This window comes from Triticum urartu, chromosome 6, assembly GCF_003073215.2.
Source record: "Triticum urartu cultivar G1812 chromosome 6, Tu2.1, whole genome shotgun sequence".
In the NCBI taxonomy this organism is placed as follows: domain Eukaryota; kingdom Viridiplantae; phylum Streptophyta; class Magnoliopsida; order Poales; family Poaceae; genus Triticum; species Triticum urartu.
In genome coordinates, this window is record NC_053027.1 from 70387470 (window position 1) to 70459558 (window position 72089).

The 72089-nt window shown below is 46.6% G+C and overlaps 1 non-coding gene and 1 pseudogene across 1 annotated transcript; both read right to left on the bottom strand.

The window, feature by feature from the left end:
- Positions 1 to 35137: 35137 nt before the first annotated feature.
- Positions 35138 to 35221, bottom strand: LOC125517696. Its single transcript, XR_007287742.1, has one exon. It is a non-coding gene; the product is annotated as a small nucleolar RNA SNORD36 (small nucleolar RNA).
- Positions 35222 to 35319: 98 nt separating this feature from the next.
- Positions 35320 to 35404, bottom strand: LOC125517697 (annotated as a pseudogene).
- Between the last annotated feature and the right edge of the window lie 36685 nt (positions 35405 to 72089).

Below are 72089 nucleotides of genomic sequence, written 5' to 3' on the forward strand. Positions count from 1 at the left end.
TGTCACTTTCATATACTAGTGGGAATTTTTCATTATAGAACTTGGCTTGTATATTCCAATGATGGGCTTCCTCAAAATGCCCTAGGTCTTCGTGAGCAAGCGAGTTGGATGCACACCCACTTAGTTTCTTTTGTTGAGCTTTCATATACTTATAGCTCTAGTGCATCCGTTGCATGGCAATCCCTACTCACTCACATTGATATCTATTAATGGGCATCTCCATAGCCCATTGATACGCCTAGTTGATGTGAGACTATCTTCCCCTCTTTTTGTCTTCTCCACAACCAGCATTCTATTCCACATATAGTGCTATATCCATGGCTCACGCTCATGTATTGCGTGAAGATCGAAAAAGTTTTAAGAATGTCAAAAGTATGAAACAATTGCTTGGATTTTCATCGGGGTTGTGCATGATTTAAATACTTTGTGTGGTGAAGATAGAGCATAGCCAGACTATATGATTTTGTAGGGATAACTTTCTTTGGCCATGTTATTTTGAGAAGACATGATTGCTTTGTTAGTATGCTTGAAGTATTATTATTTTTATGTCAATATGAACTTTTGTCTTGAATCTTTCGGATATGAATATTCATACCACAATTAAGAAGAGTTACATTGAAATTATGCCAAGTAGCACTCCGCATCAAAAATTATCTTTTTTATCATTTACCTACTCGAGGACGAGCAAGAATTAAGCTTGGGGATGCCTGATACGTCTCCAACATATCTATAATTTTTGATTGCTCCATGCTATATTATCTACTGTTTTGGACTATATTGGGCTTTATTTTCCACTTTTATATTACTTTTGGGACTAACCTATTAACCGGAGGCCCAGCCCAGAATTGTTGTTTTTTTGCCTATTTCAATGTTTCGAAGAAACGGAATATCAAACGGAGTCCAAACGGAATGAAACCTTCGGGAACGTGATTTTCTCACCGAACATGATCCAGGAGACTTGGACCCCACGTCAAGAAAGAAGGGAGGTGGCCATGCGGGTGGGGGCGTGCCCACCCCCCTAGGGCGCGCCCACTGCCTCGTGGGCCCCCCGTTGCTCCACCGACGTACTCCTTCCTATATATACCTACGTACCTCCAAACGATCAGATATGGAGCCAAAAACCTAATTCCACCGCCGCAACCTTCTGCACCCACGAGATGCCATCTTGGGGCCTGTTCCGGAGCTCCGTCGGAGAGGGCATCCACCACGGAGGGCTTCTACATCATCATAGCCCCTCCGATGAAGTGTGAGTAGTTTACCTCAGACCTTCGGGTCCATAGTTAGTAACTAGATGGCTTCTTCTCTCTTTTTGGATCTCAATACAATGTTCTCCCCCTCTCTCGTGGAGATCTATTTGATGTAATCTTCTTTTTGCGGTGTGTTTGTTGAGACCGATGAATTGTGGGTTTATGATCAAGTCTATCTATGAACAATATTTAAATCTTGTCTGAATTCTTTTATGTATGATTGGTTATCTTTGCAAGTCTCTTTGAATTATCAGTTTGGTTTGGCCTACTAGATTGGTTTTTCTTGCAATGGGAGAAGTGCTTAGCTTTGGGTTCAATCTTGCGGTGTCATTTCCCAGTGACAGCAGGGGCAACAAGGCACGTATTGTAATGTTGCCATCAAGAGGATAACAAGATGGGTTTTTTATCATATTGCACGAAACTATCCCTCTACATCATGTCATCTTTCTTAAGGCGTTACTCTATGTTTAACTTAATACTCTAGATGCATGCTGGATAGCGGTCGATGAGTGGATTAATAGTAGTAGATGCAGGCAGGAGTTGGTCTACTTGTCTCGGACGTGATGCCTATATACATGATCATACCTAGATATTCTCATAACTATGCGCAATTCTGTCAATTGCTTAACAGTAATTTGTTCACCCACCGTAGAATACTTATGCTCCTGAGAGAAGCCACTAGTGAAAACTATGGCCCCCGGGTCTATCTTCATCATATTAATCTTCCATCACTTTATTATTGCTTTGCTTTTTTACTTTGCCCTTTATTTTACTTTGCATCTCTATACCAAAAATACCAAAAATATTATCTATCATCTCTATCAGATCTCACTCTCGTAAGTGACCGTGAAGGGATTGACAACCCCTATTCGCATTGGTTGTGAGGAATTATTTGCTTTGTGTAGGTATGAGGGACTCGCGCGTAGCCTCCTACTGGATTGATACCTTGATTCTCAAAAACTGAGGGAAATACTTATGCTACTTTTTTGCATCATCCTTTCCTCTTCGGGGAAATCCAACGCAGTGCTCAAGACACGACCACGACAGAAAATAGAAAGAGAATGGAAGTCATTCCCTATGCCTCAGCCATAGGTTCTATAAAGTATGCTATGTTGTGTACCAAACCTATTGTGTACCTTGCAATGAGTTTGGCAAGGGGGTACGATATTGATCCAGGAGTGGATCACTTGACAACGGTCAAAATTATCCTTAGAAGACTAAGGAGATATTTCTCGGTTATGGAGGTGATAAAGAGTTCGTCGTAAAGAGTTACGCCGATGCAAGACTTTACACCGATCCGGATGACTCTAAGTCTCAATCTGGATACATATTGAATGTGGGAGCAATTAGCCAGAGTAGCTCCATGCAGAGCATTGTAGACATAGAAAATTTGCAAAATACATACGGATCTGAATGTGACAGATCCATTGACTAAGCTTCTCTCAAGCAAAACATGATCACACCTTAGTACTCTTTGGGTGTTAATCACATAGCGATGTGAACTAGATTATTGACTCTAATAAAACCCTTTGGGTATTAGTCGCATGGCGATGTGAACTAATCACATGGTGATGTGAACTATTGCTGTTAAATCACATGGTGATGTGAACTAGATTATTGACTCTAGTGCAAGTGGGAGACTGAAGGAAATATGCCCTAGATGCAATAATAAAGTTGTTATTTATATTTCCTTATATCATGATAAATATTTATTATTCATGCTAGAATTGTATTAACCGGAAACTTAGTACTGTTGGGGAATGTCGGTGTCAAAACCGGCGGATCTCGGGTAGGGGGTCCCGAACTGTGCGTCAAGGTCGGATGGTAACAGGAGACAAGGGACACGAAGTTTACCCAGGTTCGGGCCCTCTCGATGGAGGTAAAACCCTACTCCTGCTTGATTAATATTGATGATATGGGTAGTACAAGAGTAGATCTACCACGAGATCAAGGAGGCTAAACCCTAGAAGCTAGCCTATGGTATGATTGTGTATGATGATGGATCGCCTACGGACTACAACCCTCCAGTTTATATAGACATCGGATAGGGTTAGGGTTACATAGAGTCGGTTACATAAGTAGGAGATCTTGAATATCCGCATCGCCTAGCTTGCCTTCCACGCCAAGGAAAGTCCCATCCGGACATGGGACGAAGTCTTCAATCTTGTATCTTCATAGTCCTGGAGTCCGACGAAGGTATAGTCCGGCTACCCGAACACCCCCTAATCCAGGACTCCCTTAGTAGCCCCCGAACCAGGCTTCAATGACAACGAGTCCGGCGCGCAAATTGTCTTCGGCATTGCAAGGCGGGTTCTTTCCCGAATTCTGTGTTCCTGTACGAATAATGTCCGATTTTTGTAGCGCTCCTCGGCTTATGCGCCCAATAATGGCTGTCTTCCACGTGTTGAATGAATGCGAAAAGCCCGGGGTGTTCTTACATCCACACCCCTAGCCATACAAACGAGCCGCCTATTTAACGGGATGAGGATTCAGATCCAAACCACATCTTCTCCTCTCCGCGAGTTATCATCAGAGCTTTCCCAGCTAAGGTCCATTCCAACATGGCCAGCCGTCGCAGCTCCTCCCCTCGCTCCTCCGGTCCTAAGCCCGGGGACTGGGAGAGTTGCACCATTCCGCATAGCGAGTTAGTGTTGCTCCAGGCCAAGGGATTTCTCCCTCAGGCATACACGGTCTCGGTCCGAGCCGGCCTCGCCACCTACAGCGGCGGAAAACAAGCGGAGAACACTCCCAATCCTTCTAAAGGAGAACGGGTGTGCCTTGTTCCCTATCTGATGAGGGGATTGGGATTTCCAATTCATCCATTCCTCCATGGGCTTCTGGAGTTCTACGGCCTCCAGCTGCATCATCTCACGCCCGGCTCCGTTTTACATATTGCGGGCTTCGTTGCCCTTTGTGAGCTATTTTTAGGCGTCGAGGCTCATTTCACGCTGTGGAAGAAGATATTCTGCCTGGTGCCCCGTTCTCAAGAGGGGTCTATATACCAAGTGGGCGGAGCCGAAGTATGGTGCATCGCCGGAACCGGATACCTATCCGGAACCCCGAAGAAGGCGTCCGAGGACTGGCCTTCGGAATGGTTTTACATAGACGATGTCCCACTGCCGGACCCTATCCGGGCCGGTCTCCCTGAGTTCAACAGTGCTCCCTTGAAGAAACGCTTGAGCTGGCGTCCATGGAGCTCTCAGAGAGAAAGCGACAGAGACGTCCTTTACCTGATGGGCCGGATAAGACTGTTGGCTCATTCCGGACTAACCATGATCAGAGTCATGGCCGCATGCATTATGCGAGGGGTGCAGCCGCTTCAGTACAGAGGCCGCCCCATGTGGGATTTCAATGGGGAGGATGACGCCACGTGTTACGGCCGCAAGGGGCCGGCCTCAGCCGCCGCCCTAATAAAGATTTTGTCCTCTTTGTACAAGATAGAAAAAGAGGAGTTCCTCCGCGTTAACCCGCGGGCCGGATTCACTATGTACGAACCCCCAAGTTGGGTAAGCGAACAATTGCGCTTGCCCATTTATTTCATACCTCCTTGGTCAAATACTTAGTCTAACGACTTCAATGCAGGAACTGCGGTAGGAAGTGAAAGATATAAGCCGCCGCCCTCCACAACCCGAGGACCCAGAACGGTCCCTTGATCCGGACTCTGAAGAGGATCCGGACATATCGGTGGAGCTTATCGACAGGGTGTTTCATCAGCTAAGCAAGGACAACACCTTGGTCACTATTGTGGCTGATTACCCCGTGTTAATCCCGGCCTCCCAGGTGACAGAAACCGGAGTCTTTATTCCCTTGAGGGGGATTCCATTTTCCCGTATTCCGGCGTTTCTAACAACAACCGTGTTTCACATGGGAGATTTCCGAGGCGGGAAGCCGAAGCTGCGGCGGCTAGCCAGCGAGGAGCCGCAGGGCCCCGTGGGGAAAAAAGAAATGCAGTCCGGACTGAGATGCCGGCGCAAAGGTATTATGCACCCTCCGTCTTCGCGGCATTATTCCGCCAGGGCACATTAACATTTGTGCCTTCTTCAGGACGAAGAGACCTCGCCGGACTATATTCGGAGAGGATGCCAATCGCGCTTCCACCAGCCAGGTTCCAGTGACCGGCCAGGAAACGGAGGCGAGCACAAGGCGTGCATCGGGCGCTCCTCCGACAGAGGATGCAGACAGGCTGTCTGCCACAAATTCTGAAGTGGAGAGTGCCATGAACCACAGGCGTCGCCGGACAATTTTATGCGACGCTTGTTTCTCCCAAGAGGCTTTAGATGCCTTTAATTCGGGAGATGCGTACCTCCGTGCCGCTCAAGATGGTTTAGCCAGAGCCACGGAGCAGTATGTGAAAGACATACAGGTAAGAAAATTTTGGTTAAATATATATATATATACCAGTAGCCCCCGAGACTTGAAACAGTTAAAGGAACTGATTTAAGGATCATATAACATGCAGGTTCTTACCGAGAAGAACACCGTGCTGTCCCAGGAGTTGGAAAAGTGCAAGGCCCAACTAGAGGCCGCACTAGCCGCAGCAGGGGAACCTAAAGGGACCCCCTCAGGTAAGATACACTTTGAAAGATTAGTATTGTGCGGTTTGGGTGCAAATCTGACAATTAATGTTGCAGATGGCGCCGGACTTGATCCGGAGAAGCAACAACTCTTACGCCGGTTAGAGGCCGGTGAGAGTACGTTAACAAAGGTGAGGCGAGAGAAGAATGATCTCCTGGATGCCAACACCAAGCTGGACGTTGATCTTAAGGACGTTCGTGGCTAGCTGTCGGACTCCACGAAGGAGAATCAGCGGCTTCGACGCGGCATATTTAGTAAGTGCTTGAACGAACTTTGAAAAATGAGTTCGGCGAGGAAGTCAAATAACAGAGTATTGTCTGTAGGTATGCTCACAGGTCGTCCTGCAGAGGAGATGCCCGGTTCTACGGGTGACCTTCTTCCCGAACTCCTGCAACTGCACGAGCGAATTCGGCAGGCGATGCAAGGCGTTGCCCAAGCCTTATGGCCTGCCCACTCCATGCCCGAGGGCCTTGGAGAGCTTGCGGAGAAGCTGAAGGGAGCTCGGCGACGCTTCCGTTTGTGGAAGATATCAGCCTGCTGACAAGGCGCTAGGGAGGCCTGGGCTATGGTGAAGACCCGTTTTACGAAGTCTGACCCAAACCATATGGCCGAGGTCGGACCGGTGGGGCCTGACGGGAAGGAGATCCCTGTAAGCTAAGTGTACGGCCAAGTAGAATTGGCCGCGAAGTATTCCCAGCAGTACTATAAATTAGACAGCCTGTTAGATGGTATAGAGGAGGAATACAATCAATCAAAATGACTGTGTACTTTTGAATTGACATATGTAATGCCTTCTAGCTGGATTGTAGATCGTTTGTCGTTGCCGACCTTTTCGCTTCAACCTCGGGACCTGACGGTCCGGAGTGTGTCTGAATACCATAATGGTTATACAAGAACCGTGGTATGCGTGGAGACCAGGCGTAGGGGTCATTAGTGCTTTATCAGACAAGTGCCCAACTAGTTATGTTATATTACATGGTTAGTAAGAAACATCTTCCAGAGAGAATAGTTCCGTTAAGGGTTCCTTTCGCTGGGGAGGCATGCCCTAAAGTGCATGTCCGGACTGCGTAAAAACCGCAGAAAAAGCATCTAGGGGCGCATGAAAATTAATAAAAATATCATCTTTTATTCCACCGACCAATAATTCCCTTAAGAACGCTAGCTTTCAGCTTCACCTAGTCTGAGGTACACATCCGGCTGACCCGGCAGTAACAATCGCAGAGGTGCTCCCTTTACCACCTAGCCAAACAATCGGGAACGTAGGGGTAAGCACAGGAGCCAGGCAACCCAGCTTGGCCAAAACTTAAGTCATATCGATGCATATAATGGTGAAAAAAAGGTACATGCGGAAGTTTGACACATGTGTGGGGCATGAAGCCCGTATAAATAAGCTTCTGTTAAAGAAGCCCCCAGGTTAAATGAGCGCGAGTGCGCGTCATGTAGTGAGCCTTTTAAGGGCTATACAGGAAAAAGAGGGGAAGGAGAGAAATATAAGACAGAAAAATGTAAAAAATGGACAGGGGAAGGAGACGAACACGAAGTCCGACGCTAGGCATAGAATCTTCGGAGACGTGTGGCGTTCCACGGGTTCGGCTCGAGTCGGTTATCCGACGCATCTCGCAGGCGATACGCTCCACCAGTCAGGACTTGGTCGATTATAAATGGACCTTCCCATTTGGGCTTGAGTTTGTCCTTTTTCTTATCCGGCAGGCATAGAACTAGTTCGCCAACATTGTAATTTTTGGCCCGTACTTCTCTGCTTTGGTATCTTCGGGCCTGTTGTTGATAAAATGCGGAACGGGCTTTCGCCACGTCACGCTCCTCCTCCAAGGCATCCAGGCTGTCCTGCCGATCGAGCTCGGCTTCTCTTTCTTCATACATGTGCACTCTAGGTGAGTCATGAATTATGTCGCAGGGCAGAACTGCCTCTGCGCCGTACACCATAAAGAATGGTGTGTATCTGGTGGTGCGATTTGGCGTGGTCCGCAGCCCCCAGAGTACAGAGTCGAGCTCCTCTACCCAGTGCGTGTTAGGTTCCTTGAGGGACCGCATTAGTCTGGGTTTGATGCCGCTCATGATAAGACCGTTTGCACGTTCGACCTGGCCATTGGTTTGTGGGTGATAGACTGAAGCATAATCGAGCTTGATGCCCATGTTTTTGCACCAGAGTTTCACCTTGTCGGCTGTAAAGTTTGTACCGTTATTGGTTATGATGCTGTGGGGGACGCCATAACGGTGTACAACCCTGGATATGAAGTCTATCACAGGTCCGGATTCAGCCGTCTTTACATGCTTGGCTTCTATCCATTTGGTGAACTTATCCACCATGACCAGTAAGTATTTTTTCTTATGGGTTCCGCCTTTAAGGGGCCCGACCATGTCAAGCCCCCAGACCGCAAAGGGCCAGGTGATGGGTATAGTTTGGAGTGCGGTAGGTGGCATATGGCTTTGGTTAGCAAAAAGTTGGCAACCAACGCATCGTTGGACTAGGTCCTGAGCGTCTGCCCTGGCCGTCGGCCAATAGAAGCCTGTGCGGAAAGCCTTGCTAACAAGGGACCGAGCAGCAGCGTGATGACCACCGAGTCCGGCGTGAATTTCGGCTAGAAGATTCCGCCCTTTCTCTTCGGAGATGCACCTTTGAAGGACTCCGGTTGTGCTTTTCTTATAAAGCTCCCCCTCGTGGACTTTCTAGGCTTTAGATCGCCGCACTATGCAGCGGGCCTCGTTTTGGTCCTCTGGGAGTTCCTGCCTAGTAAGGTAGGCTAGGAATGGTTCTGTCCACGGGGCGATGACCGCCATTATTACGTGGGCTGAAGGTGTGATTTCGTTGGCAGGACCTCCAATTATGTCAGGTTGTTTGGCGTCGAGTGGTGCGTTTGCGTCCCGGCTTTGAATTGCGGGTTCCCCCTCCCATGTTACGGATGGCTTGAACAATCTTTCCAAAAAGATGTTGGGGGGCACTGCATTGCGTTTTGCTCCGATGTATGCCAGGACGCCCGCTGCTTGATTATTTTCGCGGGCTATATGGTGAAACTCCAGCCCTTCGAACCGAGCTGACATTTTTAGGACGGCATTGCGGTAAGCTGCCATTTTTGGATCCTTGGCGTGGAAGTCGCCATTTATTTGGGAGATCGCGAGGTTCGAATCCCCACGTACCTCTAGGCGTTGAATGCCCATGGATACTGCCATCCGGAGACCATGTAGGAGGGCCTCATATTCGGCTGCATTGTTGGAGTCCGTGTACATAATTTGGAGTACATATTGGACTGTGTCTCCTGTGGGGGACGTCAAAACGACGCCAGCCCCCAATCCGGCCAACATTTTGGAGCCGTCGAAATGCATGATCCAATTTGAGTATGTGCCATACTCTTTAGGGAGTTCGGCCTCCGTCCATTCTGCGACGAAGTCGGCCAATAGTTGCGATTTTATAGCTCGCCGTGGCTTATAGGTTATGTCGAACGGGAGGAGCTCAATGGCCCATTTTGCAATCCGGCCCGTTGCATCGCGGTTATTGATAATGTCATTGAGTGGTACTTCCGAGGCTACTGTAATCGAACACTCTTGAAAGTAGTGTCGTAGCTTCCGGGATGCCATGAATACTGCGTATGCAATTTTCTGTTAGTGTGGGTACCGTGATTTGCATGGAGTGAGGACAGTGGACACGTAGTAGACCGGCCTTTGAAGGGGGAATTTGTGTCCGTCCGTTTCCCGCTCGACGACGAGCACTGCGCTGACAACTTGATGGGTTGCCGCGATGTACAATAGCATTGGTTCGCCGGTGTTTGGCACGGCCAGGACTAGGTTTGTTGCCAATATGGATTTTATTTCATCGAGTCCGGCCGTGGCGGCATCCGTCCACTCGAAGTGTTCGGTGCGCCATAGGAGGCGGTAAAGGGGCAGTGCCTTTTCTCCCAGGCGGGAGATGAAGCGGCTTAGAGCCGCCATGCATCCGGTTAATTTCTGTATTTGTTTGAGGTCTTTTGGGACATCCAATTGTGACAAAGCTCGGATCTTGGCTGGATTTGCTTCGATTCCTCTACCGGATACAATGAAGCCCAAGAGCTTTCCGGCTGGAACGCCGAAAACACATTTTTCCGGATTGAGCTTGATGTCGTACTTTTGGAGGTTATCGAATGTAAGCCTCAAGTCGTCTACTAGAGATTCGACATGTCTTGATTTGACGACGACATCATCCATGTACGCCTCCACTTTTTTGCCGATCTGGTTTGCCAGACATGTTTGGATCATGTGCTGATATGTTGCGCCGGCGTTTTTTAGCCCGAAGGGCATTGTGTTGAAGCAGAATGGGCCGTATGGTGTGATGAATGCCGTTGCAGCTTGGTCTGATTCTGCCATCTTGATTTGATGGTAACTGGAGTATGCGTCGAGGAAACACAACGAATCGTGTCCTGCAGTGGCATCGATAATTTGATCTATGCGAGGGAGGGGGAAGGGATCCTTTGGGCAGGCCTTATTAAGGTCTTTGAAATCGACGCACAGGCGCCAGGATTTGTCCTTCTTTGGTACCATCACCAGGTTTGCTAGCCAGTCCGGATATTTTATATCTCTAATGAATCCGGCCTCCAATAACTTGGTTAGCTCCTCTCTCATAGCCTGTCTCTTCGGTTCGGAAAAGCGCCGAAGGGCTTGTTTGACAGGTTTGAATCCTTTCTGGATATTTAAGCTGTGTTCGGCCAACCTGCGTGGGATTCCTGGCATGCCTGAAGGGTGCCAAGAAAAAATGTCCCAGTTCTCTCGTAGGAACTCTCGCAGTGCGGCGTCTACATCAGGGTTCAGTCGTGCCCTGATGGATGGACCTGGAATTTAACTATTTCGTCCGCTGGTTTGAAGGATGTGGATTTGGATCTCTTATCGAGTATCACATCATCCCTATTAACCGTGGAGCGCAGTGCAGCCAGTTCCTCGGCCGCTAAGGCTTCGGATAGTGCCTCAAGGGCCAATGCGGCTGTCTTGTTTTCGGCGCAGAGTGTTGTGTCCAGATCACTAGCGAGAGTGATAATTCCGTTTGGCCCAGGCATCTTGAGCTTCATGTACCTGTAATGGGGTATGGCTTGGAAGACTGTGAATGCCTCCCGTCCTAATATAGCGTGGTATCCGCTATTGAGCGAGGCCACCTAGAACATGACTTCTTCGGACCTATAATTATCCGGCGTGCCGAACACCACATCTAGTGTGATTTTTCCTGTGCAGCGCGCTTCCTGACTAGGGATTATTCCTCTAAAGGTTGTGCTGCTTCGCTCGATGCGGTTCCAGTCTATTTCCATCTTTTGGAGGGTTTCCTCATAAATGAGGTTCAATCCGCTGCCTCCATCTATGAGTACCTTTGTGAGGCGAGAGCCGTCCACTATGGGACTGAGGACCAATGCGGCTGGTGCTCGGGCTGTTCGGAATTTAGGTTCGTCACTCGCGTTGAAGGTGATAGTAGTGTCGCTCCATGGGTTTATTGTTGCTACTTGATAGACTTTGGTGAGGCTGCGAAGTGTTCGTTTTCGCATATTATTTGATGCGAAGGTCTCGAAGACTGTGAGAACGGTACTGGTGTCCTCGGGCTGGCTTTCTTCGGCCTCTGAAATTAGGAGGCCCTCGCCAAATTTGGGCACCTACCGGAGTATCCAACATGCTCGAAGGCTATGAGTTGGTGTGGCGTCCTCTGTACTGTGAATTCTACAGGGTCCATCAAGCCACCTTTCCAGTACGGTTCCATGCCCTGTAGAGGGTTTTGGCTTTTTGATATTTAATCCGGGTGTCTTACTGTGGTGCACCCTCTTAGATCGGACGGGATTGCTATTCAAGGCCGGATTATCCCAAAATTTTATTTTGGTTTTCCAAGCGCTTTCCATCGCACAGTACTTCTGTACTATGGACGCCAGGTCAGCGAAGCGTGTAATATCACGACGACTTATGGCGTTAAGTATTCCCTCGTTCGTGCAGTTACTGCAAAAGATTGAAATTGCATCTCCCTCGCGGCAGTCCTTTGTCCTGTTCATAACCAGGAGGAATCTGGCCCAGTAGTGATGTACTGTTTCCTCGGGCTTTTGCCTGATTTGGGAAAGATCGCTTATGTTCGGGCGGGCGGGTGTCTTTGAATCTGAGACCTCACCCCATTTAAGATTTGGAGGCCGAAGAGCTTCCGAACTCTGAAGTCCGGAGTCTTGGATGTTGTCCAATGAATCTAGCCCATTGCCTGATTCTAAGCTCAGGTCTTGGATTGTATCCTCCCCTCCGCAGGTATCCGGCCTGGAGGGTTCGGGAATTCGGACGTAGCTAGTCCTTAGAATAGATGAAGGGTCGCCACACTGCGCCTCTACCACGGCAACGTGGTCGGTGACTTGGGGAGAGTTAATTTCTCTTAGATCGGGTTTAAGCCCAACCTGGTCATAATTTGTAGCGACCCCAGTGCGGCGATGTGATCCAAGAGCTCGTTTACGGAGGAGAGCTCCATCGGATCCAGCTGCTTGGCGAGTTCTTAGCTAACATGAAGGTTGCTTTCGATGACCCGAGAGGTCACCGTCGGCGCAACGGCCGAACAGGAGGTTGTGAGAAAACCACCTAGCCGGAGGGTTTGGCCGACAGCCAAGGCTCCCTTAGTAATGGCGCGATCTTTAAAGACAGGAAGAGGCATCCTTCCTGATCGCGACGGCACAGAGGAACTCTCAATGAAAGCACCAATGTCGGTGTCAAAACCGGCGGATCTCGGGTAGGGGGTCCCGAACTGTGCGTCAAGTTCGGATGGTAACGGGAGACAAGGGACACGAAGTTTACCCAGGTTCGGGCCCTCTCGATGGAGGTAAAACCCTACTCCTGCTTGATTAATATTGATGATATGGGTAGTACAAAAGTAGATCTACCACGAGATCAAGGAGGCTAAACCCTAGAAGCTAGCCTATGGTATGATTGTGTATGATGATGGATCGCCTACGGACTACAACCCTCCAGTTTATATAGACATCGGATAGGGTTAGGGTTACACAGACTCGGTTACATAAGTAGGAGATCTTGAATATCCGCATCGCCTAGCTTGCCTTCCACGCCAAGGAAAGTCCCATCCGGACACGGGACGAAGTCTTCAATCTTGTATCTTCATAGTCCTGGAGTCCGGCGAAGTTATAGTCCGGCTACCCAAACACCCCCTAATCCAGGACTCCCTCAGGGAACGTAGTAATTTCAAAATTTTCCTACGTACACGCAAGATCATGGTGATGCATAGCAACGACAGGGGAGAGTGTTGTCCACGTACCCTTGTAGACCGAAAGCGGAAGCGTTAGCACAACACAGTTGATGTAGTCGTACGTCTTCACGATCCGACCGATCAAGTACCGAACGCACGGCACCTCCGAGTTCAGCACACGTTCAGCCCGATGACGTCCCTGGAACTCCGATCCAGCCGAGTGTTGAGGGAGAGTTTTGTCAGCACGACGGCATGGTGACGATGATGATGTTCTACCGACGCAAGGCTTCGCCTAAGCACCGCTACAGTATTATCGAGGTGGACTATGGTGGAGGGAGGCACCGCACACGGCTAAAAGATCAACAGATCAATTGTTGTGTCTTTGGGGTGCCCCCCTGCCCCCGTATATAAAGGAGAAAGGGGGGAGAGGCGGCCGGCCAGAAGGGGGCGCGCCAGGAGGAGTCCTACTCCCACCAGGAGTAGGACTCCCTCCCTTCCTTGTTGGATTAGGAGAAGGGGGAAAGAGAAGGAGGAGGAGAAGGAAAGGGGGGCGCCGCCCCATCCTTGTCCAATTCGGACTAGAGGGGGAGAGGGCGCGCGGCCTGCCCTGGCCGCCCCTCCTCTTCTCCACTAAGGCCCATGTAGGCCCATTAATCCCCCGGGGGGTTCCGGTAACCCCCCGGTACTCCGGCATATATCCGATAACCCCCGAAACCATTCCGGTGTCCGAATATAGTCATCCAATATATCAATCTTCATGTCTCAACCATTTCGAGACTCCTCATCATGTCCGTGATCATATCCAGGACTTTGAACAACCTTCGGTACATCAAAACATATAAACTCATAATATAACTGTCATCGAAACTTTAAGCGTGCGGACCCTACGGGTTCGAGAACTACGTAGACATGATCGAGACACGTCTCCGGTCAATAACCAATAGCGGAACCTGGATGCTCATATTGGCTCCCACATATTCTACGAAGATCTTTATCGGTCAAACCGCATAACAACATACGTTGTTCCCTTTGTCATCAGTATGTTACTTGCCCAAGATTCGATCGTCGGTATCTCAATACCTAGTTCAATCTCGTTACCGGCAAGTCTCGTTACTTGTTCCGTAATACATCATCCCGCAACTAACTCATTAGTTACAATACTTGCAAGGCTTATAGTGATGTGCATTACTGAGTGGGCCCAGAGATACCTCTCCGACAATCGGAGTGACAAATCCTAATCTCGAAATACGCCAACCCAACAAGTACCTTCGGAGACACCTGTAGAGCACCTTTATAATCACCCAGTTACGTTGTGACGTTTGGTAGCACACAAAGTGTTCCTCCGGTAAACAGGAGTTACATAATCTCATAGTCATATGAACATGTATAAGTCATTAAGAAAGCAATAGCAATATACTAAACGATCGAGTGCTAAGCTAACGGAATGGGTCAAGTCAATCGCATCATTATCCTAATTATGTGATCCCGTTAATCAAATGACAACCCATGTCAATGGTTAGGAAACATAACTGTCTTTGATCAACGAGCTAGTCAAGTAGAGGCATACTAGTGACACTATGTTTGTCTATGTATTCACACAAGTATTACATTTCCGGTTAACACAATTCTAGCATGAATAATAAACATTTATCATGATATAAGGAAATAAATAATAACTTTATTATTGCCTCTAGGGCATATTTCCTTCAGTCTCCCACTTGCACTAGAGTCAATAATCTAGATTACACAGTAATGATTCTAACACCGATGGAGCCTTGGTCCTGATCATGTTTTTCTCGTGGAAGAGGCTTAGTCAACAGGTCTGCAACATTCAGATCCGTATGTATCTTGCAAATTTCTATGTCTCCCACCTGGATTAGATCCAAAATGGAATTGAAGCGTCTCTTGATGTTCTTGGTTCTCTTGTGAAATCTAGATTCCTTCGCCAAAGCAATTGCACCAGTACTGTCACAAAAGATTTTCATTGGACCCGATGCACTAGGTATGACACCTAGATCGGATATGAACTCCTTCATCCAGACTCCTTCATTTGCTGCTTCTGAAGCAGCTATGTACTCTGCTTCACACGTAGATCCCGCCACGACGCTTTGTTTAGAACTGCACCAACTGACAGCTCCACCGTTCAATGTAAACACGTATCCGGTATGCGATTTAGAATCGTCCGGGTCAGTGTCAAAGCTTGCATCAACGTAACCATTTACGATGAGCTCTTTGTCACCTCCATAAACGAGAAACATATCCTTAGTCCTTGATGACCCACAAGTATAGGGGATCTATCATAGTCCTTTCGATAAGTAAGTGTGTCGAACCCAACGAGGATTAGAAGGAAATGATAAGCGGTTTTCAGCAAGGTATTCTCTGCAAGTACTGAAATAAGTGGTAACAGATAGTTTTGTGATAGGATAATTGGTAACGAGAAACAAGTAACAAAAGTAAATAAAGTGCAGCAAGGTGGCCCAATCCTTTCTGTAGCAAAGGAGAAGCCTGGACAAACTCTTATATAGAGAAAAGCGCTCCCGAGGACACATGGGAATTATCGTCAAGCTAGTTTTCATCACGTTCATATGATTCGCGTTCGGTACTTTCATAATTTGATATGTGGGTGGACCAGTGCTTGGGTGCTGTTCTTACTTGAACAAGCATCCCACTTATGATTAACCTCTATTGCAAGCATCCGCAACTACAACAAAAGTATTAAGGTAAACCTAACCATAGCATGAAACATATGAATCCAAATCAGCCCCTTACGAAGCAACGCATAAACTAGGGTTTAAGCTTCTGTCACTCTAGCAACCCATCATCTACTTATTACTTCCCAATGCCTTCCTCTAGGCCCAAATAATGGTGAAGTGTTATGTAGTCGATGTTCACATAACACCACTAGAGGATAGACAACATACATCTCATCAAAATATCGAACGAATACCAAATTCACATGACTACTAATAGCGAGACTTCTCCCATGTCCTCAGGAACAAACGTAACTACTCACAAAGCATATTCATGTTCATAACCAGAGGGGTATTAATATGCATAAAGAATCTGAACATATGATCTTCCACAAAATAAACCAACTAGCATCAACTACAAGGAGTAATTAACACTACTAGCAACCTACTAGTACCAATCCCGGACTTGGAGACAAGACTTGGATACAAGAGATGAACTAGGGTTTTGAGAGGAGATGGTGCTAGTGAAGATGTAGATGGAGATTGCCCTCTCCCAATGAGAGGAGCGTTGGTGATGACGATGGCGATGATTTCCCCCTCCCGGAGGGAAGTGTCCCCGGCAAAACAGCTCTACCGGAGCCCTAGATTGGTTCCACCAAGGTTCCACCTCCTGGCGGCGGAGTCTCGTCCCGAAAGGTCGCTTATGATTTTTTCCCTCGATGAAAGACTTCATATAGTAGATGATGGCCACCGGAGAACCAACAGGGGGCCACGAGGCAGGTGGCGCGCCCTTGGGGGTAGGGCGCTCCCCCCACCCTCATGGACAGGCGGTGGCCCCCTGACGTATTTCTTTCGTTTAGTATTTTTTTATATATTCTGAAAATAACTTCCGTGGAGTTTCAGGACTTTTGGAGTTGTGCAGAATAGGTCTGTAATATTTGCTCCTTTTCCAGCCCAGAATTCCAGCTGCCAGCATTCTCCCTCCTTATGTAAACCATGTAAAATAAGAGAGAATATGCATAAGTATTGTGACATAATGTGTAATAGCAGCCCATAATGCAATAAATATCAATATAAAAGCATGATGCAAAATGGACGTATCAACTCCCCCAAGCTTAGACCTTGCTTGTCCTCAAGTGGAAGCCGATAACGATAAATATGTCCTCATGTTTAGAGGTAGAGGTGTCGATAAAATAAAATACGGACATGAGGGCATCATGATTATTTTCATAACAGCAACATATATGGATATTGTCATATGATTTCTTATGCTCAAGTAATAATCTAATCACAATGCAAAGGTTCGAATCAGAAACCTTATTGAGAACTAACAAACTATAATCTCAGTCATTGAAGCAATTGCAATTTATCGTAACATCAGAAAGAGTCTATGTCAGAGCTCTTTAGCAAGTCCACATACTCAACTATCATTTAGTCTTTCATAATTGCTAACACTCACGCAATACTTGTGGTTACGGAGTTTTAATCAGACACAAAGAAAGATGGGGGCTTATAGTTTCGCCTCCCAACCTTTTACCTCAAGGGTAATGTAAACAATAATAACTAATGCTCCCCTACATCCAATTAGATATATCCATCAGGATCTTTCCAACACACTATGCTTTTCAAAGGATAAAATGTAAAAAGGAAAGGTGAATATCACCATGACTCTTGCATAAGGTAGAAGATAATAGTGACACATAGGCCCTTCGCAGAGGGAAGCAGAGGTTGCCATGCACTTTTGGGGTTGGATGCACAAAATCTTAATGTGAAAGAACGTCACTTTATATTGCCACTTGTGGTATGAACCTTTATTATGCAGTCCATCGCTTTTATTTCTTCTACATCACAAGATCGTATAAAGCTTATTTCCTCCACACCAATCAATCATACATATTTAGAGAGCAATTTTTATTGCTTGCACCGATGACAACTTACTTGAAGGATCTTACTCAATCCATAGGTAGATATGGTGGAATCTCATGGCAAAACTGGTTTAAGGGTATTTGGAAACATAAGTAGTATCTCTACTTAGTGCGAAGAATTTGGCTAGCATGAGGGGGAAAGGCAAGCTCAACATGTTGGATGATCCATGACAATATACTTTATCTCAGATATAAGAAAACATAAACCATTACGTTGTCTTCCTTGTCCAACATCAACTCTTTAGCATATCATATTTTAATGAGTGCTCCCAATCACAAAAGATGTCCAGGATAGTATATTTATATGTGAGACCTCTCTTGCTTTATTACTTCCTATTAATTGCAACGATGACCAAGCTATGTTTGCCAACTCCCAACAATTTTTAATCATCATACTCTTTCTATGTGAAGTCATTACTCTCAATAAGATCAATATGAACCCTTTATTTCTTTTTGTTCTTTTCTTTTATTCACTCAAGATCATAGCAAGATAATCAAGCCCTTGACTCAACACTAATCTTTATTATATATAGCTCACGGACTCGATTACATAGAGGGATCATAAAGCAAAACTCAAAACTAGATCATACCAAAAACTTTATTCTACCAGGTCAAGATACTACTAATAGGATCGAACTAAGAAAAACGGTAAAGATAGGAGTGTGGTTGTGATACGATACCGGGGCACCTCCCCCAAGCTTGGCAGTTGCCAAGGGGAGTGCCCATACCCATGTGATTATATATCCTTTGTCGGTGAAGAGGAAGATGATGGTTTAGTTGATGACATAGTCTTCTTCCTTAATTTGTGCTTGAGGACAGAATTTTGATCCCTCAAGTCATCAATCCCTTGCTCCAGGCTTAATATCTTTTTGCATAATTCCTGCTTGTTTTCCTGCAAGAGACGAAAAGGGATAAACTCGATCTTAATTTTCTTTGCTCTATCAGGGAGGCTTGACTTTTTGAACTCCGCATGCATGTCCCCAGGTTGAGGTAGTGGGACTTCATCTTCATCCGAGCTCATCTCCTCCTTTCTCTTGGGTTCATAGTCCTCTTCTTCTTCCGTAGTCCAACCATAGTGCTCCACATCTCCATAGACCTTAGGATTTGCAAGGTAATAATCCACATAACTTTGTCCTTCCGAATCCTGGTATGACATGTTGCTCTAATCTGCAGCAGAACAACTCGAAAAGAAAACAGAGGATAATTGCGTGATACAGGAGTCAAAACCTTCGGGAGATTATATAATGAATTTTTATTGACCAAAATACGTATCGTGCAAAAAAACAGAGTCCGGAGAGCACATGAGGTGGCCACGAGGTCGGGGGGTGCGCCCAGTAGGGTAGGGCGCGCCCTCCACCCTCGTGGAGGCCTCGTGTCCTTCCTGGACTGCTTCTTATTTTTCTATTTTTCTAACTATTCCAAAACAGAGAAATATTGCCTTTAGAACTGTTTTGGAGTCGGTTTACTTATCGTATCACATACCTATTCCATTTCAGAGTCTGAAATGTTCCGGAAAGTGTCTCTATGTATTCCTCCGGGGTTACGGTTTTAATAACATTGGTTTCAACATTTATGGGATTACCTGAGATATAATGTTTGATTCTTTGACCGTTCCCCACCTTCGGATTTGTGCCTTCGAAGTTGTTGATTTTTATGGCACCGGAATGGTAGACCTCCTCGATAACGTAAGGGCCTTCCCATTTAGAGAGAAGTTTTCCTGCAAAAAATCTTAAACGAGAGTTGTATAGCAATACATAATCACCTACGTTAAACTCACGCTTTTGTATCCTTTTATCATGCCATCTTTTAACTTTTTCTTTAAACAACTTGGCATTTTCATAAGCTTGGGTTCTCCATTCATCAAGTGAGCTAATATCAAATAACCTCTTCTCACCGGCAAGTTTGAAATCATAGTTGAGATCTTTAATATCCCAATAAGCCTTATGTTCTAGTTCGAGAGGTAAGTGACATGCTTTTCCATAAACCATTTTATACGGAAACATACCCATAGGATTTTTATATGCAGTTCTATAGGCCCATAATGCATCATCGAGTTTCTTAGACCAATTCTTTCTAGACCTATTGACAGTCTTTTGCAAAACTAATTTGATCTCTCTATTACTCAATTCTACTTGACCACTAGACTGAGGGTGATAAGGAGATGCAATTCTATGATTAACATCATACTTAGCAAGCATTTTACGGAAAGCACCATGAATAAAATGTGAACCACCATCAGTCATTAAATATCTAGGGACTCCAAACCTCGTAAAAATAACTTCCTTAAGCATCTTAATAGAAGTGTTATGATCAGCACTACTAGTTGGAATAGCTTCTACCCACTTAGTAACGTAATCAACAGCATATAGTCAAAAAACGTAATCAGCAGCAACTAAAATATGTGTATAACCATTAGAGGCAGGAAAAGGTCCCATATAATCAAAGCCCCAAACATCAAATGGTTCAATAACAAGTGAATAATTCATAGGCATTTCTTGACGTCTACCAATATTACCAATTCTTTCACATTCATCACAAGATAAGACAAACTTACGGGCATCCTTGAAGAGAGTAGGCCAATAAAAACCAGATTGCAATACCTTATGTGCAGTTCTATCTCCAGCGTGGTGTCCTCCATAAGCATCAGAGTGACACTTGCGTAGGATCTGTTCCTGTTCATGCTCAGGTACACAATCTCTAATAACACCATCTACTCCTTCTTTATAAAGATGTGGGTCATCCCAAAAGTAATGCCTCAAATCATAGAAAAACTTTTTCTTTTGCTGGTATGTGAAACTAGGTGGTATAAATTTAGCAACGATATAATTAGCATAATCAACATACCATGGAGCAGTTCGAGAAGTATTTATGACATTTAATTGCTCATCAGGAAAGCTATCGTCAATAGGTAGTGGGTCATCAAGAATATTTTCTAACCTAGACAAGTTGTCTGCAACGGGGTTCTCAGCTCCCTTTCTATCAACAACATGCAAATCAAATTCTTGTAGCAAGAGAACCCATCTAATAAGTCTAGGTTTAGCATCTTTCTTTTCCATAAGATATTTAATAGTAGCATGATCAGTGTGAATAGTTACTTTAGAATCAACAATATAAGGTCTGAACTTATCACAAGCAAATACAACTGCTAAAAATTCTTTCTCAGTAGTAGCATAATTTCTTTGAGCATTGTCTAGATTTTTACTAGCATATTGAATAACGTTTAATTTCTTATCAACTCTTTTCCCTAGAACAACACCTACAGCATAATCACTAGCATCACACACAATTTCAAAGGGTAAATTCCAATCAAGTGGCTGAACAATAGGTGCAGAGATCAATGCTTTCTTAAGTATTTCAAATGCTTCTACACACTCATCATCAAAGATAAATGGTATATCTTTTTGTAATAAATTAGTCAGAGGCTGAGAAATTTTTGAGAAGTCCTTAATGAACCTCCTATAAAAACCGGCATGACCAAGGAAACTTCTTATACCTTTGATATCCTTGGGACATGGCATCTTTTCAATAGCATCAACCTTGGCTTTATCAACTTCGATACCTCTTTAAGAAACTTTATGCCCCAAGACAATACCTTCATTAACCATAAAGTGGCACTTTTCCCAGTTCAAGACAAGATTAGTTTCTTCACATCTCTGCAAAACTCGATCTAGGTTGCTCAAGCAATCGTCAAAAGAGGATCCATAGACGGAAAGGTTGTCCATGAAAACCTCACAAATCTTTTCACAAAAGTCAGAGAATATAGCCATCATGCATCTTTGAAAGGTAGCAGGTGCATTACATAAACCAAAAGGCATGCATCTATAAGCAAAAGTACCAAAAGGGCATGTAAAAGTGGTCTTTGATTAGTCATTGGCTGACACAGGTATCTGAGAGAAACCAGAATAACCATCTAGAACGCAAAAATGTGTATGTTTGGATAATCTTTCTAGCATTTGATCGATAAAAGGTAAGGGGCAATGATCCTTTTTAGTGGCTTTATTTAATTTGCGGAAATCGATTACCATCCTATAACCTGTAATAATTCTTTGAGGAATCAATTCATCTTTATCATTAGGAACGACAGTAATACCTCCCCTTTTAGGGACACAATGGACAGGACTTACCCACTGACTATCAGCAATGGGATAAATTATACCTGCCTCAAGGAGCTTTAGTATTTCCTTTCTTACCACTTCTTTCATTTTAGGATTCAGACGTCGTTGATAATCACGAACTGGTTTGGCATCTTCCTCCAAATTTATTTTATGTTGACATAAAGTGGGACTAATGCCCTTAAGATCATCAAGAGTATACCCAATAGCAGCAAGATGCTTCTTCAGAGTTTTCAATAATCCCTCTTCTTCATGCTTTGAAAGGTTAGCACTAATAATAACAGGATATATCTTTTTCTCATCAAGATAAGCATATTTAAGAGTATCAGGTAACGGTTTGAGCTCAAACACGGGATCACCCTTGGGTGGAGGAGGATCCCCTAGGATTTCAACAGGCAAATTGTGTTTCAGGATAGGTTCCTGTTTAAAGAATACTTCATCTATTTCCCTTCTTTCATTCATAAACATATCATTTTCATGGTCTAGCAAATATTGTTCTAAAGGATCACTAGGAGGTACGGCAATAGAAGCAAGACCAATAATTTCATCCTTACTAGGCAATTCTTCTTCACGGTGTCGTCTACTAAATTTAGAGAAATTAAACTCATGAGACATATCACCCAAGCCAATAGTAACAACATTCTTTTTGCAGTCTATCCTAGCATTAACTGTGTTCAAGAAGGGTCTACCAAATATAATGGGACAAAAGCTATCTTGTGGGGAATAGAGAACAAGAAAATCAGCAGGATATTTAGTTTTCCCACACAAGACTTCAACATCTCTAACAAATCCAATGGGTGATATGGTATCTCTATTGGCAAGCTTAACGGTAACATCAATATCTTCTATCTCAGCAGGTGCAATATCATGCATAATTTCTTTGTATAAGTCATGAGGTATAGCACTAGCACTAGCACCCATATCACATAAGCCATGATAACATTGATCTCCTATTTTAACAGGAATAACAGGCATGCCTACCACAGGTCTATGTTTATCTTTAGCACAAGGTTTGGCAATTCTAGCAGTTTCACCGCAGAAATAAATAACATGCCCATCAATATTATCATCCAAGAGATCTTTAACAATAGCAATATTAGGTTCAACTTTAACTTGCTCAGGGGGTGTATAAGTTCTAATATTGCTTTTACGAACCACAGTTGAAGCTTTAGCATGATCCTTTATCCTAACAGGGAAAGGTGGTTTCTCAATATAAGTAGGAACAACAGGATCATTATAAGTGATAGTCTTTTCTTCAACTTTAATAGGTGCAGCTACTTTTACTTCTATGGGAGGATGATATTTAAACAACTTCTCCTTGGGGAGATCAACATAAGTAGCAAAAGATTCACAGAAAGAAGCTACTATCTCAGAGTCAAGTCCATATCTAGTGCTAAATTTATGGAAAACATCGGTATCCATAAAAGATTTAACACAATAAAACTTAGGTGTCATACCTGACTACTTACCTTCGTCGAGATCCCAATCTTCAGAGTTGTGCTTAATTCTATCCAATAAATTCCATTTGAATTCAATAGTCTTCATCGTAAAAGAGCCAGCACAAGAAGTATCGAGCATGGTGTGATTGTTATCAGAAAGCCGAGCATAAAAACTTTGAAGAATTATTTCTCTTGAGAGCTCATGATTGGGGCATGAATATAAGATTCATTTAAGCCTCCCCCAAGCTTGAGCGATGCTTTCTCCTTCACGAGGCCAAAAATTATATATATATATATAATTGTGATCATGATGAACAAGATGCATAGGATAAAACTTCTGATGAAATTCCAATTTCAATCGTTTGTAGTTCCATGACCCCGTATCATCACATAGCCTATACCATGTCGATGCATCTCCCTCCAAAGATAAAGGGAAGACCTTCTTCTTAATAACATCATCGGGTATACCTGCAAGCTTAAATAATCCACAAACTTCATCAACATAAATTAGGTGCTCATCAGGATGCTTTGTTCCATCATCTGCAAAAGGATTAGCTAGCAGTTTTTCTAACATACCCGAAGGAACTTCAAAGGGAACATTTTCATTTTCAGTAGGTTCAGCAGGTTGAGGAGCAACTCTTTGCTCTACTAGTCGGGGCGAAGATACCCCGAACAAGCCCCTCAGAGGATTACTTTCCATAGTAACAAGTGACAGAAAATTTCAACACACTATATAAATTTTTCCTTACCAAATTCCACCTACCAAAGGCGCTTCACTCCCCGGCAACGGCGCCAGAAAAGAGTCTTGATGACCCACAAGTATAGGGGATCTATCATAGTCCTTTTGATAAGTAAGAGTGTTGAACCCTACGAGGAGCATAAGGAAATGATAAGCGGTTTTCAGCAAGGTATTCTCTGCAAGTACTGAAATAAGTGGTAACAGATAGTTTTGTGATAGGATAATTGGTAACGAGAAACAAGTAACAAAAGTAAATAAAGTGCAGCAAGGTGGCCCAATCCTTTTTGTAGCAAAGGAGAAGCCTGGACAAACTCTTATATAGAGAAAAGCGCTCCCGAGGACACATGGGAATTATCGTCAAGCTAGTTTTCATCACGTTCATATGATTCGCGTTCGGTACTTTCATAATTTGATATGTGGGTGGACCAGTGCTTGGGTGCTATTCTTACTTGAACAAGAATCCCACTTATGATTAACCTCTATTGCAAGCATCCGCAACTACAACAAAAGTATTAAGGTAAACCTAACCATAGCATGAAACATATGAATCCAAATCAGCCCCTTACGAAGCAACGCATAAACTAGGGTTTAAGCTTCTGTCACTCTAGCAACCCATCATCTACTTATTACTTCCCAATGCCTTCCTCTAGGCCCAAATAATGGTGAAGTGTTATGTAGTCGATGTTCACATAACACCACTAGAGGATAGACAACATACATCTCATCAAAATATCGAACGAATACCAAATTCACATGACTACTAATAGCGAGACTTCTCCCATGTCCTCAGGAACAAACGTAACTACTCACAAAGCATATTCATGTTCATAACCAGAGGGGTATTAATATGCATAAAGAATCTGAACATATGATCTTCCACCAAATAAACCAACTAGCATCAACTACAAGGAGTAATTAACACTACTAGCAACCTACTAGTACCAATCCCGGACTTGGAGACAAGACTTGGATACAAGAGATGAACTAGGGTTTTGAGAGGAGATGGTGCTAGTGAAGATGTAGATGGAGATTGCCCTCTCCCAATGAGAGGAGCGTTGGTGATGACGATGGCGATGATTTCCCCCTCCCGGAGGGAAGTGTCCCCGGCAGAACAGCTCTACCGGAGCCCTAGATTGGTTCCACCAAGGTTCCGCCTCCTGGCGGCGGAGTCTCGTCCCGAAAGGTTGCTTATGATTTTTTCCCTCGACGAAAGACTTCATATAGTAGATGATGGCCACCGGAGAGCCAACAGGAGGGGAGTAGGCCGCGCCCCCATCCTCATGGACATGTGGTGGCCCCCCTGACGTATTTCTTCCGCTCAGTATTTTTTTATTCTGAAAATAACTTCCGTGGAGTTTCAGGACTTTTGGAGTTGTGTAGAATAGGTCTGTAATATTTGCTCCTTTTCCAGCCCAGAATTCCAGCTGCCAGCATTCTCCCTCCTTATGTAAACCTTGTAAAATAAGAGAGAATAGACATAGGTATTGTGACATAATGTGTAATAACAGCCCATAATGCAATAAATATCAATATAAAAGCATGATGCAAAATGGACGTATCAGTCCTTTTCAGGTATTTCAGGTTGTTCTTGACCGCTATCCAGTGATCCACTCCTGGATTACTTTGGTACCTCCCTGCTAGACTTATAGCAAGGCACACATTAGGTCTGGTACACAGCATTGTATACATGATAGAGCCTGTGACTGAAGCATAGGGAACATCTTTCATCTTCTCTCTATCTTCTGCAGTGGTCGGGCATTCAGTCTTACTCAACTTCACACCTTGTAACATAGGCAAGAAACCTTTCTTTGCTTGATCCATTTTGAACTTCTTCAAAACTTTGTCAAGGTATGTGCTTTGTGAAAGTCCAATTAAGCGTCTTGATCTATCTCTATAGATCTTGATGCCCAGTATATAAGCAGCTTCACCGAGGTCTTTCATTGAAAAACTCTTATTCAAGTATCCCTTTATGCTATCCAGAAATTCTATATCATTTCCAATCAGCAATATGTCATCCACATATAATATCAGAAATGCTATAGAGCTCCCACTCACTTTCTTGTAAATACAGGCTTCTCCAAAAGTTTGTATAAAACCAAATGCTTTGATCACCCTATCAAAGCGTTTTTTCCAACTCCTAGAGGCTTGCACCAGTCCATAAATGGATCGCTGGAGCTTGCACACTTTGTTAGCTCCCTTTGGACCGATAAAACCTTCCAGTTGCATTATATACAACTCTTCTTCCAAAAATCCATTCAAGAATGCAGTTTTTACATCCATTTGCCAAATTTCATAATCATAAAATGTGGCAATTGCTAACATGATTCGGACAGACTTAAGCATCGCTACGGGTGAGAAGGTCTCATCGTAGTCAATCCCTTGAACTTGTTGAAAACCTTTTGCAACAAGTCGAGCTTTATAGACAGTAACATTACCGTCAGTGTCAGTCTTCTTCTTGAAGATCCATTTATTATCAATGACTTGCCGATCATCGGGCATGTCAACCAAAGTCCATACTTTGTTCTCATACATGGATCCCATCTCAGATTTCATGGCCTCAAGCCATTTTGCGGAATCTGGGCTCACCATCACTTCTTCATAGTTCGTAGGTTCGTCATGGTCTAGCAACATAACTTCCAGAACAGGATTACCATACCACTCTGGTGCGGATCTTACTCTAGTTGACCTACGAGGTTCAGTAACAACTTGATCTGAAGTTTCATGATCATCATCATTAACTTCCTCACTAATTGGTGCAGGTGTCTCATAAACCGGTTTTTGTGACGAACTACTTTCCAATAAGGGAGCAGGTACAGTTACCTCATCAAGTTCTACTTTCCTCGCACTCACTTGTTTCGAGAGAAACTCCTTCTCTAGAAAGATTCCGAATTTAGCAACAAACGTCTTGCCCTCGGATCTGTGATAGAAGGTGTACCCAACAGTCTCTTTTGGGTATCCTATGAAGACAATTTTTTTTGCTTTGGGTTCGAGCTTATCAGGTTGAAGCTTTTTCACATAAGCATCGCAGCCCCAAACTTTAAGAAACGACAACTTTGGTTTCTTGGCAAACCATAGTTCATAAGGCGTCGTCTCAACGGATTTTGATGGTGTCCTATTTAACGTGAATGCAGCCGTCTCTAAAGCATAACCCCAAAACGATAGCGGTAAATCGGTAAGAGACATCATAGATCGCACCATATCAAGTGAAGTACGATTACGACATTCGGACACACCATTACGCCGTGGTGTTCTGTGACGCCCCCGATTCAATCGTACACTAATCATACATGCAAACGTGTACGGTCAAGATCAGGGACTCACGGGAAGATATCACAACACAACTCTAAAAATAAAATAAGTCATACAAGCATCATAATACAAGCCATGGGCCTCGAGGGCTCGAATACAAGTGCTCGATCATAGACGAGTCAGCGGAAGCAACAATATCTGAGTAAAGACATAAGTTAAACAAGTTTTCCTTAAGAAGTCTAGCACAAACTGGGATATAGGTCGAAAGAGGCGCATGACTCCTGCCTGGGATCCTCCTAACTACTCCTGGTCGTCGTCAGCGGGCTGCACGTAGTAGTAGGCACCTCTGATGTAGTAGGAGTCGTCGTCAACGGTGGCATCTGGCTCCTGGACTCCATCGTCTTGTCGTCGCAATCGGGTAAAGAAAAGGGGAAAAGGGGGGACAAGGCAACCGTGAGTACTCATCCAAAGTACTCGCAAGCAAGGAGCTACACTACATATGCATGGTTATATGTGTAAAGGGCCATATCGGTGGAATGAACTGCAGAATGCCAGAATAAGAGGGGGATAGCTAATCCTGTCGAAGACTACGCTTCTGGCAGCCTCCATCTTGCAGCATGTTGAAGAGAGTAGACTGAAGTCCTCCAAGTAACATCGCATAGCATAATCCTACCCGGCGATCCCCTCCTACGTGTTTTATTAAGTATTCGGTTCTAGTTGTCATAAGGTCAAGGTACAACTCCAAGTCGTCCTATTACCGAAGATCACGGCTATTCAAATAGATAAACTTCCCTGCAGGGGTGCACCACATTACCCGACATGCTCGATCCCTTTGGCCAGGCACACTTTCCTGGGTCATGTCCGGCCTCGGAAGATCAACACGTTGCAGCCCCACCTAGGCTCAACAGAGAGGTCAGCACGCCGGTCTAAATCCTATGCGCGCAGGGGTCTGGGCCCATCGCCCATTGCACACCTGCACGTTGCGTACGCGGCCGGAAGCAGACCTAGCCTAGCAGGCGTTCCAGTCCAATCCGGTACCCGCCGCTCAGTCGCTGACGTCAAAAAGAGCTTCGGCTGATACCATGACGCTGGTTGCCCATATCTTGTCCCACGTGGCGGTTAGTGCGTATAAGGTCAACCACCCAACTCAGATCAAATACCAAGATCTCGTTAAGCGTGTTAAGTATCCGCAAACGCCGACCAGGGCCAGGCCCACCTCTCTCCTAGGTGGTCTCAACCTGCCTTGTCGCTCCGCCACAAAGTAACAGTCGGGGGCCATAGGGAACCCAGGCCCACCTCAACCAGGATGGAGCCACCAGCCCCTTCAGCCCCCATCTCCGAACAGTATCATAAGTAATGCAACAGTATAAAGTATATAGTATATGCCCGTGATCACCTCCCGAGTGATCACGGCCCAGTAGTATAGCATGGCAGACGGACAAGAGTGTAGGGCCACTGATGGAACACTAGCATCCTATACTAAGCAGCAGGATAGCAGGTAAGGGTAACAACTGTAGCAACAATGACAGGCTATGCATCAGAATAGGATTAACTGAAAGCAGTAACATGCTACACTACACTAATGCAAGCAGTATAGAGAAGAATAGGTGCTATCTGGTGATCAAGGGAGGGGCTTGCCTAGTTGCTCTGGCAAGAAGGAGGGGTCGTCAACTCCGTAGTCGAATGGGGCGACAGCAGCGTCGGTCTCGTAGTCTATCGGAGAGAAGAGGGGGAAGAAACAATAAATACAATGCAAACATAAGCATGATGATGCGTGACGTGACAATGAGCGGTGCTAGGTGTGCCCTAAGCGGTAGTAGGTGATACCGGCGAAGGGGGAAAACATCCGGGAAAGTATTCCTGGTGTTTCGCGTTTTTGGACAGATGAACCGGAGGGGGAAGGTTGCAGGTTTGCTATGCTAGGGATGTGTGGCGGACGAACGGACTGCGTACCCAAATTTTTCTCGTCGTTCTGAGCAACTTTCATGTACAAAGTTTTTCCATCCGAGCTACGGTTTATTTTATATTAATTTTAAAAGATTTAAATTAATTTTAGCACTTATTTAATTAATTTAATACAACATTATCCAGAATAGTGCTTGCTGATGTCAGCATGACATCAGCAGTCAACAGAGGTGTTGACTGAGTCGCTGACATGTGGGTCCCACGTGTCATAGGTACAATAACCTAATTAACCTATTAATCAGTTTAATTAGTTAATTAGGTACCTAATGTTTAATTAGTTTAATTAAACAGGATTAATCAAGTTAATTAATTTAGTTAATTAATTAACATTTTTATTTACTTATTATTTATTTATTTATTTTAAATTTCTTTTTTTCTTTTTTTTGTTCTAGGGTGGGGCCCTCGTGTCATTGGCTCATAGGCCAACCGGGGCGGTTGCGGGGCGGTGTGACGCTGCGGGCACCCGAACCCGGCAAGGCACTGGAGCAGGTGAAGGATGGTGGCCTGGGGCCGGTGGTGAGGGGTGAAGCGAGGGGGGTGGCGCGGCCAGTGCGGGGCCGGGCCAGCGGCAGGGAAGCGGCAAGGGCAGCACGCGGGGGCGCGGAAGGCAAGCGGGTGATGCGAGCGCGGGCGCGAGGCAACGATTGCGGGACCGGCGGCGAGTGGACGAGGCGCAGGGTGGCGCGAGCGCTCGCGCACGACAAAGTCCAGCGAAGGCGAGCGGCCGTCGGCGGCGGGAGCAGGGGACGACGCGGGCATGTCGGGCAGGGGGGCAGCGCGCTGTGGTGCGGTGGAGTGCGTGCAGTGCCGTGGCAGGTTATGAGCTCCAGCGAGCTCGGGCGGCAGCGGGGGAGAGAGGAGGAGAGGTCGGGCATCACTTGTGGTGCAGAGAAGCGGCAGCGTGCTCGAGGAGGAGGACGAGGACGGGGTGTCCGAGGAGGTGGCCGCGAGGCACCGGTGTCGGGGAAGTTCATCGCCGATGCGCAGCTTGTCTGCGATAGCAAGGTCGCCGGGCGACGCTGGGCAGCAGCTACGATGGAAGGCGGTGGTCAGCGCCAGCGCGGGAGAGGTGGGGTCGGCGGCTCGGTGCCCCCGATCCCGATTAGGATCATGGAGGGGGGCAGAGGGAGGAGTGGGACGTGGGAGGAGTGGAGGGGAGTGGGAAGGAATGGGGGATCGTGCGGGGCGACGGGAAGGGGTGCCATCCAGATCCAGGGGCGCGAGGGGATCGGGGGGAGTGGGTCACTGTGACAAGGGTTTGACCCCGGGCTTATGGGTGGGCGGCTAGGCCGGTGGGCCGGTCGGTGCAGTGGACAGCTGGGCCTGGCCTAGTTAGGGCGGGGGGTTGTTTTATTTTATTTTTGTTTTGTCTTTATTTATTCTTTTAACTTCGGTTTTAAATGTTTTAATATCAAAATAGTTTTATCAAACTATAAAACCCATACCTAAATTAGTAAGGTGGCATTACTCACTGTAATAAAATGTTCACACATTATTTTAACTAGCTTACAATTACCTATACACATAAAAGCATTTATTAAGTATTTTCAAATATTCTTTTCATTATTTTAGTGCACATAAATATTTTATAAAAGTGTGGTTTCATCACCTATCTCTACTTATGGATTAATCGACACACTCCGAGCATTTTGGTTTTAATGTTTGAAAACTTCATCGTTTGGTTTGATTTCGAATTTTGAATTCGATCAGGTTTGAATTAACGCGAGATTAACAACAGTGACCGCGGTGACGTGGCATCATTAGTAGAGGTTACTATAGCATGATTACCCGGGCGTCACAATTCTCCTCCACTACAAGAAATCTCGTCCCGAGATTTAAAAGGCATAAGGGGGCACTCTGGTTAAGAAATTCTAGCGAGGGTTCTCGTTGCTAGTTGCTCTTCTCAAAGAGGTTGATCCATTACGTTGATGTCTTCATTTCTTTGCTTCAAGTCATCATGATGAAGTTTGTCGTCCTTCCTTCAGGATCTTCACCGTACTTACGAAAGGGTGAGAAGGGAAAACCCTATAAGGACAGATTCTAACAAGATCGAGCATCATACGGTTAACTCAGGGGAAGAAGCATAAGTAACACTCGAATTGAAACTTAAGAAGATGTCGAGAGCAAAGTAAGAAGGTACCATGAGAAGTTTCAAACTGATAGGCAAGCGTTCGATGCCTATCAGAAGGTGAAAGGGGTTCAGAGCAATGAGAATAAGTATTGCGTCGGATACCCGAATAGATCACTTGGCAGGTGGCCCGTGAGTTACATAAGAAGTCAAGCGCGAGGAATAACTTTGGAAAATGGGGGGTGTACAGGAGAGTCAGGTTTCGATCCTGTGGAAATGTGGGTTATGGGCCCACCATGTGTGTTTAAAAGTAGGAAGGGCGGAGACGTCTTGCGTGATCATGCAAGCAAGGCATGTCAGAGGGTAGCCTGTCTATTATGTCGGCAACAACGTCGGTACCAAGGGCGAGGGACGAAGAGAACCATTTTCCTGCTCGTTGAACGAGGCGGACCAATAGGCAAAGTTCTCGTCCATCGGTGGCTACCGGAATGTCATCAACAATAGTAACAGGGTCTTACTGATAGAGTTGTACACCGGGGTGTTTACTTGAGCAGGAGCATATTACTGCTTAGATCATATAGACCACTGGAAACGTTAAACCAACCAATGGAAAGGAAAATACGATTATCAGAATAAACAAAACAATGGAAAGGAAAATGTGTTTAAACACATATTTGAGGGGGTATATCCTTCCCAAGGACAAGCAGAGCAAGATATCCATGACAGTATATGACGTAGAAAACCCTTTAGGTAGGGATGAGAATTTTCATGACATTACCCATACAACAGTGTTTGAATAATTGATAAAGGAAATTTAGCATGGTGCTTCAAAATGTGCAGAGTACCACAGGCATGCTTTGAGATAGCATTGATATGGTCATCAAGTAAGGTTCAGAATTTGGATGCACGAAGGATCCATCAAGATCAACTTGTAGAATAAGTTTTACAATTTCCTCATGGAAGAATGGATATCCTTTCTAAAAAGGAAACTATACCAATAGGTCCTCCGGGCAGGTGTGCTAGGCATGACATCACCTTACTGGGTCATGTAAAGACCAACATTATAACTCTTGGAAAATGCGTCCCAACCATCATATCTGACCGGGATCCATATCTGATTGGTGTTAGGATATCTCAGACTCAGGATGCCTGAGAAGAAGAGGTGCAACACAATTGACGAGTTGACATTATATGATTCTCGGGAAATGAACTATGGAAGCGAGTTTCGATCAAGGGTCCATCATTAAGCCAAGGAGAGGATGAGGAGGTGGCTGATGGACTCAGCGATAATTCAACGAGGTATCCAAAAGGATGGATCTCCACAATTATGTGGATAAGGAGATAACATTTGTCAGATAAAATGATGTAATGAAGTATGCTCGAGGAAAACATACACAATTAAACATTGGTTGAAAGGTGCGCTCGAAATATGGGTTGGGTTGCACGACCAATGTCAGAAAGGTGTTTCAATAATCAATAGTCTAAGAGTGAATGGCTGACCATTAACTTCAAAGCAATATGGTTGCTAGAAGGGCAGAATCCAAACAGCACCGATCGAATCAACATGAGGACCAAGAAAGAATGGTGATGGTGAGAAGTATCACCACTACAAGAAATATGTCAACTTGTGACCACCACTATTGGTCACTGAATGGTCACAAATTTCCATTTGTGACCTTTTTGTGACCAAAAACAGAAGGTCAAAAGCTGGCCGTCGTAAACTGACTATAGCGACCTTTCTTCTGGAATGGTCGCAAACGTTTATGACCAAAATAAGTCCACTGTGGCGTTTTGGTCACTAGCAACCTCCCCAGGCCACGTAGGCATCCAGCGTGGCAAGCTGATGTGGCACAAGATTCAGCCCGGTCCAATTCAGTTTTCTACATGGGCCTAGCCCATTAATTCAGCCTTTCTATATTTTTTTCCTGTTAATTTTTCATTGACTTCATGGGCCAAGCCTAACATTGCAGCCTTTTTATTTTTGGGCCATGGCCTTTTTGTCTTAGCAGTCCCATTTTTTGTTTTTTATAAAATGGGTCCCCGTTTTGAGGTTCTGGTAACTGGGTCCTAGCTGTCAGGGTCATATTCTTCTTTTTTTCAATTTAACATAAATAAATACCCAGTATGTCTGAGTCGCCGGACAAAACAATTCTATAAGTAACACTTCAAATATTATCAGCCAGATTCAATACAAAGCTCCTGCTGTACAAAATAAGCTCTAACATACACTTTGCAAGCTCTGCAAGTGTAATAACAGTATGTCAGTCACGGCTACATGCTCCACAAGTTCAATAATGAGATACAGTATTTTACAAGCTCTATAGGTGTTATGTTCTTCAGCATGGAGCTCGTTCGACAGCTTTACTGGACGACCTGTTACATGAATCAACAAAAAAGAATCAAAAAAACTGAAGCCAATATATTATGAGCAGAGCTTTCAAAAAAGGGCAGTTATTAAGAATGCCAACACAAATTCAGCTAGTACCATGCTTTTTATTCTCCAGCTAGTTAAAATGAGATACTCATTCATACAAGAAAACAGAGACACAATATGAAAATTCATTGCACAAGTGCAGGCCATGCAAAATACTTCACTGCCACACATTGCACCTAAACTTCACAGAAGATATAATTATAAAATTCAGCTTGCTGCTACTGACATTGGAAAACTGCTGCGGGTTTGTTTTGATCACAGAAGATAGAACTGATAACATTAGTTTGCTGCAACTCTGTCGTAGATTTGTTTTAATCGCCGAAGATAGAATTGTTAAAATTCAATTTTCTCTACTGTCATTCAATAACTGCAACTGCAGCGAGACAAGTTCTCTTACCCAGAGAGCCGACGTGCATGGACTTGCGCATCAGATGACAGAGTCGTCGTACTATCATCAATACCAAATTCCCAAACTCAATATAAAAGAAGAGAAGTAACAGCCAACGAAAAAAGTATATGAAGACAAGGAGTGAGCATAAACAACAATTTTATTTACTTTTACTTGTTAGTTGAGGGGTGATGCAGAAGGAGTCACAAGTATCTGAAAAACTGACACATATGAGCTAGGAAGCAAGCATTGGATCAAAATTGGAAAGCGTACGTGACTACATACAACATCTGATTATATAAGCAAGTGTACAACGCAGCTATGTGCTAATTGCAGGCCCCGTTTGGATGCAAAGTATTTTCAAAGCATTACTAGAATACCATAGATTTTGAAAAACTGTAGTTTTGAATACTTTGAGGCATTTGGCTATACCAAAAACTACGCTTTCATAAACAGTGGTATTGTTGTTACTGTGGTTCTCTTGGAGTATTAAAAAAAGTGGTCTAGACCTCTTTTTCTCAAACTGAGGAAAAGTCGCTCGTGTCATTGCTGGTTGACTACCGTGCATCTTGGTTCACAAGCATAACTAACCACATGTCAGTATGCTTTCAATGGCATGCACCACACTAATTAAAATAAGATACTGATTCCTATTCTTTGTAATTAGCTATTGCCGATCACGTCTGCAACTTCGTAGCTCAGCTGTCAGAAGACCATACAGCGTTGCATGCAGCCGGCCGGCACACACTGATTCGTGTAGCTCCGTAGGTTTAGTATAAGTTAGATTAAGTTGTGTGACTATCGATCAAAACTACAGTAAAACAACATGAGCCAAACGCATCGGTAGTTTTTCTAAAACTAAGAAAAATGTATTTTCTTTAAAACCGTAGTATTCATTGCCCACGCATTGCAATACCGAAGCTTTGAGATACTATGGTATTTTAAATACAGCGCTGCCAAACTAGGTTCAGCCGATGACTACACAGCAGCAACTACTTCAGACATTGGCTGGAGAAATGCTTATCTTTTTTATTCTTCAACGACATAAAAAGAAATGACAACACAGCACCAACAACAGTAGACTCTCACCCAACTAATATACTAGAACTAGATCAACCAAGCATCAGTTTTAAAAAGCTCGATTTAAGATACTTCAACGGCGTAAAATCTCAGTAGCATCTCCTTGTAACATCATATGCTCAGCTGACAAACAAGTCACATGCAACTCCTCTACATTATATCACACCAACACACAGAGCTGCATTCTAGATGAGGAACAAAAAAACGTTGATGGCATGCTAGGCATCAGTTTTAAAAAGCTCAATTTTAGATCATCAAAGACCGGAAAGGCCTCAGCGGTCTAAATGTTTCACATCCTCTGCCCAGCACAACATCATCATCGTCACGGAAATTCCCTAAACAGTCAGCTATCCACAAAAACATAGTGACCCACATCACCAACGAGCTACTGTGAGCATGCAAGGACCATATACTATGCAGAGCTACTAAGCAAATGGGATTGGTAAGGAAGGGCAAAGAGAGGGAGGTGGCTACCTACTCCACAGGGGAACTTCCTGGTGGTGATGTTGAGCAGCATCCTGACGGGGCCATTGACCTTGAGCTGCTTCTCCTTGGCGCCCTTCACCAGATCCGAGGTCACTGTTCAACATATGCACGCACAAACGCATCAGAACGGAGACGCACAAGTCCAGCCAAATTACAAAAGAAAAAAGAACATCTATTGCGGTGGCGAGGCAGTAAATGAGGCAGGCAGAGCAGAGCACAGGACCTTCTGTGGCACGCCGTCATGGTCAGACTGGACGATGCCCTCCTCGTCGAGCTCAAGGTCGGACTCGACTATGTCCTCGTCGAGCTCGTTGGGCTCGGGGGTGGGGTCGCGCATGTCCTGGTCGTCCTCCTTGTCCTCCTCTTCATCGTCGATGTCGTCCTCCTTGTCCTCCTCTTCATCGTCGATGTCGTCCATGGAGGTCGCCTGCGCTTCCAAATCCAACACAGTAAAATTAACCAAAAAACATATGGTCCTAGATAGTATAAAATTAACCTAAAACAAACTAATACGCAGAATTAGTTCAGGAAAATTGATACAAGCGGACGAATCATCCTAACTAACCAGAAACAAAACATTATTTAGTCGCTAGGCGCTAAAGCGATAGATGTTAAACACTAACTGCCTTAATAAAAAAGAGCAATAGTAACAACCAGCAGGTACTAACGAACAGCTAGCACACCAACCATGCATCAACCGGAAACCAAATATGCATGCAATATGTATCATGATATGACGTACTTTGTAAGTTACTTGGACTTCCAGAACAGGAATCAAACATGAGAAATGTAACAACTGTTACAACAGAAATATTAGAACTAACTCCGTTGCCGGTGAATCCCTGATCTTCACTGCAGTGGCAAGATAAAACCACACAGAGTAATAAGCCTACACAGATTACATGATCTAGTGTACTAAGCTAAATCTACAAGGAGGGCATTTACAAGGACCAAATCATCACCGAAAATAGCACCAAACAGATCATGGTCCTTGATCTGTTTACAGAGGGGTCACCTTCTTGTCCTTGATCTCGCTGGACTGGATCCAGGTCTTGATCTGGTCCCAGTAGTGTTGCAACTTCTTGATCTCCTTCTTGAGGTCCGCCTCGAACTTCTCCTTCTGGTTCGCATTCTCGGTGTCGTAGACCTGCCCCAAAATCATGCAAAATCATGAGAATCTAGCGTGGGGGTTGGGGAGAGGAAAGAAGGGGGCGCATGCGTGTGTGCCTTGTTCCAGATGTTGTCGAAGACGACGACACCCTCCTGGACCTTCTTGAGGACGCGGTCGATCTCGCCCTGCAGCTTCCAACTGGCGCCCATGGCATCCGGCGGTTGATATCACGGTGTCAAACCTCCTCCTCCAGCTCGCTGCCAGCGCAGGCGAGCCTCACCCTCCAGCCCGTGTCGTCGGCCCTGCTACGGCGGATGCTCACTACCTCCATCCCGAATCAGACTAGCCCGAGGAGGTCGAACCGCCGCGCGAACTCCTCGAGGAACTTGGTGCGGGTCGGCGGAGGAGCCCAGCTGGGTCGCGATATGCGGCTTCGAGGAGCCCAACTGCACGCCGGCCGCGGCCTCTGCCGCTTCCATCTCTCACCTTCTTCTCTCTTCTCCTGCGAGGTCGCCGATGGGCTGTGCGGGTGCGAGATTGGTCCGGCGTGTGGTCCGGGCGAGAGAGTGGATGGGGCAACGTGGATCCAGGTAGCGGGGAACAGGAGCCACTTGAGGGCGGGGAGGCATGGGTACTCAGGCTCCTCGTCGTCGATGGAGGGGTGGAGGCCGGCCATGGTGCGGGGGCGGGGGCGGTTGCAGCGGCGTGGTGGGAGACAGAGGTGAGGCGGAGAGGGAAGGACGGTGGCGGCGAGAGTGTGCGTAGATCTAGGCAGCGCGAGGGGAAGGACGGTGGCGGCGGCGATGGGGATAAGGGAGCGGCAGCGGCGATTGGGAGAAGGGGGCTAGGGTTTCGTGTGTGGACGAGGATGAGAGGGATTCGGGAGGGGGTGACAACGACGAGGGGGGTGTGGGCTGCCGTTGGATCCAAGCGCATCAGACGGTGCTTAATCCATGATCCGCGTGAGAAGATTTTAGACCAATCAGAACGCAGTATCTCCTTTGATGATGTTAAGACCATTTACATTGGTCATAATTGATTAAAAATAAGATTTTGAATCATCTCTGCTATTTGACGACCTAAGAAATTTGTAAAAATAAATAGAAATAAAAAACCTTCGCATTCTGTCACCAAGTGTAACCTACTTTTTAGCAAAAATAAAAAACTTTGAATAATGTAAATATCATTAAAAAAAGTGTTCTAAGATATGAGTTTTTTGTAAGAGAATCATTTTTCGAGTGTCCAAAATGATATTTTTATAAAGAACCTAGCAAATATTTGTTGCAAATTTGGAGCACATCAATTTTATTACTCACAATCATAGCACATGTGGGCGGCGAGCGGCTTGAGTGTGCGCGGGCGGCAGAGGATGAGGGGGGAGAATGAGGCCGGTTTGAACCCAAATGATTAAACTTATCGCCAAGGAAGTTTTGAGTTTTTGTGAAGGACCTACCACATATTTGTTGAAAAATTGAACCAATTCAATTTTTCAAAATACTAGGCCATATTTAATGCATAATTGACCAAATGGTTGGGTGTCAAAAGTTTTGATCCACCTCTCGTGAAAAGACTAATTTCTGCCGATTCAGCTGGAAGCGGGTCAAATTTGAACCGTGACTGCCTCATAGTTTGCTATTTATTTTTCCCAAAAATCATTTTTAGGTACAAAAGTATCTATTTAATCAGAGAAACAACAAAAGTTTTCAGGGATTCAACTAGGAACAACCATGCCCACCGTTTTGACCGCGTTTTCAAATGGGCATAGAAAATTCAAAAAAAATCAAATAATTGGAGAACCTTCGCGTTGTGTCATTATTTGTGACCAAGTTAGCAGGAAAAATAATAAACTTGTAATACGGCAATTCTTTCAAAAAAAGTGTTCTCAGAAATGAGCTATCATCTCTGAAGATTCATGGCTTTCAAGCCAAATGATCAATCTTATGGCCACATTCACGGCATAGTTTGTTCAAATGATCTCATATTGTGCACAAGGGTGCATATTGGAATGGCAAACAATGTTGCCTAAGAAACTTTTCATTTTCTTTGGACGAAAAAAACATTTTCCATTTTTCGAGTGCCCAAAAGGAGGTTTTTTTGTGAAGGACCTCCCAAATAATTGTTGCAAAATTGGACCAAATCATTTTTATAAAATACTAGGCCATATTAATGCACAATTGACCAAATGGTTGGGTGTAAAAAGTTTTGATCCACCTCTCGTGAAAAAGAAAAAAATTCGCCGATTCAGTTGGAAGCGAGTCAAATTTGAACTGTAGCTGCCTTGTAGTTTGCTCTTTATTTTTTCCAAAAATCATTTGTAGGTACATAAGTATCTATTTAATCAGAGAAACACCAAAAAAATTCCAAGATTCAACCACTAGCTAGGAACGGTCATTCCCACCGTTTTGACCGCATTTTTAAACGGGCATAAAAATTTCAAAAAAAAATCAAAAAATTGGGAAACCTTCGCATTGTGTCATTATATGTGGCCAAGTTCCCAGGAAAAATAATAAACTTGTAATATGGCAATTATTTTTAAAAAGTGTTCTCAGAAACGAGCTATCACGTGTGGAGATCAATGGCTTTCAAGCCAAATGATCAATCTTATGGCCACATTCATGGCATAGTTTGTTCAAATGATCTCATATTGTGCACAAGGGTGCATATTGGAATGGAAAACAATGTTGCCTAAGAAATTTTCATTTTCTTTGGACAAAAAAATCATTTTCCATTTTTCGACTGCCTGAAAGGAGGTTTTTTTGTGAAGGACCTCCCAAATAATTGCTGCAAGATTGGACCAACTCAATTTTATAAAATACTAGGACATATTTAATACACAATTGACAAAATGGTTGGTTGTAAAAATGTTTGTTCCACCTCTCTGAAAAAGGCAAATTCCCGCCGATTCAGCTGGAATCGGGTCAAATTTGAACTGTAGCTACCTTGTAGTTTGCTCTTTATTTTTTCCAAAAATCATTTCTAGGTTCATAAGTACCTATTTAATCAGAGAAACACCAAAAAAATTCCAATATTCAACCACTAGCTAGGAACGGTCATTCCCGCCGTTTTGACCGCATTTTGAAACGGGCATAAAAAATTCAAAAAAAATCAAAAAATTCGGAAACCTTCACATTGTGTCATCATATGTGACCAAGTTTTCAGGAAAAATAACAAACTAGTAATACGGTAATTATTTAAAAAAGTGTTCTCAGAAATGAGCTATCATCTCTGAAGATTCACGGATTTCAAGCCAAATGATCAATCTTATGGCCACATTCATGGCATAGTTTGTTCAAATGATCTCATATTGTGCACAAGGGTGCATATTGGAATGGAAAACAATGTTGCCTAAGAAAGTTTTCATTTTCTTTGGACGAAAAAACCATTTTCCATTTTTCGACTGCCTGAAAGGAGGTTTTTTTGTGAAGGACCTCCCAAATAATTGTTGCAAAATTGGACCATCTCAATTTTATAAAATACTAGGACATATTTAATGCACAATTGACAAAATGGTTGGTTGTAAAAATGTTTGTTCCACCTCTTGTGAAAAAGGCAAATTCCCGCTGATTCAGTTGGAAGCGGGTCAAATTTGAACTGCAGCTGCCTCATAGTTTGCTATTAATTTTTTCAAAAAATCATTTCTAGATACATAAGTATCTATTTAATCAGAGAAACACCAAAAAAATTCCAAGATTCAACCACTAGCTAGGAACGGTCATTCCCGTCGTTTTGACTACATTTTGAAACGGGCATAAAAAATTCCAAAAAAAATCAAAAAATTGGGAAACCTTCGCATTGTGTCATCATATGTGGCCAAGTTCCTAGGAAAAATAACAAACTTATAATACGGCAATTATTTTAAAAAGTGTTCTCACAAACGAGTTATCATGTGTGGAGATCAATGGCTTTCAAGCCAAATGATCAATCTTATGGCCACATTCATGGCATAGTTTGTTCAAATGATCTCATATTGTGCACAAGGGTGCATATTGGAATGGCAAACAATGTTTTCTAAGGAAGTTTTCATTTTCGTTGGACGAAAAAACCATTTTCCATGTTTCGAGTGCCCGAAAGGAGGGTTTTTTGTGAAGGAACTACCAAATAATTGTTGCAAAATTGGACCAAATCATTTTTATAAAATACTAGGCCATATTTAATGCACAATTGACAAAATGGTTGGGTGTGAAAGTTTTTGATCCACCTCTCGTGAAAAAGACAAATTTCCACCGATTCAGCTGGAAGCGGGTCAAATTTGAACTGCAGCTGCATCATAGTTTGCTATTTATTTTTTACAAAAATCATTTCTAGTTACATAAGGACCTATTTAATCATAAATACATGGTTTGGTGGCGATACGTCGAGTTTTGGGCGGTGGCCGAGGGCCCCAACTCTAGAGCACGTAAACTCGCATGCCCGTCGCGTGGTCACGGCGTGACCGTAATGTTGCCATGTGTTCTGGGCGGCCTAGGCATGTCTATTGGGTTGGGCACTCCCCAGGTTGGTGTTAGGAAGAAAATTACAACATAAGATTCTCACGAGGAGACCGATCGATGCTCAAACATGAATTAGCAGCCAAGTGTTTGATTAGCGGTATGGAAAATGCACATGGCCAATGGGCGTGAGTTTTGGCTGAGGATGATCATCTACTAAGGAGAATGTCTTCACAAATTTGAGATCAAAAGGAGGATCCTAGGTGGTACTTGCTTTGCAAAGTACCACGCTGGACAAAAATATGAATGTTGAAGCTGGGCTCAAAATAATGAATGGAGTGAGCTGAAATTTTGTGGAGGATGGTTATTTGGGCATAGGAAAGCATTGTAGAAAATTGATACCATTTGGACATGCCAAAGTAGTACTTCCTTCACAATGCTCTTCTATGGACAGAAACTTGGGAAAACTAGTGAGAGAGATTTGATGAATGAAATGAGCTCAAAATTGGTGTAGGTAAGTTACTTAGGTATGGTCATGCGCTGGTAAATTTTCAGATCATTTGGGTAAGCCTAGCTAGTACTTACTTCACAAAGCTTCTCTCGAGGTAGAAACTTTGGAAATTTCCCGAGAAAGATTTACTAGGAAAATTGAGCTGAATATTATCATTTGGCAATGATTTGGGTATGGAAGAGTGCCCAAAAAGTTTGAGGGTAATAGGAGGGGTCTATATAACACTTGCTTTGCAACGTGCCAATTTGGCCATAAAATATAAATTGAACCTGGGCTCACATACATGATTTGACTGAGCTGCAATTTGGAGGAGGGTGATAATTTGGGTATATGAAGGAACTGTATAAATTTCATGTCATTTAGAGATATAAAAAAGGTACTTCCTTCACAATGCTTCTAGGTGGATAAAAACTTTGGAAATTTGCCGAAGAAGATTTGCTAGGCAAATGGAGCTGAATTTTGTCATGCGGTAATGATTTGGATAGGAAAGAGTGCCCAAAAATTCCGAGGGCAATCAAGAATATATAAATAGCACTTCCTTCATAAAGTGTTGTTATGAACAGAATAGGAAAATGAATATTGTTGAATTAGTTTTGAACTAGGCAAGGAAGGATTTTTACATATTTGATGAAGATATGCCCCAAAGAATTTATGAGATTTTTTTGGGATTTTTGGGAATGATAGAAATATAGGTTTCTTCACAACCTAGGGCAAAAACTACCACATGGACATGACACATAGGCAAAACTGATGAGATGGCACCTAGTCATCACAACCCACCACAATCTACAAGGCTATGACCATCTATATTGGTCATTAACAACTAGAAATAAGGCAGCGGACTAGCACTATTTGCTTTGTGACCATTTCGTGTAAGGAAATTACGACCTTTCTGACCAAAATGGTCGCAATGGTTTAGGGTTTGGAGCCCCCTGAACAGCTTTTGACCAATTGGTCTAAAATGGTCATAAATTTATGACCAATTCTTCGAGGGTCACTGACAGAAGGTCATAAGTTGACATATTTCTTGTAGTGGACTATACCAAGAATTCTTAAGAGGTGGTGAAATTCTCACAACCTTCTTGACATAAAAGGTGGTAATATTCCAAGGTAAAGAAGAACAAATGCTGGATAGCATGGAACTCAAGGTATAGCACAAAACACGATCATGTTTGTGTTGGAGGTAAGGCAATAAAGTGGCCGATGATAAGATAAATCATCGAGGGCAAGGATGGTATTTCTCATCATGAATTCAATTGATATCTTGGAAGAGCTCCGAATGCTGATGATGATCATGACAATTTGTCAAGAGATTTCATGCGATGACATCAAGTCAAAGGAATGATGAAGCGAAAGGTTATGGGAACTACGGGTATGGCACAACACGAAATCAAGCTTGCTGTTCAAGGCGTAATGATATGACAAGGAATATCGACGTAAGATTAGCTCATCATCGAAAATTGTGCTCCGGGAAGGACCAGGTAGCACAGTTTAAGCTTTAACATGACGATGATGATGTAGCCAATCGGTTGGGAATGACATCGGCGACTACAACTCGCAGGTAATAAGGATTACAAAGAGTAGTTGAACCGTAGAACGGACTCGATTCAGTTAACGGTGTTTCGAGTGACAAACAACTCAAAACCCGGAGAAAATTGGAATCATCAAGAAATAATAGTTGATGAAGAACTCACAATAAGTTATGTAGTTCGGTGATATTCTCGAGACACCAGAGTGTAATACTCGACGGTAGAGCAGAGTAGACGGTGGACACATGAAATGATCTGTAGAAGACAAATACTTCATCTTGTCTGAGAAATGGAATCAAAGGAGAACAATCATGATCGAAACCATGGTTGCAAAGGACCAAACATGGATACTAGATGAACCTACATCAAGGAAATAGTTATTATTACAAGAAGTTTCCATGATAGGATCTACATCTTGTCCATGGGCATGAACACAAAGTTCAAGGTCGACTCCCACTTCTCCAATGCATCCTTTCATTTACTTCCCGCGTTCGATGAAGTTGTAGTGTTGAAATTTTATCTGGCAAAATACCAGAAAAGTATGGCTCGTGAAAACTTTCGAGTTCACACATATTAAGGAAGGCATAGGTTCAAGCCATCGGGGCTTCTTAGAACATATACCACGAACTTCAGAAGTAAATAACACAAGCTCAAAAGTAGAGCATGGTTGTCAAAGCAAAGGATACAATTTACCAAAGGCATTATATACCCGTGGAAAGGCTCACAAGCTTATTGAATATGAAGGACGTTGTCGGATAATAATCCAACAAGGGGTCTTATGGTCTACAACAGAGTTGATGCAAGTATTGGTACTCTATAAAAGGAAGAAGGAATGAAAGGGCATCGGATTATCAAATCAACTGACTAATGGAAAGCTCAAATGCAAGGGAATTATCATGTCCAAATCAGGGGATCAGAAGTCAATGCTCTCATTAAGAATGGATCAGTCGAATAGACTTAGGGGTACAATCGACGGCAATTTGAATTGTCGAGAACCAGCTCATGTTTAAAATGACGTCTAAGCCGAAAGGATTAATTCTAGGATTCGACTGAGGAATGCGAGTATCCTCAACCTATTGAATCAACAGACTTAAAATGATAAAGACAAGGGATGCCAATAAGATTACGAGACTCATGGGATTAACCATAATGCAAGAAAGCAAGAATTTTAAGAGCAATAGGCTGCTCAGGATTTTCGGAAGATCAAATGGTAGTTCAAAGTCTATTGCAAAACACATGAACAGCTAGGAATGAGCGGATACTTGATAAGTGCGAGGAATTATCCGTAGGGGTATTCATCCGACAAAGATCTGTAAGGAAGTGGCTCAAGAGATTCTTAAAAGTCGAAGAATAATTCGATGCATCTTGTAATAACAAGAGCAGCTAGGAATGAAAGTAAGAAGGAAAAGTGTTAGTATCTACCCATAGGGATGTATTGGTGGTAGGGACTGCAAAAGCGACGGGCACAGAGTCTCGAGGGAACATCACAGAGTATCTTCGGAATCTTCTGGTGCAGCAGGCGACCATCTGTGATAAGGGCTCTCCGGGGGGAAGTAGTTACGAGAACCTAGAGTCAGAGTTAGTAAATTCATTTTAACCCGAATAGAAGAGAGTTCAGAGTCTCGGAGCAAAGGTCGAGGAGTAAAAGATCCTAATACCACCCAATGGCAACGTGGGCCCGTAATCCGCACAGCCATGTTAGTAAAAACTTTTTCAATGACTAGACTCAACTTCGGCCATGGAGTTGGAAAGGGGGATTCCTACAGGCAGCCGGCTCTGATACCAACTTGTGACGCCCCTGATTCAATCGTGCACTAATCATACATGCAAACGTGTACGATCAAGATCAGGGACTCACGGGAAGATATCACAACACAACTCTAAAAATAAAATAAGTCATACAAGCATCATAATACAAGCTAGGGGCCTCGAGGGCTTGAATATAAGTGCTCGATCATAGAGAGTCAGCGGAAGCAACAATATCTGAGTACAGACATAAGTTAAACAAGTTTGCCTTAAGAAGGCTAGCACAAACTGGGATACAGGTCGAAAGAGGCGCAGGCCTCCTGCCTGGGATCCTCCTATCCTGGTCGTTGTCAGCGGGCTGCACGTAGTAGTAGGCACCTCTGGTGTAGTAGGAGTCGTCATCAACGGTGGCGTCTAGCTCCTGGACTCCATCGTCTGGTCGTAGCAATCGGGTAAAGAAAAGGGGAAAAGGGGGGACAAGGCAACCGTGAGTACTCATCCAAAGTACTCGCAAGCAAGGAGCTACACTACATATGCATGGGTATATGTGTAAAGGGCCATATCGGTGGAATGAACTGCAGAATGCCAGAATAAGAGGGGGATAGCTAATCCTGTCGAAGACTACGATTCTGGCAGCCTTCGTCTTGGAGCATGTAGAAGAGAGTAGACTGAAGTCCTCCAAGTAGCATCGCATAGCATAATCCTACCCGGCGATCCCCTCCTTGTCGCCCTGTTAGAGAGCGATCACCGGGTTGTATCTGGCACTTGGAAGGGTGTGTTTTATTAAGTATCTGGATCTAGTTGTCATAAGGTCAAGGTACAACTTCAAGTCATCCTGTTACCGAAGATCACGGCTATTTGAATAGATAAACTTCCCTGCAGGGGTGCACCACATTACCCAGCACGCTCGATCCCTCTAGCCGGGCACACTTTCCTGGGTCATGTCCGAACTCGGAAGATTAACACGTTGCAGCCCCACCTAGGCTCAACATAGAGGTTAGCATGCCGGTCTAAATCCTATGCACGCAGGGGTCTGGGCCCATCGCCCATTGCACATCTGCACGTTGCGTACGCGGCCAGAAGCAGACCTAGCCTAGCAGATCTTCCAGTCCAATCCAGCGCGCGCCGCTCAGTCGCAGACATCAAAAGAGCTTCGGCTGATACCACGACGCCGGTTGCCCATATCTTGTCCCACGTGGCGGTTAGTGCGTATAAGGTCAACGACCCAACTCAAATCAAATACCAAGATGTCGTTAAGCGTGTTAAGTATCCGCGAACGCCGACCAGGGCCAGGCCCACCTCTCTCCTAGGTGGTCTCAACCTGCCCTGTCGCTCCGCCACAAAGTAATAGTCGGGGGCAGTCGGGAACCCAGGCCCACCTCTACCGGGATGGAGCCACCTGCCCCTTCAGCCCCCATCTCCGAACAGTATCATAAGTAATGTAACAGTATAAAGTATATAGTATATGCCCGTGATCACCTCCCAAGTGATCCCGGCCCAGTAGTATAGCATGGCAGATGGACAAGAGTGTAGGGCCACTGATGGAACACTAGCATCCTATACTAAGCAGTAGGATAGCAGGTAAGGGTAACAACTATAGCAACAATGACAGGTTATGCATCAGAATAGGATTAACCGAAAGCAGTAACATGCTACACTACACTAATGCAAGCAGTATAGAGAAGAATAGGCGATATCTGGTGATCAAGGGAGGGGCTTGCCTGGTTGCTCTGGCAAGAAGGAGGGGTCATCAACTCCTTAGTGGAACGGGGCGGCAGCACCGCCGGTCTCGTAGTCTACCGGAGAGAAGAGGGGGAAGAAACAGTAAATACAATGCAAACATAAGCATGACGATGCGTGACGTGACAATGGGCGGTGCTAGGTGTGCCCTAACGCGGTAGTAGGTGATACCGGCAAAGGGGGGAAAACTTCCGGGAAAGTATTCCCGGTGTTTCGCGTTTTCGGACAGATGAATTGGAGGGGGAAGGTTGCAGGTTTGCCATGCTAGGGATGTGTGGCGGATGAACGTGCTGCGTATCCAGATTCATCTCGTCATTCTGAGCAACTTTCTTGTACAAAGTTTTTCCATCCGAGCTACGGTTTATTTTATATTAATTTAAAAAGATTTAAATTAATTTTAGCACTTATTTAATTAATTTAATACAACATTATCCAGAATAGTGCTTGCTGACGTCAGCATGACGTCAGCAGTCAACAGAGGTGTTGACTGAGTCGCTGACATGTGGGTCCCACATGTCATAGGTACAATAACCTAATTAACCTAATAATGAGTTTAATTAGTTAATTAGGTACCTAATGTTTAATTAGTTTAATTAAATAGGATTAATCAAGTTAATTAATTTAGTTAATTAATTAACATTTTATTTACTTATTATTTATTTATTTATTTTTAATTTCTTTTTTTCTTTTCTTTTTTTCATTCTAGGGTGGGGCCCTCGTGTCATTGGCCCATAGGCCAACCGGGGCGGTTGCAGGGCGGTGTGACGCTGTGGGCGCCTGAACCCGGCAAGGCATCGGAGCAGGTGAAGGCCGGTGGCCTGGGGCCGGTGGTGAGGGGTGAATCGAGGGGGGTGGCGTGGCTAGTGCGGGGCCGGGCCAGTGGCAGGGAAGCGGCAAGGGCAGCGCGCGCGGCCGCGGAAGGCAAGTGGGCGATGCGAGCGCGGGCGCGAGGCGACGATTGCGGGGCCGGTGGCGACTGGACGAGGCGCAGGGGGCGCGAGCGCTCGCGCACAACAAAGGCCGGCGGAGGCGAGCGGCCGGCGACGGCGGGAGCAGGGGACGACGCGGGCACGTCGGGTAGGGGGGCAGCGCGCGGTGGCGCGACGGAGTGTGTGCAGTGCCGTGGCGGGTTACGAGCTCCAGCGAGCTCGGGCGGCAGCGGTGGAGAGAGGAGGAGAGGCCAGGCCTCACTTGCGGTGCAGGGAAGCGGCAGCGTTCTCGAGGAGGAGGACGAGGACGAGGATGAGGACGGGGCATCCGACGAGGTGGCCGCGAGGCGCCTGTGTCGGGGAAGTTCATCGCTGACGCGCAGCTTGTCCGCGACAGCAAGGTCGCCGGGCGACGCTGGGCAGCAGCTACGATGGAAGGTGGTGGTCAGCCCCGGCGCAGGAGAGGTGGGGTCGGCGGCTCGGTGCCCCCGATCCCGATTAGGATCGTGAAGGGGGGCAGAGGGAGGAGTGGGACGTGGGAGGAGTGGAGGGGAGTGGGGAGGAATGGGGGATCGTGCGGGGCGACGAGGAGGGGCGCCGTCCAGATCCAGGGGCGAGAGGGAGTGAGAGGGGATCAGGGGGAGTGGGTCGCTGCGACTAGGGTTTGACCCCGGGGGGGGCCTTATGGGTGGGCGGCTGGGCCGGTGGGCCGGCGCAGTGGACAGCTGGGCCTGGCCCAGTTAGGGCGGGGGGGGGGGGTTGTTTTATTTTATTTTTGTTTTGTCTTTATTTATTCTTTTAACTTCGGTTTTAAATGTTTTAATATCAAAACAGTTTTATCAAACTATAAAACCCATACCTAAATTAGTAAGGTAGCATAACTCACTGTAATAAAATGTTCACACATTATTTTAACTAGCTTATAATTACCTATACACATAAAAGCATTTATTAAGTATTTTCAAATATTGTTTGAATTATTTTAGTGCACATAAATATTTTATAAAAGTGTGGTTTCATCACCTATCACTACTTATTGATTAATCGACACACTCCGAGAATTTTAATTTTAATGTTTGAAAACTTCATCGTTTGGTTTGATTTCGAATTTTGAATTCGATCGGGTTTGATTTAACGCGAGATTAACAACAGTGACCGCGGTGACGTGGCATCATAAGTAGAGGTTACTGTAGCATGATTACCCGGGAATCACATGTTCCGAGTGGCGTGAGTTGCGAAACTATTCCGCATTGTTTCAAATGAAGACCAAACTCGTAACTCAAATATTCTCCTCCACGATCAGATCGTAGAAACTTTATTTTCTTGTTACGATGATTTTCAACTTCACTCTGAAATTCTTTGAACTTTTCAAATGTTTCAGACTTATGTTTCATTAATTAGATATACCCATATCTTCTTAAATCATCTGTGAAGGTGAGAAAATAACGATATCCGCCACGAGCCCCAATATTCATCGGACCACATACATCTGTATGTATGATTTCCAACAAATCTATTGCTCGCTCCATAGTACCCGAGAACGGTGTTTTAGTCATCTTGCCCATGAGGCACGGTTTGCAAGTACCAAGTGATTCATAATCAAGTGGTTCCAAAAGTTCATCAGTATGGAGTTTCTTCATGTGCTTTATACCGATATGACCTAAATGGCAGTGCCACAAATAAGTTGCACTATCATTATCAACTCTGCATCTTTTGGCTTCAATATTATGAATATGTGTATCACTACTATCGAGATTCAACAAAAATAGACCACTCTTTAAGGGTGCATGACCATAAAAGATATAACTCATATAAATAGAACAACTATTTTTCTCTGATTTAAATGAATAACCGTCTCGCATCAAACAAGATCCAGATATAATGTTCATGCTCAATGCTGGCACCAAATAATAATTATTCAGGTCTAAAACTAATCCCGAAGGTAGATGTAGAGGTAGCGTGCCGACTGCGATCACATCGACTTTGGAACCATTTCCCACGCGCATCGTCACCTCGTCCTTAGCTAATCTTCGCTTAATCCATAGTCCCTGTTTCGAGTTGCAAATATTAGTAACAGAATCAATATCAAATACCCAGGTGCTACTGCGAGCATTAGTAAGGTACACATCAATAACATGTATATCACATATACCTTTGTTCACCTTGCCATCCTTCTTATCCGCCACATACTTGGGGCAGTTCCGCTTCCAGTGACCAGTCTGCTTGCAGTAGAAGCACTCAGTCTCACGCTTAGGTCCAGACTTGGGTTTCTTCTCCTGAGCAGCAACTTGCTTGCTGTTCTTCTTGAAGTTCCCCTTCTTCTTCCCTTTGCCCTTTTCCTTGAAACTGGTGGTCTTATTGACCATCAACACTTGATGCTCCTTCTTGATTTCTACCTCCGCGGCCTTTAGCATTGCAAAGAGCTCGGGAATCGTCTTATCCATCCCTTGCATGTTATAGTTCATCACGAAGCTTTTGTAGCTTGGTGGCAGTGATTGAAGAATTCTGTCAATGACGCTATCATCCGAAAGATTAACTCCCAGTTGATTCAAGTGATTGTTATACCCAGACATTTTGAGTATATGCTCACTGACAGAACTATTCTCCTTCATCTTGCAGCTGAGAACTTATTGGATACTTCATATCTCTCAATCCGGGCATTTTCTTGAAATATTAAGTTCAACTCCTGGAACATCTTATATGCTCCATGATGTTCAAAACATTGTTGAAGACCCGGTTCTAAGCCGTAAAGCATGGCACACTGAACTATCGAGTAGTCATCAGCTTTGCTTTGCCAGACGTTCATAACATCTGATGTTGCTCCTGCAGCAGGTCTGGCTCCCAGCGGTGCTTCCAGGACGTAATTCTTCTGTGCAGTAACGAGGATAATCCTCAAGTTACGGACCCAGTCCGTGTAATTGCTACCATCATCTTTCAACTTTGCTTTCTCAAGGAACACATTAAAATTCAACGGAACAACAGCACGGGCCATCTATCTACAAACAACATAGACAAGCAAGATACTATCAGGTACTAAGTTCATGATAAATTTAAGTTCAGTTAATCATATTACTTAAAAACTCTCACTTAGATAGACATCCCTCTAATCCTCTAAGTGATCACGTGATCCAAATCAACTAAACCATGTCCGATCATCATGTGAGATGGAGTAGTTTCAATGGTGAACATCACTATGTTGATCATATCTACTATATGATTCACGCTCGACCTTTCAGTCTTTGTGTTCTGAGGCCATATCTGTTATATGCTAGGCTTGTCAAGTTTAACCTGAGTATTCCGCGTGTGCAACTGTTTTTCACCCATTGTATTTGAACGTAGAGCCTATCACACCCGATCATCAAGTGGTGTCTCAGCACGAAGAACTTTCGCAACGGTGCATACTCAGGGAGAACACTTATACTTTGATAATTTAGTGAGGGATCATCTTATAATGCTACCGTCAATCAAAGCAAGATAAGATGCCTAAAAAGATAAACATCACATGCAATCAATATAAGTGATATGATATGGCCATCATCATCTTGTGCTTGTGATCTCCATCTCCGAAGCACCGTCATGATCACCATCGTCACCGGCACAACACCTTGATCTCCATCGTAGCATTGTTGTCGTCTCACCAATCTTATGCTTCTACGACTATCGCTACCGCTTAGTGATAAAGTAAAGCATTACAGGGCGATTGCATTGCATACAATAAAGCCACAACCATATGGCTCCTGCCAGTTGCCGATAACTCGGTTACAAAACATGATCATCTCATACAATAAAATTTAGCATCATGTCTTGACCATATCACATCACAACATGCCCTGCAAAAACAAGTTAGACGTCCTCTACTTTGTTGTTGCAAATTGTACGTGGCTGCTACGGGCTTAGCAAGAACCGTTCTTACCTACGCATCAAAACCACAACGATAGTTTGTCAAGTTGGAGCTGTTTTAACATTCGCAAGGACCGGGCATAGCCACACTCGGTTCAACTAAAGTTGGAGAAACTGACACCTGCCAGCCACCTGTGTGCAAAGCACGTCGGTAGAACCAGTCTCGCGTAAGCGTACGCGTAATGTCGGTCCGGTCCACTTCATCCAACAATACCGCCGAACCAAAGTATGACATGCTGGTAAGCAGTATGACTTATATCGCCAACAACTCACTTGTGTTCTACTCGTGCATATGTCATCTACGCATAAAACCTGGCTCGGATGCCACTGTTGGGGAACGTAGTAATTTCAAAATTTTCCTATGCACACGCAGGATCATGGTGATGCATAGCAACGAGAGGGGAGAGTGTTGTCCATGTACCCTCGTAGACCGAAAGCGGAAGCGTTAGCACAACGCGGTTGATGTAGTCGTACGTCTTCACGATCCGACCGATCAAGTAGCAAACGCACGACACCTCCTAGTTCAGCACACGTTCAGCCCGATGACGTCCCTCGAACTCTGATCCAGCCGAGTATTGAGGGAGAGTTTCGTCAGCAGGATGGCGTGGTGACGATGATGATGTTCTACCGATGCAGGTCTTCGCCTAAGCACCGCTACAATATTATCGAGGTGGACTATGGTGGAGGGAGCACCGCACACGGCTAAAAGATCAACAGATCAATTGTTGTGTCTTTGGGGTGCCCCCCTACCCCCGTATATAAAGGATCAAGGGGGAGAGGCGGCCGGCCAGGAGGGGGCGCGCCAGGCGGAGTCCTACTCCCATCGGGAGTAGGGCTCCCTCCCTTCCTTGTTGGATTAGGAGAAGGGCGAAAGAGAAGGAGGAGAAGAAGGAAAGGGGGGCGCCGCCCCCCTCCTTGTCCAATTTGGACTAGAGGGGGAGGGGGAGTGTGGCCTGCCCTGGACGCCCCTCCTCTTCTCCACTAAGGCCCATGTAGGCCCATTAACCCCCGGGGGGTTCCGGTAACCCCCCGGTACTCCGCTATATATCCGATAAGCCCCGAAACCATTCTGGTGTCCGAATATAGCCATCAAATATATCAATCTTCATGTCTCCACCATTTCGAGACTCCTCGTCATGTCCGTGGTCATATCCGGGACTCCGAACAACCTTCGGTACATCAAAACATATAAACTCATAATATAACTGTCATCGAAACTTTAAGCGTGCGGACCCTACGGGTTTGAGAACTATGTAGACATGACCGAGACACGTCTCTAGTCAATAACCAATAGAGGAACCTGGATGCTCATATTGGCTCCCACATATTCTACGAAGATCTCTTTCGGTCAAACCGCATAACAACATACGTTGTTCCCTTTGTCATCGGTATGTTACTTGCTTGAGATTCGATCGTGGGTATCTCAATACCTAGTTCAATCTCGTTACCGGCAAGTCTCTTTACTCATTCCGTAATACATCATCCCGCAACTAAATCATTAGTTACAATGCTTGCAAGGCTTATAGTGATGTGTATTACTGAGTGGGCCCAGAGATACCTCTCCGATAATCGGAGTGACAAATCCTAATCTCGAAATACGCCAACCCAACAAGTACCTTCAGAGACACCTTTAGAGCACCTTTATAATCACCCAGTTACATTGTGACATTTGGTAGCACACAAAGTGTTCCTCCGGTAAACAGGAGTTGCATAATCTCATAGTCATAGGAACATGTATAGGTCATGAAGAAAGCAATAGCAACATACTAAACGATCGAGTGCTAAGCTAACGGAATGAGTCAAGTCAATCACATCATTCTCCTAATGATGTGATCCCGTTAATCAAATGACAACCCATGTCAATGGTTAGGAAACATAACCATCTTTGATCAACGAGCTACTCAAGTAGAGGCATACTAGTGACACTATGTTTGTCTATGTATTCACACAAGTATTATGTTTCCGGTTAATACAATTCTAGCATGAATAATAAACATTTATCATGATATAAGGAAATAAATAATAACTTTATTATTGCCTCTAGGGAATATTTCCTTCAAGTACATGTGTGAATACATAGACAAAAAGAGTGTCCCTAGTATGCCTCTACTTGACTAGCTCGTTAATCAAAGATGGTTATGTTTCCTGACCATAGACATGTGTTGTCATTTGATGAACGGGATCACATCATTAGAGAATGATGTGATGGACAAGACCCATCTGTTAGCTTAGCATAATGATTGTTTAGTTTTATTACTATTGCTTTCATCATGACTTATACATGTTCCTCTGACTATGAGATTATGCAACTCCCGAAAACCGGAGGAACACCTTGTGTGCTATCAAACGTCACAACGTAACTGGGTGATTATAAAGATGCTCTACAGATGTCTCCGAAGGTGTTTGTTGGGTTGGCATAGATCGAGATTAGGATTTGTCACTCTGTGTATCGGAGAGGTATCTCTAGGCCCTCTCGGTAATGCACATCACAATAAGCCTTGCAAGCAATGTGACTAATGAGTTAGTCATGGGATGATGCATTACGAAACAAGTAAAGAGACTTGCCGGTAACGAGATTGAACTAGGTATGATGATACCGACGATCGAATCTCGGGCAAGTAACATACCGATGACAAAGGGAACAACATATGTTGTTATGCGGTTTGACCGATAAAGATCTTCACAGAATATGTAGGAGCCAATATGAGCATCCAGGTTTCGCTATTGGTTATTGATCGGAGATGTGTCTCGGTCATGTCTACATAGTTCTCGAACCCGTAGGGTCCGCACGCTTAACATTCGTTGACGATTTGTATTTATGAGTTATGTGTTTCGATGACCGAAGTTTGTTCGGAGTCCCGGATGAGATCAGGGACATGACGAGGAGTCTCGAAATGGTCGAGAGGTAAAGATTGATATATTGGAAGGTAGTATTCGGACACCGGAAGGGTTCCAGAGTGTATCGGGTACATACCAGAGTACCGGAGGGGTTACGGGAACACCACGGGGAAAGATATGGGCCATATGGGCCATAGGAGGGAGGCTAACCAGCCCACAAGGGGCTGGTGCACCCCCCACAAGGGAGGAGGCCGAATTGGACTTGGGAAGGGGGCGCCACCCCCCTTTCCTTCTCCTACTCCCTCTCCTTTCCCCCTTTCCTCCTCCGGAAGAAGGAAAAAGGGGAGGGGCCGAATCCTACTAGGACTGAAGTCCTATTAGGACTCCCCTCTCCCTGGCGCGCCCCTTGTTGGCCGGTCTCCTCCTCCCCTCCTTTATATATGGGGGTGGGGGGCACCCCAAAGGCACAACAAACAATCTCTTAGCCGTGTGCGGTGCCCCCTCCATAGTTTAACACCTCGGTCATATCGTCGTAGTGCTTAGGCGAAGCCCTGCGCCGGTAACATCATCATCACCGTCGCCACGCCGTTGTGCTGGCGGAACTCTCCCTCGCCCTCAACTGGATCAAGAGCTCAAGGGACGTCATCGTGCTGAACATGCGCTGAACACAGAGGTGTCGTACGTTCGGTCTACGAGGGTACGTGGACACACTCTCCCGTCTCATTATTATGCATCTCCTAGATAGATCTTGCGTGATCGTAGGAAATTTATTGATATACTGCGTTCCCCAACACTTCTGCTATATGAAGCCATTTTCCCTAGAAAAAATGAGCAGAAAACTTTCGGGATGAAGCGCCACCATCTCAAGGCGAAAATGAGGTTGGAGCACTTTTGCTCTCCAGGAGAGCAATTCCACTGGGGATACTTCCCTCCGGGAGGGGGACATCAAAGTATGCGTCATCACCAACGTTCCCCTCATCGTGGGAGGACTCATCTCCATCAACATCTTCACCAGCACCATCTCATGTCTAAACCCTAGTTCATCTCTTGTATTCAATCTTTGTCTCAAAACCACTAATTGGTACCCCATGTGTTGCTACTAGTGTTGATTACATCTTGTAGTTAATGCTAGTTGGTTTATTTGGTGGAAGATCATATGTTTAGACTGTCAATCATATATTTATCTCTTGTGATCATGAACATGTGTCAGTGGGAAACGACACCTATGGGATCACAAGAATCCCTACTGTGGTTGCGGGGCGCGGGGTTGAGAGAAGAGCGGGTCTGACAGAGAAGCACGCGGTTCGTTTATCCAGGTTCGGGCCGCGAGGATGCGTAAAACCCTACTCCTGCTTTGGTGGATATATTTTGTGTTCTTGAGCTAGCTACGGGTGTAACGAGCTCCAAAAAGCCGAATCCTTCTCCCGTGCGCCATGGGCCTCCTTTTATAGGCGAAAGGGGCTGCCATAGTGGCACACGGGAGGTGTAAAGGTCTATAGTGGCACGAGGTTATCCCTCGTATTATAGGATAAGGTGCATTTAATGCATCGCTTAGGTGTCCTCTTGCTTTATCGGGGATGGAGGCGAGGCCCGTCCTGTCCGTCGCCGCTCCTCCAAGCTTCGACACGCGCCCTGGCCAGCGATGCATGCGGTGCCATGTAAGTAGGCAGGCAGCTGAGGTGGCGCAGTGGTGAAGCCTTCACGAAGGGCTGCATGTTGCCACGTAGGTGCCTGCCCAGCTGGTTGGGTCGGCAGCTGCATGCGAACGACGATGGAGACTTGTCTGGTGCGGGCCTGACGGTGGCCCTGCTGGTGCGCTTGGCGAGGGCCTTGCCGGGTGGCTCGGCAAGGGTCTTGCCGTGGCGCGCAGGCGTCCCCGGCAAGGATCTTGCCGCGGGTCTTGTGGGTTTCTTCGGTGAGGATGGCTGCCTTCCTATCCTCATTTGATCTTGACTGTCCTTTGTCTTCACAAAGATCTGCATGCCACCACAGAGGTGCCTTCCCGAGCCTTGGCCCCATGCTAATGATGGCGCTGGGGGCCATGGGCTCAAGGGTGGCTCACTCCGTTGGTGTGGGGCGAGCTGCCCCGGCAAGGGTCTTGCCGGGGCTGCCGAGGCTGCCCGGCAAGGGTCTTGCCGGGGGGAACCTGCTTCGTCCCTCTGCTCTTTGTGGCCTTGGCCTTGGCCTTGCTTTTGCTTCGTCTTGTTTCTTCGGTCTTACCTTAGCTCACCTCCCTCGCTCTGCTTGGTGTGGTCGCGGGCGTGTCTCCGACTGCCAGTGCACAGGTAAAGGGGTACAAAAATGTGCCCATAGTTTTGTACACCGACAGGAGCCCCCGGGCCTGGGCCACACATAAGCGTGACACGTTGTTGGGTCAGGCCCAAAACGGTGCGCGGGCAGGCGGGGTGGTTTTTGCTGTGGTAAGACTTTTTGCGCGCTGTGCTTCCCACGACCCACGCGCACCACGCGGCATGGAAGGTCGTGCGTGACGTGGGCGGCATGCATGGGGTGGTTTTCACATGCACGCGTCACATCATAGTAAAGAAGCGGTGTCGGGTGGTTGGTGCGACATATGCCAACGGGTGGCTTATCTGTGTGGGAGCCAGTAAGACATCGCCGGTGCCTAGAAGCGGGAAAAGGCGAAGACATGCACACCGGCGAATCTTACCCAGCTTCGGGGCTCTCCATGGAGATAACACCCCTACTGCTGCTCTGCGGGGTCTCCGCATGATCACTCGGTGAACATGTAGCTACAAAGTGCTCCTCGAGCTGTTTGGCGAGAGGAAGAAGAAGGGCAAGGCTAGATCTACTCTTCTCTCTATGTGTCTTGTAACCTAGGTGAGATCAACCCTTTGCCCTGTCTTGTAACCTATGGGCGCCCCGGGGGGTTTATATAGGCCCACCCCCCGGGGGTACAATGGTAATCCGGCTGGGAGCGGGTCCCAGCCGTCAGTGTCTACGCTCGCCGGCTTCTGCACCGGCTGCTGGGGCCCGCCGGCTACTGGCATCTTGGTCGACAGGCAGGCCCTACTGCCTAGTGCCCTGTCGGCAGCCGATTACTGTTGCCTCAATCCTGATGATGAAAGCTTTATCGAGGTAAGCATGGCTACAGCGCCGCCGCCTGGCGGGCGATCGCTATAGCCTCACGTCATCTTGTCTTCTTAATGGGGCGCCTCCTTCGAGGGAGGGAGCAAGCCGGCTTTGGGGAAGCCGGCCATGTCTTGGGCCGACTGGGGGAGGCCTGGCCGCCTTCGGGTGTCTCTCTGCCCAAAGGGGCCCACCGCCCGTGGGCTGCACTGACAGCCCGCCGTGGATGGCGCCATGGTCATCATGGCAACAGTGCCGCGCCGGACGGGTCAGGGCTACCCCGTACGGCGCACTGTGCCAAGCGTGCTCCGGGTTTTGGGGGTGGCAGGCTTTGCTGTAGCCACGCCCCGTCCCATCGCCGTTATGTGGTTGCAGGCCTCGAGGGTATGATCTTGACCGCGTCGTGGGAGCCGGCCTCTTGGAGTCGGCCTTCTCGTGGCCGGCTTCTGGGAGCCGGCCCTCCCGCGGCTTTCTTCATGGAGGTTAAGGCCGGGCCGCCTTCCGACAGTCGGCCTGAGGGGCAGCCGGCCGGGGGAAGGCGGCCCCACGTCTTGGTCTCTTGGAGGCCGGATTGGCTTGTAATTTTTTCTGAAGTGCTAAGGGGGGCCGGCTAGGCTACCCGTGGTCATTTACCCCGACAGTAGTCCCCGAAGCTGGTCGCGCTTCGAGGTCGGCAAGGGGAACGAGAAGCTCGGTCAGCTTCCTATCTTGAGGAGCCGGCAGCTGGGAGCCGGCTCTGCTTGTATGCGCCGCCTTGGACGGGCGCCGTGGTCTCGTCAACGGGAATGTGGGCCAACCGCGCGCTGACCGCGCGCCTCCCCGCGTGTCACGTGGCAGAAAAGGCCTGCCATGGCGCGTGCGCAACGGGACGTCGCCGCAGGCCCGGGCCCGCCACGCCTGGCCCGGGCCCGGGCGCGGATCTTCTGCGGCCCAGGGTGGACGGTTTCCCTTCCCGTGGCGGTTTCCGCCACATCGTCAAGGCGCAGTAATTGCGGGACATGGGGGAGTGGGCGCAGTTAATCCCACGTCCCCCACACCATGCCTCCTCGGCTCCGCCGCGAGGGTCTATAAGTAGGGGGAGGAGAGGGAGCGGCAGAGGCTCGCACACCCTCCCCCGCTCCACCCTTCCTCGTCTTCTTCTTGCTCTCTTCGCCGCCGCAGCGCCTCTTCACCGCGCCATTCCACCGTAGCGGGGTCGCACACGCCTTCGCCGCCACCGCATCTTGCTCTTTGCCGCGCCGCTCCAATGGCGCTGTCGAGCTCGTGGGACGGCTCCAACGTCCTTGATGAGCACATCGAGTTCCTCCGCCGGACGCAGCATCTGCCCGGCGAGAACTACGTGTGGGTCCGGCGCGCCGGAGAAGGAGATCTCGCCGGCACCGGAGGAGGGCGAGCGGGTGATCTTCCGCTCGCACTGCATACGCGGCTTCGGCCTCCCGGCGAGCGGATTCCTCCGCTTGTTCCTCGATTTTTACCACCTTCAGCCGCATTACCTCACCCCCAACGCCGTGATGCTGCTGTCGGCCTTCGTCACCCTCTGCGAGGGTTTCCTTGGCGTCCTCCCCACCATAGAGCTCTGGGGAGAATTCTTCCAGAGCAAACTCGGCACCGTCGTCGCGGGCGTGCCCGCCCCATGCGGAGCTTACATCGCCATGAGGCGGACATGTGAGAACAATCCGTTCCCATCCATCCCGCTGATCCAGTCGGTGAAGCTCTGGCAGAAGTCTTACTTCTACGTGAGGAACGTCGCCCCGCAAGGCGACTTTGTCAATCTGCCGGCTTACGTAGCCGGCCCGCCGGCTTCGAGGCCGGCCTCATGGAGCTACCGGGCCAAGACGCTGTCCCAAGCCGGGAACGCCGTCGTCGCCCGCCTCCGGGTGATGGTCCAGTCGGAGGGCCTGTTCGGAGCCGATCTGGTGGCCGCCTTTGTGGAGCGCCGGGTACTCCCGCTCCAAGGTCGGCCGCACATGATCTGCCAGATGAGCGACCGCTTCGACCCATGCCGGCTGAGCACCAGGGAGATGCCTCATGCCAAGGTGTCATACCTGGTGAACTATATCGCCAACTGCAAGCTCGCCGAGGATTGGCGATTCGGCAAGGAGCCGTACTCTCGCGCCAACCCTCCGCCTGTCGTAAGTATTTCTTCTTTCCCTTTTTTTGTGTTGCCGGCTTCGATATGACCGGCCTCTGATCCGCCGGCTTGTTTCCGCAGAATCCTCTACTTCCGCCGGCGGCGGGGGCCGCGGGGGCAGAACGCCCGTTCCACCCCGACCGCACGGTAGATGACGTCAACGATCCGGACCTCGGAGCGGCCGCCATGGAGGACGCCGCCGCGGGGGAAGGCGGCGAGGCGGGCGGCACCGGGCTCGGAGCCGGCCTCTAGGACTGGGCGGACGACGACGAGGTCGAAATCGTGCCGCATCGCCAGCCAGCGCCGGATCCTCCAGGCGCGGGCTCTTCTGCCGCACCGGCCGCCCGTGGCGCCGCACCGAAGCGTCGGGCCGTGTCGACCTACTTCGGGAGCCGGCCAAAGAAACCCAGGGGAGCCGCCGCGACAACCAAGCGGGATGAGGCGGCCGCGAAGGCGGCCCGCTTCCAAAAGGTCATGAAGCGGCCACAGGCGGTTTCAACGTGAGTGTTAATCATCTCGTACTCTTGTCGTGTTCTTGGATCGGAGTTCTTCTGAATTCTTTCTTGGTTGACCGGCCAGGGCGCCGCTTTCCCTTGAACGGGGCCCTGCCGCCTCTGTGATTGGATCAGCCGGAGGGTCTTCAAGCTCCCGCCGCGTGGATCCCCGCGCCGACCTCATGGAAGCTACGGCGTGGAACGCGCGGGAGGCGCAGGAGGAGCGGGAAGCGTCGGAGCGGAGGGCCGCCCAGGCGGCGAAGGAGCAGGCCGACGCGACGGCCAAGGCCTAGGCGGAAGCAACGGCCGCGGAGAAGGAGGCGGAGGCCTCGCGCAACCGGCCTCCACAGCTCGTCATCCCCCTGAGGAGTGTGGCTCCGAACGCCCCTGTGCCCCCGTCTGAGGAAGCCGACCGCGGCCGGGCAGCAGCGGAGCGGAGGGAGGATGACGTGGTCGTCTTGGAGGAGGTGCCGCGGACGGTGCCGACTGGAGCGGGCCAGGGCGGCCAGCCGGCTGCGGCGCCGGTGCCGCTGGCCGGGAGCGAGCCGGTAGCAGGAGCCGGCCTGGCGGTGCAGCCGTCATCACGCCCGCGCGCGGGGGAAGCTGCCCCCGTGCCGGAGCTAAACAGAGCTGCGACCGCCAGTCAGACGGCGGAGGCCTTGGAGGCGGCCAGCTCCAGCACGTCCGAGTGGGCGCCCAATGAGGAGACGGGCGAACTGAACGCGTCGGCCCAGGAGGTCCAGGGCCAGCTTCAGGCTCATGCCACCGCGCTGCAGCGATATACTTGCGATTTCCTTGCGAAGCGGGCCGTCGTTCGGGTGAGTCTTCTGGCCTTGGCTGCTTTGCCTTTTTGATTTCTTGTGTGGGGACGCGTCAGCGCACCCACTGGGTGTAGTCCCCGAGTTTTGAGTCGACTGCTGAGCAGGCGGCTCGGAACTTACTAGGTCCTGATAGTTATCTTATTCTTGCGTCCTCTCTGATCTTCCAGGAGTACCATAACCGGAGTTCTGCCGCCTTCGACTCCCAGGCTCGGGAGCTGCGCCAGAAGAGCGAGGATCTGACCAATAGCCGGAGTGCGTGCTCCGTTTTCTTTATATCCTGTGGGGGCGCGTCAGCGCACCCATTGGGTGTAGTCCCCGAGATCCGGGCCGACTGCTGAGTAGTCAGGTCGGATCTTCCTCGACGATTTCTTTCTTATTGCTTCTTCCTTTGCCTTTATGCTTGCAGGGGCCAACGCCGACTTGAGGGAGCAGCTCGGCGGGGCCCAGACCGCCCTTCGCGCCAAGGAGGCTGAGCTCAATGCCTTAGTCCAGGAGCGCGACCGCCTGGCCAAGAAGTTGGCCGACCAGGAGGAGAGCCGCAAGGCGGCCCTGAAGGAGGCGCAAGACAGCGAGGCCGCCCTCAAAGCCGAGTTTGACACCGAAGCGGCGAGCTGGGCTGAGGCGAAGCAAGCGCTGAGCGAGGGTTACAGCTGGATCGAGAATCTGATCGATGGTAAGCTGCCTCCCTTACTCCTTGCTCGCCCCCTTGCCCTCCGATTCATCTTCTGATTTGTGCTGCTTTTGTTCTCTGCGCAGACTACTTCCCCCGCCACTCCATCGCGGCCTCCCAGGCCATCGAGGCCTACCGCGAGACACGCCGTCAGGCGGGAGTTGAGATTGCGCCGGACGCGAGCCGGACACTTGAGGAGCAGCTCTTGGCGATCCAAGCCCGGCTGCAGCCGGCACACCGCATGCTCCACCGCCTCCAGCGTGCCGGGGCGCAGGTGCTGGCTGCCCTCTGGCCAGGCGAGGCGATTCCTCGCACCCTGAGCCGGACTGCCGACTGGCTGGAGGTGGCAGTCGGCCGCTTTGAGGCCTGGAAGGCCTCCGCTGCCCGATCCGGCGCCAGGCGGGCGCTAGAGTTCGTCCTGGCCTGGTACCCTAGGCTGAATTTGGAGCAGCTGAGGACTTGGCAGGAGGAGGCTGATGAAGAGCTGGTGGGGGTGCGGCCGGCTATCATCCAGCGCGCTTCGGCTCTTGCCGACTTCACCAACACCGGCGTCTTCGCTCCTGAGATGGACGACAAAGGCGTCGCCCAGCCGGAGGAGTGGTTCGGGCTGAACCCGGCGGAGGGTGAAGACTTGGCGGAGGAGATCGCCTCCAGCGATGAAGGTGAAGACGAAGAAGGGGAGGAGAGAGAAGACATCGAGCCGGCCGGTGAAGCAACCAGCCCGCCTCAGCATGACCGTGCCTCCAGCAACGAGGCGCGTGCTAGCGCGCCCTCTACGGGAGGCGGTGATCATGCCGAGGTTCACCAGCCGGCCACTCCTCCAGCCGGCGCTACTGTCTCCACCGACCTGCCCGACTTGCCAGTCGTTCCCTTGGCTTGATCTGCCGTCTTTGCTTTTCCTGCTTGTTACTCTTTGAACAATTTTATTAAGCTTGCGCAGTTCCACCCACTGGGGGTGTATTCAAACTATGTTGAATGCTGGCCTTTTCAAGGCCTTTTGTGTAAATATAATCATGCATGTGTTTGGCTTCCATTCTCGTATGCTTTTTATCCTTAGGCTGTTTCCTTTGCCGCCTTCCCCTGATTGCCGTCTTCCCAGCCGGCAGCTGCTCTGCAGTCTGTGGCTAAGGAAGAACTCGGCTATCTTTTTTGGGGAAGGCAAGTACTCGAGCTTTCTTATATTGTAGCGAAGTGAATGGAATCCGGCCAGCCGTCTACTCTTGTAGTCGGTCGGCGGTGGGAAAAAACCGGCTTTTGTTATATTAATCCGTTAGTCCCTAGCCGTTTTTCGTGTGGGCGTCCTTTCCTGCCTTTGGCTCTTGCCAGCCGGACAGCCAATTCTTCAAACTGCGACCTCTGGCAAGAGAGGGCTTTGGAGCCGGCACACTACTTGTCTGACCACGGGTAGGACTTCTAATATAACTTAAGGCGACCAGTCCCCGGGCCAACTAGTCGAACCCGGTGCCGGACGAGAGAAGTAAATGAAATGACATAATCATAAGCATGATACTCTTCATTCGTAGATGAAAGATGGCAGTCCCCGAGTTCTCCTCGGGGGGGGGGGGCTATTGTCTCATACTTAGTACAAAAGTTAGCGTGATACATACTGCATTTCAACTGTAAAATCTTCGGAGGAGGTTGGCGTTCCATGGTCGTTCCGACTCCTTGCCGGAGTCGTCTCTCTTTCGTGCCTTCGGCTTCTGTGCATCGATCAGGTAGTAGGAGTCGTTTCCTAGCGCTCTGCTGATGACAAAGGGGCCTTCCCAAGGGGCCGAGAGCTTGTGCTGGCCGGCTGTTCGCTGGATCAGCCGGAGCACAAGGTCGCCCTCTTGGAAAGATCTTGGCTTGACCTTCCGGCTGTGGTAGCGACGCAGACCTTGCTGGTAGATGGCGGACCGGCTGAGGGCTAACAGCCGGCTTTCTTCCAGCAGGTCGACGCCATCTTCTCGTGCTTCCTTGGCCTCCGCCTCCGTGTACATGGTCACCCGAGGCGAGTCGAACTCGATGTCGGTTGGGATGACCGCCTCGGCACCATATACGAGGAAGAAAGGGGTGAAGCCGGTTGACCTGTTTGGGGTAGTGCGCAGGCTCCAGAGGACGGCCGGCAGCTCATCGAGCCAGCAGCCGGCCGAACGCTCCAGTGGCACGACCAGTCGGGGCTTGATGCCGGAAAGGATGAGGCCGTTGGCTCGTTCGACTTGGCCGTTTGACTACAGGTGGGAACGGATGCTAAGTCCAATCCGGATGCCCTGCATCGCGCAGAAACGTGCCAATGCTCCCTTGGCAAAATTTGTGCCGTTGTCGGTGATGATGCTGTGCGGCATGCCGTACCGAGTTGTTATGTCTGCAATGAATGTCACGGCAGTCGGCCCATTCAGCTTCTTGATCGGCTTTGCTTCGATCTGTTGGGGAACGTAGTAATTTCAAAAAAATTCCTACGTACACGCAAGATCATGTGATGCATAGCAACGAGAGGGGAGAGTGTTGTCTACGTACCCAACGCAGACCGACTGCGGAAGCGCTGACACGACGTAGAGCAACTAGTCGTATGTCTTCACGATCCAACCAATCAAGCACCGAAACTACGGCACCTCCGAGTTCGAGCACACGTTCAGCTTGATGACGTTCCTCGGACTCCGATCCAGCAAAGTGTCGGGGAAGAGTTCCGTCAGCACGACGGCGTGGTGACGATCTTGATGCACTACAGCAGCAGGGCTTCGCCTAAACTCCGCTACAGTATTATCGAGGAATATGGTGGCAGGGGGCACCTCACACGGCTAAGCAATAGATCACGTGGATCAACTTGTGTGTCTAGAGGTGCCCCCTGCCCCCGTATATAAAGCAGTAGAGGTGGGGAGGCTGGTCGGCCAAGGAGGAGGGCGCAGGAGAGTCCTACTCCCTCTGGGAGTAGGATTCCCCCCCCCCCCAATCCTAGTTGGAATAGGATTCGCGGAGGGGGAAAAGAGGAGGAGGGGGCCGGCAACCTCTCCTAGTCCTAATAGGACTAGGGGAAGGGGGAGGCGCGCAGCCTATCTAGGGCAGCCCCTTCTCTTTTCCACTAAGGCCCACTATGGCCCATATAGCTCCCGGGGGTTCCGGTAACCCTCCCGGTACTCCGGTAAAATCCCGATTTCACCCGGAACACTTCCGATATCCAAACATAGGCTTCCATTATATCAATCTTTACATATCAACCATTTCGAGACTCCTCGTCATGTCCGTGATCACATCCGGGACTCCGAACAACCTTCGGTACATCAAAATGCATAAACTCATAATATAACTGTCATCGTAACCTTAAGCGTGCGGACCCTACGGGTTCGAGAACAATGTAGACATGACCGAGACACGTCTCCGGTCAATAACAAATAGCGGGACCTGGATGCCCATATTGGTTCCTACATATTCTACGAAGATCTTTATCGGTCAGACCGCATAACAACATACGTTGTTCCCTTTGTCATCGGTATGTTACTTGCCCGAGATTCGATCGTCGGTATCCAATACCTAGTTCAATCTCGTTACTGGCAAGTCTCTTTACTCGTTCTGTAATACATCATCTCACAACTAACTCATTAGTTGCAATGCTTGCAAGGCTTATGTGATGTGCATTACCGAGAGGGCCCAGAGATACCTCTCCGACAATCGATGTGACAAAACCTAATCTCGAAATACGCCAACCCAACATGTACCATTGGAGACACCTGTAGTACTCCTTTATAATCACCCAGTTACGTTGTGACGTTTGGTAGCACCCAAAGTGTTCCTCCGGTAAACGGGAGTTGCATAATCTCATAGTTATAGGAACATTTATAAGTCATGAAGAAAGCAATAGCAACATACTAAATGATCGGGTGCTAAGCTAATGGAATGGGTCATGTCAATCAGATCATTCAACTAATGATGTGACCTCGTTAATCAAATAACAACTCATTGTTCATGGTTAGGAAACATAACCATCTTTGATTAACGAGCTAGTCAAGTAGAGGCATACTAGTGACACTTTGTTTGTCTATGTATTCACACATGTATTATGTTTCCGGTTAATAGAATTCTAGCATGAATAATAAACATTTATCATGATTATAAGGAAATAAATAATAACTTTATTATTGCCTCTAGGGCATATTTCCTTCAGTCTCCCACTTGCACTAGAGTCAATAATCTAGATTACACTGTAATGATTCTAACACCCATGGAGCCTTGGTGCTGATCATGTTTTGCTCGTGGAAGAGGCTTAGTCAACGGGTCTGCAATATTCAGATCCGTATGTATCTTGCAAATCTCTATGTCTCCCACCTGGACTAGATCCCGGATGGAGTTGAAGCGTCTCTTGATGTGTTTGGTCCTTTTGTGAAATCTGGATTCCTTTGCCAGGGCAATTGCACCAGTATTGTCACAAAAGATTTTCATTGGACCCGATGCACTAGGTATGACACCTAGATCGGATATGAACTCCTTCATCCAGACTCCTTCGTTCGCTGCTTCCTGAAGCAGCTATGTACTCCGCTTCACATGTAGATCCCGCTACGACGCTTTGTTTAGAACTGCACCAACTGACAGTTCCACCGTTCAATGTAAACACGTATCCGGTTTGCGATTTAGAATCGTCCGGATCTGTGTCAAAGCTTGCATCAACGTAACCTTTTACGGTGAGCTCTTTGTCACCTCCATATACGAGAAACATATCCTTAGTTCTTTTCAGGTATTTCAGGATGTTCTTGACCGCTGTCCAGTGATCCATTCCTGGATTACTTTGGTACCTCCCTGCTAAACTTATAGCAAGGCACACATCAGGTCTGGTACACAGCATTGCATACATGATAGAGCCTATGGCTGAAGCATAGGGAACATCTTTCATTTTCTCTCTATCTTCTGCAGTGGTTGGGCATTGAGTCTTACTCAACTTCACACCTTGTAACACAGGCAAGAACCCTTTCTTTGCTTGATCCATTTTGAACTTCTTCAAAATCTTGTCAAGGTATGTGCTTTGTGAAAGTCCAATTAAGTGTCTTGATCTATCTCTATAGATCTTAATGCCTAATATGTAAGCAGCTTCACGGAGGTCTTTCATTGAAAAACTCTTATTCAAGTATCCCTTTATGCTATCCAGAAATTCTATATCATTTCCAATTAGTAATATGTCATCCACATATAATATCAGAAATGCTACAGAGCTCCCACTCACTTTCTTGTAAATATAGGCTTCTCCGAAAGTCTGTATAAAACCAAATGCTTTGATCACACTATCAAAGTGTTTATTCCAACTCCGAGAGGCTTGCACCAGTCCATAAATGGATCGCTGGAGCTTGCACACTTTGTTAGCTCCCTTTGGATCGACAAAACCTTCCGGTTGCATCATATACAACTCTTCTTCCAGAAATCCATTCAGGAATGCAGTTTTGACATCCATCTGCCAAATTTCATAATCATGAAATGCGGCAATCGCCAACATGATTCGGACGGACTTAAGCATCGCTACGGGTGAGAAGGTCTCATTGTAGTCAATCCCTTGAACTTGCCAAAAACCTTTCGCGACAAGTCGAGCTTTGTAGACAGTAACATTACCATCAGCATCAGTCTTCTTCTTGAAGATCCATTTATTCTCAATTGCTTGCCGATCATCGGGCAAGTCAACCAAAGTCCATACTTTGTTCTCATACATGGATCCCATCTCAGATTTCATGGCTTCAAGCCACTTTGCGGAATCTGGGCTCACCATCGCTTCTTCATAGTTCGTAGGCTCATCATGATCTAGTAGCATGACTTCCAGAACAGGATTACCGTACCACTCTAGTGCGGATATTACTCTGTTTGATCTACGAGGTTCAGTAGTATCTTGATCTGAAGTTTCATGATCATTATCATTAGCTTCCTCACCAACTGGTGTAGGTGTCACTGAAACAGTTTTCTGTGATGTACTACTTTCCAGTAAGGGAGCAGGTACAGTTACCTCGTCAAGTTCTACTTTCCTCCCACTCACTTCTTTCGAGAGAAACTCCTTCTCTAGAAAGGATCCATTCTTAGCAATGAATGTCTTGCCTTCAGATCTGTGATAGAAGGTGTACCCAACAGTCTCCTTTGGGTATCCTATGAAGACACATTTCTCCGATTTGGGTTCGAGCTTATCAGGTTGAAGCTTTTTAACATAAGCATCGCAGCCCCAAACTTTAAGAAATGACAACTTTGGTTTCTTGCCAAACCACAGTTCATAAGGCGTCGTCTCAACGGATTTTGATGGTGCCCTATTTAACGTGAATGCGGCCATCTCTAAAGCATAACCCCAAAATGATAGCGGTAAATCTGTAAGAGACATCATAGATCGCACCATATCTAGTAAAGTACGATTACGACGTTCGGACACACCATTACGCTGTGATGTTCCGGGTGGCGTGAGTTGCGAAACTATTCCATAGTTTTTCAAATGTACACCAAACTCGTAACTCAAATATTCTCCACCACGATCAGATCGCAGAAACTTTATTTTCTTGTTACGATGATTTTCAACTTCACTCTGAAATTCTTTGAACTTTTCAAATGTTTCAGATTTATGTTTCATTAAGTAGATATACCCATATCTGCTTAAATCATCTGTGAAGGTGAGAAAATAACGATATCCGCCACGAGCCTCAATATTCATCGGACCACATACATCGGTATGTATGATTTCCAACAAATCTGTTGCTCTCTCCATAGTACCGGAGAATGGTGTTTTAGTCATCTTGCCCATGAGGCACGGTTCGCAAGTACCAAGTGATTCATAATCAAGTGATTCCAAAAGTCCATCAGCATGGAGTTTCTTCATGCGCTTTATACCGGTATGACCTAAACGACAGTGCCACAAATAAGTTGCACCTTCATTATCAACTCTGCATCTTTTGGCTTCAACATTATGAATATGTGTATTACTACTATCGAGATTCAATAAGAATAGACCACTCTTCAAGGGTGCATGACCATAAAAGATATTACTCATATAAATAGAACAACCATTATTCTCTGATTTAAATGAATAACCGTCTCGCATTAAACAAGATCCAGATATAATGTTCATGCTCAACGCTGGCACCAAATAACAATTATTTAGGTCTAATATTAATCCCGAAGGTAGATGTAGAGGTAGTGTGCCGACCGCGATCACATCGACTTTGGAACCGTTTCCCAAGCGCATCGTCACCTCGTCCTTTGCCAGTGCCCGCTTATTCTGTAGTCCCTGTTTCGAGTTCCAAATATTAGCAACAGAACCAGTATCAAATACCTAGGTGCTACTGCGAGCTCTAGTAAGGTACACATCAATAACATGTATATCACATATACCTTTGTTCACCTTGCCATCCTTCTTATCCGCCAAATACTTGGGGCAGTTCCGCTTCAAGTGACTAGTCTGCTTGCAGTAGAAGCACTCAGTTTCAGGCTTAGGTCCAGACTTGGGTTTCTTCTCCTGAGCAGCAACTTGCTTGCTGTTCTTCTTGAAGTTCCCCTTCTTCTTCCCTTTGCCCTTTTTCTTGAAACTAGTGGTCTTGTTAACCATCAACACTTGATGCTCCTTCTTGATTTCTACCTCCACAGCTTTCAGCATTGCGAAGAGCTCGGGAATAGTCTTGTTCATCCCTTGCATATTATAGTTCATCATGAAGCTTTTGTAGCTTGGTGGCAGTGATTGGAGAATTCTGTCAATGACGCAATCATCCGGAAGATTAACTCCCAATTGAATCAAGTGATTATTATACCCAGACATTTTGAGTATATGCTCACTGACAGAACTGTTCTCCTCAATCCGGGCATTTGCTTGAAATATTAACTTCAACTCCTGGAACATCTCATATGCTCCATGACGTTCAAAACGTCGTTGAAGTCCCGATTCTAAGCCGTAAAGAATGGCACACTGAACTATCGAGTAGTCATTAGCTTTGCTCTGCCAGACGTTCATAACATCTGGTGTTGCTCCAGCAGCAGGCCTGGCACCCAGCGGTGCTTCCAGGACGTAATTCTTCTGAGCAGCAATGAGGATAATCCTCAAGTTACGGACCCAGTCCGTATAATTGCTACCATCATCTTTCAACTTTGCTTTCTCAAGGAACGCATTAAAATTCAACGGAACAACAGCACGAGCCATCTATCTACAATCAACATAAACAAGCAAGATACTATCAGGTACTAAGTTCATGATAAGTTTAAGTTCAATTAATCAAATTACTTAAGAACACCCCCTTAGATAGACATCCCTCTAATCTTCTAAGTGATTACATGATCCAAATCAACTAAACCATAACCGATCATCATGTGAGATGGAGTAGTTTTCAATGGTGAACATCGTTATGTTGATCATATCTACTATATGATTCATGCTCGACCTTTCGGTCTCCGTGTTCCGAGGCCATATCTGCATATGCTAGGCTCGTCAAGTTTAACCTGAGTATTCTGCGTGTGCAAAACTGGCTTGCACCCGTTGTAGATGGACGTAGAGCTTATCACACCCGATCATCACGTGGTGTCTGGGCACGATGAACTTTGGCAATGGTGCATACTCAGGGAGAACACTTCTTGATAGTTTAGTGAGAGATCATCTGATAATGCTACCGTCAATCAAAGCAAGATAAGATGCATAAAAAGATAAACATCACATGCAATCAATATAAGTGATATGATATGGCCATCATCATCTTGTGCTTGTGATCTCCATCTCCGAAGCACCGTTATGATCACCATCGTCACCGGCGCGACACCTTGATCTCCATCGTAGCATTGTTGTCGTCTCGCCAATCTTATGCTTCCACGACTATCACTACCGCTTAGTAATAAAGTAAAGCATTACATCGCGATTGCATTGCATACAATAAAGCGACAACCATATGGCTCCTGCCAGTTGCCGATAACTCGGTTACAAAACATGATCATCTCATACAATTAAATTCAGCATCATGCCTTGACCATATCACATCACAACATGCCCTGCAAAAACAAGTTAGACGTCCTCTACTTTGTTGTTGCAAGTTTTACGTGGCTGCTACGGGCTTAAGCAAGAACCAATCTCACCTACGCATCAAAACCACAACGATAGTTTGTCAAATAGACTCCATTTTAACCTTCGCAAGGACCGGGCGTAGCCATACTTGGTTCAACTAAAGTTGGAGAGACAGTCGCCCGCAAGCCATCTGTGTGCAAAGCACGTCGAGGGAACCGGTCTTGCGTAAGCGTACGCGTAAGGTTGGTCCGGGTCGTCTCGTCCAACAATACCGCCGAACCAAAGTATGACATGCTGGTAGGCAGTATGACTTGTATCGTCCACAACTCACTTGTGTTCTACTCGTGCATATAACATCAACATAAATAACCTGGCTCTGATACCACTGTTGGGGAACGTAGTAATTTCAAAAAATTTCCTACGCACACGCAAGATCATGTGATGCATAGCAACGAGAGGGGAGAGTGTTGTCTACGTACCCAACGCAGACCGACTGCGGAAGCGCTGACACGACATAGAGGAAGTAGTCGTACGTCTTCACGATCCAACCAATCAAGCACCGAAACTACGGCACCTCCGAGTTCGAGCACACGTTCAGCTCGATGACGTTCCCCGGACTCTGATCCAGCAAAGTGTCGGGGAAGAGTTCCGTCAGCACGACGGCGTGGTGACGATCTTGATGCACTACAGCAACAGGGCTTGGCCTAAACTCCGCTACAGTATTATCGAGGAATATGGTGGCAGGGGGCACCTCACACGGCTAAGGAATAGATCACGTGGATCAACTTGTGTGTCTAGAGGTGCCCCCTGCCCCGTATATAAAGGAGTAGAGGTGCGGAGGCTGGCCGGCCAAGGAGGAGGGCGGAGGAGAGTCCTACTCCCTCTAGGAGTAGGATCCCCCCCCCAAATCCTAGTTGGAATAGGATTCGCGGAGGGGGAAAAGAGGTGGAGGGGGCCGGCCACCTCTCCTAGTCCTAATAGGACTAGGGTAAGGGGGAGGCGCGCAGACCATCTAGGGCTGCCCCTTCTCTTTTCCACTAAGGCCCACTATGGCCCATATAGCTCCCGGGGGGTTCCGGTAACCCTCCCGGTACTCCGGTAAAATCCCGATTTCACCGGGAACACTTCCGATATCCAAACATAGGCTTCCAATATATCAATCTTTACGACTCGACCATTTCGAGACTCCTCGTCATGTCCGTGATCACATCCGGGACTACGAACAACCTTCGGTACATCAAAATGCATAAACTCATAATATAACTGTCATCGTAACCTTAAGCGTGCGGACCCTACGGGTTCGAGAACAATGTAGACATGACCGAGACACGTCTCCGGTCAATAACCAATAGTGAGACCTGGATGCCCATATTGGTTCCTACATATTCTACGAAGATCTTTATCGGTCAGACCGCATAACAACATACGTTGTTCCCTTTGTCATCGGTATGTTACTTGCCCGAGATTCGATCGTCGATATCCAATACCTAGTTCAATCTCATTACTGGCAAGTCTCTTTACTCGTTCTGTAATGCATCATCTCGCAACTAACTCATTAGTTGCAATGCTTCCAAGGCTTATGTGATGTGCATTACCGAGAGGGC